Source organism: Cherax quadricarinatus, chromosome 65, assembly GCF_038502225.1.
Source record: "Cherax quadricarinatus isolate ZL_2023a chromosome 65, ASM3850222v1, whole genome shotgun sequence".
In the NCBI taxonomy this organism is placed as follows: Eukaryota; Metazoa; Arthropoda; class Malacostraca; order Decapoda; family Parastacidae; genus Cherax; species Cherax quadricarinatus.
In genome coordinates, this window is record NC_091356.1 from 23,597,117 (window position 1) to 23,669,205 (window position 72,089).

The 72,089-nt window shown below is 41.0% G+C and overlaps 1 protein-coding gene and 1 long non-coding RNA gene across 2 annotated transcripts; both read left to right on the forward strand.

Moving 5' to 3' along the window:
• Positions 1-10,336: 10,336 nt before the first annotated feature.
• On the forward strand, positions 10,337-10,754 carry LOC138854627 (uncharacterized). The gene is made up of 2 exons (XR_011393824.1): positions 10,337-10,569; positions 10,685-10,754. It is a non-coding gene; the product is annotated as an uncharacterized lncRNA (long non-coding RNA).
• Positions 10,755-14,689: 3,935 nt separating this feature from the next.
• LOC128700472 (zinc finger protein Xfin-like) lies at positions 14,690-48,250 on the forward strand. Its single transcript, XM_053793703.2, has 2 exons — positions 14,690-14,896; positions 40,026-48,250. Exon 2 carries the CDS (start codon positions 41,645-41,647, stop codon positions 45,290-45,292), a length of 3,648 nt encoding a protein of 1,215 aa, XP_053649678.2. The 5' UTR covers positions 14,690-14,896; positions 40,026-41,644; the 3' UTR covers positions 45,293-48,250.
• Positions 48,251-72,089: the final 23,839 nt, after the last annotated feature.

Genomic DNA, 72,089 nt, shown 5'->3' on the forward strand with positions numbered 1-72,089 from the left:
GAGTAGTAGGCAACAGAGACTAAGGGAGTTGAGACTCTGCTTCAAGTGTTGTGGGGAACACTTTGCGAGAGACTGTGGCACCCAGCTCAGTGAGTGTCGAGTCTGTTGCAAAGGTAAGCACCATACTGCACTATGTCCCAATAATTTAAGGGAACCCCATGCTAGTAGGGATATCTCTCAGGTAGAGATAGAAAGTGAGACAGAGCCTGAAATGGTAGCCAGCATGATTAGTGGGAGTAAAGTCTCTAATCCGAGTGAGAATCACGGAGGTGCTGCCCTACCTACAGTCATGGCAAAGGTTGTGAATGGGCACAGGTCCGAAACAACCCGGTTATTCTTTGACCCAGGAGCACAAGTATCCTTGATAACAAAGAAGTTGGGGGCTAAATTAAAGTTGAAGGCCACAAGGAAAGTTAGTATGATGTTGGGAGGGGCTATAAGTCAGGTCCCACCCAAATCTTATGATGTGGTGGATGTCACAGTCAAATTAGATGGACATCGCAGAGACATTACAGCCTTGGTGGTAGAGACATTACCCACGGCAATTACAGCGAGAGGTCTTGCTGCAGCAGCTAAGCGATTGAAAGACCTTGACGTGAAGCTGGCAGACCAGGGAATTACCACTGACACAGTCAGAAATGTAGGTATCCTGGTGGGAGCCAATCATATAGATGACTTCCTGTCTACACGACGGACGTTTAAGGAAGGAATTGGTTTATACAGATCCCCAGTAGGATACATCATAGGCGGCAGGATTCCACCTGAATTCCCTGCCATGCCAGATAGAGGAGAAGCTGTCCCCATGATAGCTGGGGGAGTAGTGATAATGAATACCAGTATACACGATGAACTGCCAGGGAAGCTGAACCAGGCAGGGAGTGACGAACACTCGGCCACCTTGGGAAAACACTTTTACAGGGTACATAAAGAGGGAGATAGATTGCCTTTAAATCCAGGGAACCTCGTAACAGTGGGAGGAAAGGCTACCAAGGCATGTGGGCCACTGGGTGGGAAAGTACGGAGCCGCTCAGTCAAGGCTAGACATACGAAAGATGTTAAAGCTAAAGCAAAGGGTGCTAAGACCACTGGAACCAACAAGTTTACACCCCCAGAGGTCCACACAGGGGAAACTGGACGGTTGAAGTTAGACCGGAGTCTGCTCGACGAGAGTGGCCGGACAGCACTCGTGTCCAGGGTCCGCTGTGGGGGCTCGCGGAAGGTGAACTTGATTTAGACTTAGCGCCTACCTTCGCCAGCGGGAGGATGTGGAAATTTATTTGGTCCCTAAAGTTCCACAGGACAGATCCAGCATGGCCGTAATGGGATGGCTGAGCTGGCTGGCCCTTAAACCCTCCCAAACAAACAGCATTCTCTCTATTTTGGCATGGATTGTTGGTAGGCATTTATTTAATTTATAGATTTACCCTTCAGGGAAGGAGTAGGTAGTTTTACTGTTAGTACACTAATATTAGGTTTACTAAGGCAACTGTAGATAATAATAATGTAGACCTAAGACCTTAACATAGGTAGTAATAGGCCGATAATGTAGGCAAACACTAGGTTAAGTTAGCTAGGGAGAACTGGCAGCCCTAGCTTGAACGATGAGGCTGAGACCTGGGGAAATCTGGTAGAGGCACCTCGATGTACCATAGATGACCTCCTCTGTCAGGCCCATACAGTAAGACAAGACCTCCACTATTTCTAGTAGATTTCTGGCCAGTGTCTGGGGAGATTGTGAGTGAGTTGATCTGTGGGCCCGGTGTGCAACAGGCAGTGCGTGCCCAGTAAGTACCAGTGTCTCAAGGCAGTCTGGAAGCTAGTGTCCATGTCTGCATAGTTATACTAGGGGATACATACCCTCTTGGATATAGGAATTTCTGAGGTGCAGGCAGGACACTAATAACAATTGAATATTGCAGGAATTAAGGCTTCCGGTTGCACGTGGTTTCTGAGGGAAAGTCCAGAGGGGCTAAGGCTAAGCTTAGGGAAGTTGAAGATCAGGATATATGCTGCAACACCAAGTAAGTTAGTCCTTTATACGTGCATGCAGGCGAGTTTCTTGCAACATCAATCATTTGTGAAAATCTGTCCTATAAGCTCTCTCATAAAAAATTCATTTTGATTTTCGACTCTCAGTCTGGTTAGCGGCTTGCTAAAAACTGAGTCATATTGGGACTTGAGTAGCTCACTCATTTCCTTGCTGTCATCTGTGTACGACCCTACTTAAACAAGATGGGTCCTACACAGATGACAGCAAGGAAATGAGTGAGCTACTCAAGTCCCAATATGACTCAGTTTTTAGCAAGCCGCTAACCAGACTGAGAGTCGAAGATCAAAATGAATTTTTTATGAGAGAGCCACAAAATTTGATTAACACAAGCCTATCCGATGTTATCCTGACGCCAAATGACTTCGAACAGGCGATAAATGACATGCCCATGCACTCTGCAACAGGGCCAGACTCATGGAACTCTGTGTTCATCAAGAACTGCAAGAAGCCCCTATCACGAGCCTTTTCCATCCTATGGAGAGGGAGCATGGACACGGGGGTCGTCCCACAGTTACTAAAAACAACAGACATAGCCCCACTCCACAAAGGGGGCAGTAAAGCAACAGCAAAGAACTACAGACCAATAGCACTAACATCCCATATCATAAAAATCTTTGAAAGGGTCCTAAGAAGCAAGATCACCACCCATCTAGAAACCCATCAGTTACACAACCCAGGGCAACATGGGTTTAGAACAGGTCGCTCCTGTCTGTCTCAACTATTGGACCACTATGACAAGGTCCTAAATGAACTAGAAGACAAAAAGAATGCAGATGTAATATATACAGACTTTGCAAAAGCCTTCGACAAGTGTGACCATGGCGTAATAGCGCACAAAATGCGTGCTAAAGGAATAACAGGAAAAGTCGGTCGATGGATCTATAATTTCCTCACTAACAGAACACAGAGAGTAGTCGTCAACAGAGTAAAGTCCGAGGCAGCTACGGTGAAAAGCACTGTACCACAAGGCACAGTACTCGCTCCCATCTTGTTCCTCATCCTTATATCCGACATAGACAAGGATGTCAGCCACAGCACCGTGTCTTCCTTTGCAGATGACACCCGAATCTGCATGACAGTGTCTTCCATTGCAGACACTGCAAAGCTCCAGGCAGACATCAACCAAATCTTTCAGTGGGCTGCAGAAAACAATATGAAGTTCAACGATGAGAAATTTCAATTACTCAGATATGGTAAACATGAGGAAATTAAATCTTCATCAGAGTACAAAACAAATTCTGGCCACAAAATAGAGCGAAACACCAACGTCAAAGACCTGGGAGTGATCATGTCGGAGGATCTCACCTTCAAGGACCATAACATTGTATCAATCGCATCTGCTAGAAAAATGACAGGATGGATAATGAGAACCTTCAAAACTAGGGAGGCCAAGCCCATGATGACACTCTTCAGGTCACTTGTTCTATCTAGGCTGGAATATTGCTGCACACTAACAGCACCTTTCTAGGTAGGTGAAATTGCCGACCTAGAAAATGTACAGAGAACTTTCACGGTGTGCATAACGGAGATAAAACACCTCAATTATTGGGAGCGCTTGAGGTTCCTAAACCTGTATTCCCTGGAACGCAGGAGGGAGAGATACATGATTATATACACCTGGAAAATCCTAGAGGGACTAGTACCGAACTTGCACACGAAAATCACTCACTACGAAAGCAAAAGACTTGGCAGACGATGCACCATCCCCCCAATGAAAAGCAGGGGTGTCACTAGCACGTTAAGAGACCATACAATAAGTGTCAGGGGCCCGAGACTGTTCAACTGCCTCCCAGCACACATAAGGGGGATTACCAACAGACCCCTGGCAGTCTTCAAGCTGGCACTGGACAAGCACCTAAAGTCAGTTCCTGATCAGCCCGGCTGTGGCTCGTACGTTGGTTTGCGTGCAGCCAGCAGCAACAGCCTGGTTGATCAGGCTCTGGTCCACCAGGAGGCCTGGTCACAGACCGGGCCGCGGGGGCGTTGACCCCCTGAACTCTCTCCAGGTAAATTCCAGGTAAACTTGTGAGGCTGAGGTGTCCACCTCAGAGCTCGGTGTCAACAGTTTGCCAGGGTAGGCGACTCACTTGCAGGCAGTCCAGACAAATTTTCACAAAGTGGTCCTTCGAAACCATGATGTGGAATAGCTAGGTTAAGCTATCATAGCTAGGCCACAGTTAGGAACCAGTTTAACAGAGTTAGGTTAAGTTAGCACACCTAGGCCCAGAGTTACACAGAGGCTAGGCCAAGCTGACTATACACAGAAGTTGTTATTTGCAGTAATTTACAGGCAGGCCAGGTAGGCTAGAGAAGCTTGTGAATTTAATTATTTACAGTGATTACAAGTAATCCAGAGTAGGAGACTTGTGTGTTGATTACTTACAGTGGATTTGCAAGGTAGCCACAGTTAGGCTAGGCTTGTGCAATATTTACAACAGTTATAGTAGCTAGGACAGATTTAACCTAGTTATTATTTACAGGGAGTTATAAAGCCAGGTTTAAGCTATAGCACACTAGCTAGGTTAGGATTTACCTTATCCAACCATCCATGCTAGACAGAGTAAACTGGACAGTTAGGCCAAGCTATTTACATACATTATTCATTTACTGTTTCACAAGTTCAATTGTTGAATTTATTTGTGCGAACCAAGTGATTTTTTAATTTGTATACTGCATTTTTATTGTGTGATTTCATTGTCTTTGATTCATTTTAATGTGGGATTTGTGAATTGTACCTGAGACTAGGTTAAGTCTTGTAATTATTTGCTGGCATTGTACAGGAAATTGTTAGGTTAAGCTTTCACATCGATACACATTTTGATTGGGATTTGAGAGCTAATAGTGTACATTTTAAGTCGGGGTAGAGTCAATATAATAAAGGGAGTTGTCAAGCTTGTTGAGAAGCCTTGAGACTCGTTCATTCTTGCCTAATACCATTCGTGCTGTGGGGTGGGCTAATTGAAGCACAAATAAGTACCGTGATCTTAACTAAACAGCAACTATCGTAGGTGAAGATGTAGTACCAGCTGTCCCAGCTCTGAGTCAATTAAAGAGGTCTATGGGAGCCTATAAGGGGCGCCTGAGCAAAGCATGTGAGAAGTGTCGTATGGTCAGGCAAAATCAGGACGTAGACTGGGAGGAACTAGAGAGTTGCCTGAAACCTTTGGAGCAAAGACTGGAGGCCTTTGAGAGATCATTTATCCTTTATGAGACAGAGGCCTATACTACAGGTGAGTCTGAATATACAGTCGAAGTAGCACGGACGGACTATGACGAACGAAGGGCAGAGTGTAAAGCAGAGATGAGACTCTGCAGGCAGTTAATAAAGACTTTGAAGGCCGGTACAGCAGGGGCAGCAAATGTTTCAAGGAACACGAACAACAGCACGCCTGTTAATGTGTTGCCCAGATTGCCCCAGTTGAATTTACCAACGTTCGACGGAACCTTAACAGAGTACATTGCTTTCTGGGATCAGTTTAAAGCCCAGATAGATGACAGAGACGATTTGTCAGATGCCGTCAAATTACAATATTTACGTTCACAGCTCAAGGGACTTGAGTCCGGCATTACCAAACCACCTACACCAATTACCAACATGCCAAAGACCAATTAAAGGACACGTTTGGCAACACTGAGGAGATAAAGGTAGCTATACTTTATCGGTTGTTGGATCTAGAGGCTTGTCGCCATGACCGTCAGAGCCTAGAGAAGTTCCGAATCGAAGTTATGAGTTTGACAAATAGTCTTAAAGATTTACATGATTGGGGTAAGTCGGAATGGTTCATCAGTCAGGTGATTCAGAGGAAACTGGCTGGCACTACAGTGCATGAGTTACACTTAAAATATCGGACGAATAGGTTCACGATACAACAAATTGTTGAGGGGTTGGGAGATCTCGTTTCTCATTTGAGTATAGGTGTGAGAGAAGAGTCACCACCATCGCCACATAAAAACCCAGAAAGTCACTCAAAGATCTCGAGAGATCAGTTTACGACTAACGTTGGAGTGTACTATGGTAAAGAGGTGTCTAAGGTAAGAACCTCTAAGCAGAACCTCAAAGGCACTCATGCCAGAATATGTGTGTTCTGCGAAGGCGAACATGCTAGCATGAGTTGCTCGGAGTATATAACACTGAGTAGTAGGCAACAGAGACTAAGGGAGTTGAGACTCTGCTTCAAGTGTTGTGGGGAACACTTTGCGAGAGACTGTGGCACCCAGCTCAGTGAGTGTCGAGTCTGTTGCAAAGGTAAGCACCATACTGCACTATGTCCCAATAATTTAAGGGAACCCCATGCTAGTAGGGATATCTCTCAGGTAGAGATAGAAAGTGAGACAGAGCCTGAAATGGTAGTGTAGTGATACTGGTCCTGTGGGGAGCAGCAGCAGGATAATACTGCACCACCTCTAGGGGCCCTTAACAACAACAACAGTTTGGTGTGTGTCATGGGCACCAACACATGGTGTGTGATTCTCTCCTACTTTATCCATTTATCAGCGATGCAGATTACATGGTGAGTTTAAATATGTGGCCTGTAGTTATAACTTTTCTCTTGACATATGCAAGACATCACCATCCCTGTAGAAGCTATTATTAGATGTACTAGTCATTATATTTTGTTGTTGCAGAAGTACTATGAAGATTCTATGTTCAATAAAGCCTAGAGATAAGGCCTGTGTTTCTATCACAACAATTTATTGAACATAGAATCCTGGGCTACCTGGTGGTGATCCTGCGCTAGACTACATCACAACATGGAGCGTTTACTGAAACCTGAGAGGCTAGACTGTGACCCCAGCTTATCAACGGCTGCTCAGGAATGGAAGCACTGGTTTAAGACTTTCGAAAACTTCTTGGGAGCCCTTCCTAAAGAAGATCTAGATAAACTAAGTCTGCTCATCAATTTTGTGTCACCTAAGATATATGAGGCTATTTCTGAGTGTAATACCTACGAAGATGCTATCAAAACCCTCAAGTCTCAGTATATTAAACCTACAAATGAAATCTTTGCACGCTATCGCCTTGCAACTCGCCGCCAGCAGATTGATGAGTCCTTAGAGGAATACTTTCAAGCACTGAAAATTTTAGGTAAGGACTGTCACTTCCAAGCAGTGACAGCTGCTCAGTATTGTGAAGAGTCCATCAGGGATGCTTTTATCAGTGGCCTGCAATCACCAATAATAAGGCAGCGTTTATTGGAGAATAAAACTCTCGACTTAGCCGCTGCCTTTGACCAGGCAAGAGCTCTAGATTCAGCCCAGAAGAATTCTGAAGTATACAGTACCACTCAGCCTTCTCGAGTGGTAAGTGCTGCAATTCCTGACCAAGACTCTTGCAATGAAGTTACTGGGGAACCTGCCTCAGTGACAGCAGCAGCAGGTACGGTGTGTTTCTTTTGTGGTTTTTCAAGACATCCACGTCCAAAGTGTCCTGCTCGTGAAGCAATGTGCCATAAATGCCACAAGAAAGGTCACTTTGCTAAAGTATGTCGTGCTAATGCATCAACAAGAGCTAGTGCCTCCACACATTCCAGTGATCATGCGACTCTAGCAACAGTGACTTCTGCGGCTACTCCAAATTCACTGTCAAAGGCAGTTGTGAAAGTATTCATCAAAGGAACAGAAGTAGATGGTCTTATTGATAGTGGCAGCTCAGAGAGTTTCATCAACCTTGACTTAGTTAAACGGCTCTCCTTGACTCTACATCACTCATCAGGTACCGTTTCCATGGCATCAACATCTCTCTCTATTCAGACCTTAGGGTTTTGTAAGGTAAATCTCAGAGTTAATGGAAAGGATTATCAAGATGTACATTTAGCTATTCTGCCACAACTGTGCTCTGATGTTATCCTTGGTCAGGACTTTCAGAAGCTGCATGGTAGTGTCACCTTAACATATGGAGGTGAACTGCCTCCTCTTGTTGTCTGTGGACTTAGCACTTTAAGGGTAGACCCACCAAAGCTGTTTGCAAATCTTACCGCGGATTGCCATCCTATATCAGCTAAGTCACGCCGCTATTCTTATGAGGATCGGATGTTCATTGAGAAAGAAACTCAGAGGCTGCTGAAGGAGGGTATTATAGAACCGAGTGATTCCCCTTGGCGTGCACAGGTTGTTGTTGTTAAAGATGGTTATAGGAAACGGAGACTGGCTATCGATTACTCTGAGACAATCAACAAATTTACACTTCTTGATGGGTACCCTCTACCTCGAATTGACGATACAGTGAACAAAATTGCTCAGTACTACGTGTTTAGCACAATTGATCTGCAGAGTGCCTATCATCAAGTCCCTATAAGGAATGAAGATAAACCATACACAGCGTTTCAGGCTAGTGATGGCCTGTATCAGTTTACCAGAGTCCCTTTTGGAGTCACCAATGGGGTAGCCTGCTTCCAACGAATTATGGATTCACTCATTCAGGAAGAGCAACTCATGGGAACCTACGCGTATTTAGATAATGTTACCATTTGTGGCAAGACCCAGGAGGAACATGATGCAAACCTTGATAAGTTTTTGGAAGCCGCCAAGAAGAAAAATATCAGTTACAATGAGGAAAAGTGCACTTTTTCAACTAAAAGGCTTAGCATCCTTGGTTATGTAGTGGAAGGAGGTTCAATATTCCCAGACCCTGAACGACTACGACCTCTACGGGAACTTCCAATGCCTCAAGACAAAAAGTCACTCCGAAGAACTCTTGGTCTCTTTGCTTATTACTCACAATGGATCTACAACTATTCAAGTAAAGTCCGCCCATTGAGTGCTACCACATTTCCTGTGACAAAGGAAGCAGAAGCCGCTTTCCATACTCTCAAACAGGACATTGAAAACTCAGTAGTTCAAGCCATTGATGAGTCCCTACCATTCGAAGTGGAAACGGATGCATCTGACATTGCCATTGCTGCAGTCTTATCTCAGGCAGGACGACCAGTAGCCTTCTTTTCGAGAACTTTTCAAGGATCAGAGAAATGTTATGCTGCTGTAGAAAAGGAAGCCCAGGCCATCATAGAAGCAGTTCGCCACTGGAGGCATTATTTAACTGGTAGACATTTCACCATAAGGACTGACCAACGGTCCGTGATGTATATGTTCGACAAGAGGCACAAAAGTAAGATAAAGAATGACAAGATATTACGCTGGAGGATGGAACTATCGTGTTATGACTTTGATATTCTGTACCGACCGGGTCAAGAGAACATCTCACCTGATGCATTCTCTAGGTCCCACTGTGGAGCAGCATGTCATGATTTGCAATCACTCTCAGCTCTCCACAAGGCTTTGTGTCACCCAGGAGTTACACGCCTGTACCATTTTGTCAAATCAAAGAACATGCCCTACTCAGTGGAAGATGTGCGACAAGTGATCAGAGCATGCAGAGTATGTGCAGAGTGCAAGCCAAACTTTCATCAGCCAGAGAAGACTCATCTCATAAAATCCACCCAGCCTTTCGAAAGATTGAATATAGATTTCAAAGGACCTCTACCAAGCACAAATCAGAATAGGTATTTCCTTAACATAGTAGATGAATATTCAAGGTTTCCCTTTGTATTCCCCTGTGCAAATATGGCTGCTTCAACTGTTATTAGTTGTCTTTCACAGTTGTTCTCTATTTTTGGTATGCCAGCTTATATCCATTCAGACAGGGGATCCTCGTTCATGAGTAACGAACTTCAGGAGTTTTTGGCTAGCAAAGGTATTGCCTGCAGCAGAACAACAAGCTACAACCCTCAAGGCAATGGTCAAGTGGAGCGGTTCAATGGTACTATATGGAAGGCAGTTACAATGACATTAAAGTCGCGCAATCTACCTGTTCAACACTGGCAAACTGTCCTACCTGATGCTCTTCACTCTATTAGATCACTGCTGTGCACAGCTACTAATGCAACCCCTCATGAAAGACTCCTCAACTATTCACGTCGTTCCTCTACGGGAGCCTCCGTGCCCACTTGGTTATGTCATCCTGGACCCGTTCTCCTGAAGAGTCACCGTAGGATGAACAAGACGGATCCTTTAGTGGAAGAGGTAGAGCTCCTGCAAGCTAATCCACATTACGCCCACATTCGCTACCAAAATGGTGAAGAGACTACAGTATCTACAAGACATTTAGCCCCAGTTGAAATCCCTATTAGTGTGGAATCTCAAGATACACCAATAGATGTGAAAGATGCTTCGTTTTCTCCTGGAAAGCCCCTTGAGACTACCCCTATGGAAATAGAGGATTCTGCTCCAGCAGTTAATCAAACCCCGCTGGAAAATATCGAACCTGGTGAAGAGGCTCAAGGGCTACGAAGGTCGGGACGTGTACGTCGCCCACCTAACAGTTTGGGAGATTACTGTCTCTGATATTTTAGAAGGGGGAGATTGTAGTGATACTGGTCCTGTGGGGAGCAGCAGCAGGATAATACTGCACCACCTCTAGGGGCCCTTAACAACAACAACAGTTTGGTGTGTGTCATGGGCACCAACACATGGTGTGTGATTCTCTCCTACTTTATCCATTTATCAGCGATGCAGATTACATGGTGAGTTTAAATATGTGGCCTGTAGTTATAACTTTTCTCTTGACATATGCAAGACATCACCATCCCTGTAGAAGCTATTATTAGATGTACTAGTCATTATATTTTGTTGTTGCAGAAGTACTATGAAGATTCTATGTTCAATAAAGCCTAGAGATAAGGCCTGTGTTTCTATCACAACAGGTAGCCAGCATGATTAGTGGGAGTAAAGTCTCTAAGCAGAACCTTAGAGGCACTCATGCCAGAATATGAGGCGAACACGCTAGCACGAGTTGCCCGGAGTATACAACACTGAGCAGTAGGCAACAGAGACTAAGCCTGCTTCAAGGGTTGTGGGGAACACTATGCAAGAGACTGTGGCACCCAGCTCGGTGAGTGTCGAGTCTGTTGCAAAGGTAAGCACCATACTGCACTGTCCCAATAATTTAAGGGAACCCCAGGCTAGTAGGGATATCTCTCAGGTAGAGATAGAAAGTGAGTCTGGTAGCCAGCGTGATTAGTGGGAGTGAAGTCTCTAATCCGAGTGAGAATCACGGAGGTGCTGCCCTACCTATCATGGCTTTGAATGGGCACAGGTCCGAAACAACCCGATTATTCTTTGACCCAGGAGCACAAGTATCCTTGATAACAAAGAAGTTGGTGGCTAAATTAAAGTTGAAGGCCACAAGGAAAGTTAGTATGATGTTGGGAGGGGCTATAAGTCAGGTCCCACCCAAATCTTATGATGTGGTGGATGTCACAGTCAAATTAGGTGGACATCGCAGAGACATTACAGCCTTGGTGGTAGAGACATTACCCAGGGCAATTACAGCGAGAGGTCTTGCTGCAGCAGCTAAGCGATTGAAAGACCTTGACGTGAAGCTGGCAGACCAGGGAATTACCACTGACACAGTCAGAAATGTAGGTATCCTGGTGGGAGCCAATCATATAGATGACTTCCTGTCTACACGACGGACGTTTAAGGAAGGAATTGGTTTATACAGATCCCCAGTAGGATACATCATAGGCGGCAGGATTCCACCTGAATTCCCTGCCACGCCAGATAGAGGAGAAGCTGTCCCCATGATAGCTGGGGGAGTAGTGATAATGAATACCAGTATACACGATGAACCGCCAGGGAAGCTGAACCAGGTAGGGAGTGACGAACACTCAGCCACCTTGGGAAAACACTTTTACAGGGTACGTAAAGAGGGAGATAGATTGCCTTTAAATCCAGGGAACCTCGTAACAGTGGAAGGAAAGGCTACCAGGGCATGTGGGCCACTGGGTGGGAAAGTACGGAGCCGCTCAGTCAAGGCTAGACATACGAAAGACGGTAAAATTAAAGCAAAGGGTGCTAAGACCACCGGAACCAACAAGTTTACACCCCCAGAGGTCCCCATAGGGGAAACTGGACGGTTGAAGTTAGACCGGAGTCTGCTCGACGAGAGTGGCTGGACGGCACTCGTGTCCAGGGTCCGCTGTGGGGGCTCATGAAAGGTGAACTTGATTTAGACTTAGCGCCTACCTTTGCCGGCGGGAGGATGTGGAAATTTATTTGGTCCCTAAAGTTCCACAGGACAGATCCAGCATGGCCGTAATAGGATGGCTGAGCTGGCTGGCCCTTAAACCCTCCCAAACAAACAGCATTCTCTCTAGTTGGCGTGGATTGTTGTAAGCACTATTTAATATATAGATTTACCCTTCAGGGAAGGAGTAGGTAGTTTTACTGTTAGTATATTAATATTAGGTTTACTAAGGCAACTGTAGATAATAATAATGTAGACCTAAGACCTTAACATAGGTAGTAATAGGCCGATAATGTAGGCAAACACTAGGTTAAGTTAGCTAGGGAGAACTGGCAGCCCTAGCTTGAATGATGAGGTGCGGGTCTCAAAGACACAATAGCATCCTTCTTAAGACAGACACCAACTGGACAAGACGTGCCGTGATCAGCAGACGGCGCCCCCCACGTGTCTTCACATTTGAGACCTGGGGAAATCTGGTAGAGGCACCTTGATGTACCGTAGATGACCTCCGTCAGGCCCATACAGTAAGACAAGACCTCCACTATTTCTCATAGATTTCTGGCCAGTGTCTGGGGAGATTGTGAGTGAGTTGATCTGTGGGCCCGGTGTGCAACAGGCAGTGCATGCCCAGTAAGTACCAGTGTCTCAAGGCAGTCTGGAAGCTAGTGTCCGTGTCTGCATAGTTATACTAGGGGATACATACCCTCTTGGATATAGGAATTTCTGAGGTGCAGGCAGGTCACTAATAACGATTGAATATTGCAGGAATTAAGGCTCCCGGTTGCACGTGGTTTCTGAGGGAAAGTCCAAAGGGGCTAAGGCTAAGCTTAGGGAAGTTGAAGATCAGGATATATGCTGCAACACCAAGTAAGTTAGTCCTTTATACGTGCATGCAGGCGAGTTTCTTGCAACATCAATCATTTGTGAAAATCTGTCCTATAAGCCACTTGTGAGGCTGAGGTACCCACCTCAGAGCTCGGTGTCAACAGAGTTTGCCAGGGTAGGCGACTCACTTGGAGGCAGTCCACACAAATTTTCACATGTGAGCAAAGTAACATTTATGAAGGGATTCGAGGAAATCGGCAGGCTGGACTTGATTCCTGGAGATGGGAAGTACAGTGCCTGCACTCTGAAGGAGGTGTGTTAATGTTGCAGTTTTATAACTGAAGTGTAAAGCACCCCTCTGGCAAGACAGTGATGGAGTGAATGATGATGAAAGTTTTTCTTTTTCGGGCTACTCTGCCTTGGTGGGAATCGGCCGATGTGTAAATAAAAAAAAATAAAAAAAAATATTACTACGATTATTTATTTTATCATTAATATAGTTGAGAAGTATTCTCATGTTCGGTTTATGGCCCTTTAACGTTCTCATTGCTAAACATTAGTCACTGGTCATGCAGTAGTGACGTAACTGGAATTTACAACCCCCCCATCCCCTCGCCTTTGGATTTCATTGAGGGGTGACACCAAAGATGCCGCCCCGGGTTACACCAAAGATGCCGCCCCGGGTTACACCAAAGATGCCGCCCCGGGTGACACCAAAGATGCCGCCCCGGGTGACACCAAAGATGCCGCCCCGGGTTACACCAATGATGCCGCCCCGGGTTACACCAAAGATGCCGCCTCGGGTGACACCAAAGATGCCGCCCCGGGTGACACCAAAGATGCCGCCCCGGGTTACACCAAAGATGCCGCCCCGGGTTACACCAAAGATGCCGCCCCGGGTGACACCAAAGATGCCGCCCCGGGTGACACCAAAGATGCCGCCCCGGGTGACACCAAAGATGCCGCCCCGAGTGACACCAAAGATGCCGCCCCGGGTGACACCAAAGATGCCGCCCCGGGTGACACCAAAGATGCCGCCCCGGGTGACACCAAAGATGCCGCCCCGGGTGACACCAAAGATGCCGCCCCGGGTGACACCAAATATGCCGCCCCGGGTGACACCAAAGATGCCTCCCCGGGTGACACCATCCCTGGCAACGACACTGTGCTGCAGCACTTTTTTGGACATTAGTGTCACCTTCTTTATAGGCTGTATGGTGTCACCCCTTAATAATGGTGTCATCCGGGGGCCACTGGTGCCTAATGAATGTAGTAACAAAAAGGGAAGAGAATGATTTTTTGTATTTTCTCTTTTAAGCTAATACACATGTAAATGTACATAACTCATTTTACCTTATTCCTAGTATATCTCCTTTATAGTATATTAATAAGATATTGCCTCCTTTATAGTATAATAAGGTATTACAAGGACCCCAATGGAAATAAGTCACTCTGTCTGACTTTTTTGGGTTATCCTAGGTTCTCTACACATATGCTGCTATGTATGATAATTCTATGTAACTGTATTGTGTATACCTGAATAAATTTACTTACTTACTTACTTACTTACTTACTTACTGACTTACGTTAACATTAAAGATAGAATCAGATCACTAGGAAAATATTTGCGGATATCTTATTAATGACTCGGTTTATTCCTGTAAATATATTCTGAAATATTTAATGTAGCATATTATAATATTTTATACAACCAATATAACAATGTAAGCTGTGTAACAAGGCTAAATAAAAGTAATTATAGAGATTTATTTTAAGCCATTGTTGTTGTAGTGTTGTTGTTGTTGTTGTTGTCAGGTGTAGTGACAACACTGATGAAGGTTTTATCTGCTGCTGCTGCTGGTGGTGCTGGTGTTGGTGGTGCACAATATTACTGACATATTACCTGCACTCTGCTACACTGACTCAACCTATACCACCCCCTCCATATTTGACATTTTGACTGAGTTACCAGCAAGGAAGGAAAGAGAGAAGAGCAGGTCAGTCGCAGCCATTATTATCCTGCACAACAAACACTCTTGTTGACACCACCATTATTGTTCTTTATTACTACCACCATCACTACTACTACCATTATTATCCTACACAACAAACACTCTTGTTGACACCACCATTATTGTTCTTTATTACTACCACCATCACTACTACTACCATTATTATCCTGCACAACAAACACTCTTGTTGACACCACCATTATTGTTCTTTATTACTACCACCATCACTACTACTACCATTATTATCCTGCACAACAAACACTCTTGTTGACACCACCATTATTGTTCTTTATTACTACCACCATCACTACTACTACCATTATTATCCTGCACAACAAACACTCTTGTTGACACTACCATTATTGTTCTTTATTACTACCACCATCACTACTACTACCATTATTATCCTGCACAACAAACACTCTTGTTGACACCACCATTATTGTTCTTTATTACTACCACCATCACTACTACTACCATTATTATCCTGCACAACAAACACTCTTGTTGACACCACCATTATTGTTCTTTATTACTACCACCATCACTACTACTACCATTATTATCCTGCACAACAAACACTCTTGTTGACACCACTATTATTGTTCTTTATTACTACCACCATCACTACTACTACCATTATTATCCTGCACAACAAACACTCTTATTGACACCACCATTATTGTTCTTTATTACTACCACCATCACTACTACTACCATTATTATCCTGCACAACAAACACTCTTGTTGACACCACCATTATTGTTCTTTATTACTACCACCATCACTACTACTACCATTATTATCCTGCACAACAAACACCATTGTTGATACTACCATTATTGTTCTTTATTACTACCACCATCACTACTACTACCATTATTATCCTGCACAACAAACACCCTTGTTGATACTACCATTATTGTTCTTTATTACTACCACCATCACTACTACTACCATTATTATCCTGCACAACAAACACTCTTGTTGACACCACCATTATTGTTCTTTATTACTACCACCATCACTACTACTACCATTATTATCCTGCACAACAAACACTCTTGTTGACACCACCATTATTGTTCTTTATTACTACCACCATCACTACTACTACCATTATTATCCTGCACAACAAACACTCTTATTGACACCACCATTATTGTTCTTTATTACTACCACCATCACTACTACTACCATTATTATCCTGCACAACAAACACTCTTGTTGACACCACCATTATTGTTCTTTATTACTACCACCATCACTACTACTACCATTATTATCCTGCACAACAAACACCATTGTTGATACTACCATTATTGTTCTTTATTACTACCACCATCACTACTACTACCATTATTATCCTGCACAACAAACACCCTTGTTGATACTACCATTATTGTTCTTTATTACTACCACCATCACTACTACTACCATTATTATCCTGCACAACAAACACTCTTGTTGACACCACCATTATTGTTCTTTATTACTACCACCATCACTACTACTACCACCATTATTATCCTGCACAACAAACACTTGTTGACACCACCATTATTGTTCTTTATTACTACCACCATCACTACTACTACCATTATTATCCTACACAACAAACACTCTTGTTGACACCACCATTATTGTTCTTTATTACTACCACCATCACTACTACTACCATTATTATCCTGCACAACAAACACTCTTGTTGACACTACCATTATTGTTCTTTATTACTACCACCATCACTACTACTACCATTATTATCCTGCACAACAAACACTCTTGTTGACACCACCATTATTGTTCTTTATTACTACCACCATCACTACTACTACCATTATTATCCTGCACAACAAACACTCTTGTTGACACCACCATTATTGTTCTTTATTACTACCACCATCACTACTACTACCATTATTATCCTGCACAACAAACACTCTTGTTGACACCACTATTATTGTTCTTTATTACTACCACCATCACTACTACTACCATTATTATCCTGCACAACAAACACTCTTATTGACACCACCATTATTGTTCTTTATTACTACCACCATCACTACTACTACCATTATTATCCTGCACAACAAACACTCTTGTTGACACCACCATTATTGTTCTTTATTACTACCACCATCACTACTACTACCATTATTATCCTGCACAACAAACACCATTGTTGATACTACCATTATTGTTCTTTATTACTACCACCATCACTACTACTACCATTATTATCCTGCACAACAAACACCCTTGTTGATACTACCATTATTGTTCTTTATTACTACCACCATCACTACTACTACCATTATTATCCTGCACAACAAACACTCTTGTTGACACCACCATTATTGTTCTTTATTACTACCACCATCACTACTACTACCATTATTATCCTGCACAACAAACACTCTTGTTGACACCACCATTATTGTTCTTTATTACTACCACCATCACTACTACTACCATTATTATCCTGCACAACAAACACTCTTATTGACACCACCATTATTGTTCTTTATTACTACCACCATCACTACTACTACCATTATTATCCTGCACAACAAACACTCTTGTTGACACCACCATTATTGTTCTTTATTACTACCACCATCACTACTACTACCATTATTATCCTGCACAACAAACACCATTGTTGATACTACCATTATTGTTCTTTATTACTACCACCATCATTACTACTACCATTATTATCCTGCACAACAAACACCCTTGTTGATACTACCATTATTGTTCTTTATTACTACCACCATCACTACTACTACCATTATTATCCTGCACAACAAACACTCTTGTTGACACCACCATTATTGTTCTTTATTACTACCACCATCACTACTACTACCACCATTATTATCCTGCACAACAAACACTCTTGTTGACACCACCATTATTGTTCTTTATTACTACCACCATCACTACTACTACCATTATTATCCTACACAACAAACACTCTTGTTGACACCACCATTATTGTTCTTTATTACTACCACCATCACTACTACTACCATTATTATCCTGCACAACAAACACTCTTGTTGACACCACCACCACCATTATTGTTCTTTATTACTACCACCATCACTACTTCTACCATTATTATCCTGCACAACAAGCACCCTTGTTGACACCACCATTATTGTTCTTTATTACTACCACCGTCACTACTACTACCATTATTATCCTGCACAACAAACACCCTTGTTGATACTACCATTATTGTTCTTTATTACTACCAGCATTATTGGTATAACTAACACCATTAGTAGTATACCACCATTACTAGTATAACTACCATCATTACTAGTATATCACCATTACTAGAATACCATTATCACTAGCATCACTATCACGAGCCTTTTCCATCCTATGGAGAGGGAGCATGGACACGGGGGTCGTCCCACAGTTACTAAAAACAACAGACATAGCCCCACTCCACAAAGGGGGCAGTAAAGCAACAGCAAAGAACTACAGACCAATAGCACTAACATCCCATATCATAAAAATCTTTGAAAGGGTCCTAAGAAGCAAGATCACCACCCATCTAGAAACCCATCAGTTACACAACCCAGGGCAACATAGGTTTAGAACAGGTCGCTCCTGTCTGTCTCAACTATTGGATCACTACGACAAGGTCCTAAATGCACTAGAAGACAAAAAGAATGCAGATGTAATATATACAGACTTTGCAAAAGCCTTCGACAAGTGTGACCTGGAGTTTACCTGGAGAGAGTTCCGGGGGTCAACGCCCCCGCGGCCCGGTCTGAGACCAGGCCTCCTGGTGGATCAGAGCCTGATCAACCAGGCTGTTGCTGCTGGCTGCACGCAAACCAACATACGAGCCACAGCCCGGCTGATCCGGAACTGACTTTAGGTGCTTGTCCAGTGCCAGCTTGAAGACTGCCAGGGGTCTGTTGGTAATCCCCCTTATGTGTGCTGGGAGGCAGTTGAACAGTCTCGGGCCCCTGACACTTATTGTATGGTCTCTTAACGTGCTAGTGACACCCCTGCTTTTCATTGGGGGGATGGTGCATCGTCTGCCAAGTCTTTTGCTTTCGTAGTGGGTGATTTTCGTGTGCAAGTTCGGTACTAGTCCCTCTAGGATTTTCCAGGTGTATATAATCATGTATCTCTCCCTCCTGCGTTCCAGGGAATACAGGTTTAGGAACCTCAAGCGCTCCCAATAATTGAGGTGTTTTATCTCCGTTATGCGCGCCGTGAAAGTTCTCTGTACATTTTCTAGGTCGGCAATTTCACCTGCCTTGAAAGGTGCTGTTAGTGTGCAGCAATATTCCAGCCTAGATAGAACAAGTGACCTGAAGAGTGTCATCATGGGCTTGGCCTCCCTAGTTTTGAAGGTTCTCATTATCCATCCTGTCATTTTTCTAGCAGATGCGATTGATACAGTGTTATGGTCCTTGAAGGTGAGATCCTCCGACATGATCACTCCCAGGTCTTTGACGTTGGTGTTTCGCTCTATTTTGTGGCCAGAATTTGTTTTGTACTCTGATGAAGATTTAATTTCCTCATGTTTACCATATCTGAGTAATTGAAATTTCTCATCGTTGAACTTCATATTGTTTTCTGCAGCCCACTGAAAGATTTGGTTGATGTCTGCCTGGAGCTTTGCAGTGTCTGCAATGGAAGACACTGTCATGCAGATTCGGGTGTCATCTGCAAAGGAAGACACGGTGCTGTGGCTGACATCCTTGTCTATGTCGGATATAAGGATGAGGAACAAGATGGGAGCGAGTACTGTGCCTTGTGGAACAGAGCTTTTCACCGTAGCTGCCTCGGACTTTACTCTGTTGATGACTACTCTCTGTGTTCTGTTAGTGAGGAAATTATAGATCCATCGACCGACTTTTCCTGTTATTCCTTTAGCACGCATTTTGTGCGCTATTACGCCATGGTCACACTTGTCGAAGGCTTTTGCAAAGTCTGTATATATTACATCTGCATTCTTTTTGTCTTCTAGTGCATTTAGGACCTTGTCGTAGTGGTCCAATAGTTGAGACAGACAGGAGCGACCTGTTCTAAACCCATGTTGCCCTGGGTTGTGTAACTGATGGGTTTCTAGATGCGTGGTGATCTTGCTTCTTAGGACCCTTTCAAAGATTTTTATGATATGGGATGTTAGTGCTATTGGTCTGTAGTTCTTTGCTGTTGCTTTACTGCCCCCTTTGTGGAGTGGGGCTATGTCTGTTGTTTTTAGTAACTGTGGGACGACCCCCGTGTCCATGCTCCCTCTCCATAGGATGGAAAAGGCTCGTGATAGGGGCTTCTTGCAGTTCTTGATGAACACAGAGTTCCATGAGTCTGGCCCTGGGGCAGAGTGCATGGGCATGTCATTTATCGCCTGTTCGAAGTCATTTGGCGTCAGGATAACATCGGATAGGCTTGTGTTAATCAAATTTTGTGGCTCTCTCATAAAAAATTCATTTTGATCTTCGACTCTCAGTCTGGTTAGCGGCTTGCTAAAAACTGAGTCATATTGGGACTTGAGTAGCTCACTCATTTCCTTGTTGTCATCTGTGTAGGACCCATCTTGTTTAAGTAGGGGCCCAATACTGGACGTTGTTCTCGATTTTGATTTGGCATAGGAGAAGAAATACTTTGGGTTTCTTTCGATTTCATTTATAGCTTTTAGTTCTTCCCGCGATTCCTGACTCCTAAAGGATTCTTTTAGCTTAAGTTCGATGCTTGCTATTTCTCTGACCAGTGTCTCCCTGCGCATTTCAGATATATTGACCTCTTTTAGCCGCTCTGTTATTCTTTTCCGTCGCCTGTAAAGGGAGCGCCTGTCTCTTTCTGTTTTACATCTACTCCTCCTTTTTCTTAGAGGAATAAGCCTTGTGCATACATCGAGTGCTACCGAGTTAATCTGTTCTAGGCATAATTTGGGGTCTGTGTTGCTTAGTATATCTTCCCAGCTTATATCGGTTAGGACTTGGTTTACTTGGTCCCACTTTATGTTTTTGTTATTGAAGTTGAATTTGGTGAATGCTCCCTCGTGACTAATCTCATTATGTCGGTCTGGGGCTCCGCGCATACATGACTGAACCTCAGTTATGTTGTGATCTGAGTATATTGTTTTTGATATGGTGATATTTCTTATCAGATCATCATTGTTAGTGAAGATGAGGTCTAGTGTATTCTCCAGTCTAGTAGGCTCTATTATTTGCTGGTTTAAATTGAATTTTGTGCAGAGATTTAAAAGCTCGCGTGAGTGTGAGTTTTCATCAGAGCTGCCTCCTGGTGTTATTACTGCAACGATATTATTTGCTATATTCCTCCATTTTAGGTGCCTTAAGTTGAAATCCCCCAGGAGCAAGATGTTGGGTGCAGGAGCTGGAAGGTTTTCCAGACAGTGGTCAATTTTTAACAGCTGTTCCTGGAATTGCTGGGATGTTGCATCCGGAGGCTTGTAGACTATCACAATGACTAGGTTTTGGTTCTCGACCTTTACTGCTAAAACTTCCACTACATCATTTGAGGCATTTAGCAGTTCTGTGCAAACAAGTGACTCTGCAATGTACAGGCCAACCCCCCCCTTTTGCCTGTTCACTCTGTCACATCTGTATAGGTTGTAACCTGGGATCCATATTTCGTTGTCCAAGTGATCCTTCATGTGGGTCTCAGTGAAAGCCGCGAACATTGCCTTTGCCTCTGCAAGCAGTCCACGGATGAAAGGTATTTTGTTGTTTGTTGCTGGCTTTAGACCCTGTATATTTGCAAAGAAGAATGTTATCGGACTGGTGGTATTGTTGGTACTGGGGGGGGATTTTTTTTCCGGCATTAGTATCTGTATCTGTTGGTATCTGTTGACCATGGCGTAATAGCGCACAAAATGCGTGCTAAAGGAATAACAGGAAAAGTCGGTCAATGGATCTATAATTTCCTCACTAACAGAACACAGAGAGTAGTCGTCAACAGAGTAAAGTCCGAGGCAGCTACGGTGAAAAGCTCTGTTCCACAAGGCACAGTACTCGCTCCCATCTTGTTCCTCATCCTCATATCCGACATAGACAAGGATGTCAGCCACACCACCGTGTCTTCCTTTGCAGATGACACCCGAATCTGCATGACAGTGTCTTCCATTGCAGACACTGCAAAGCTCCAGGCGGACATCAACCAAATCTTTCAGTGGGCTGCAGAAAACAATATGAAGTTCAATGATGAGAAATTTCAATTACTCAGATATGGTAAACATGAGGAAATTAAATCTTCATCAGAGTACAAAACAAATTCTGGCCACAAAATAGAGCGAAACACCAACGTCAAAGACCTGGGAGTGATCGTGTCGGTGGATCTCACCTTCAAGGACCATAACATTGTATCAATCGCATCGGCTAGAAAAATGACAGGATGGATAATGAGAACCTTCAAAACTAGGGAGGCCAAGCCCATGATGACACTCTTCAGGTCACTTGTTCTATCTAGGCTGGAATATTGCTGCACACTAACAGCACCTTTCAAGGCAGGTGAAATTGCCGACCTAGAAAATGTACAGAGAACTTTCACGGCGCGCATAACGGAGATAAAACACCTCAATTATTGGGAGCGCTTGAGGTTCCTAAACCTGTATTCCCTGGAACACAGGCAGGAGAGATACATGATTATATACACCTGGAAAATCCTAGAGGGACTAGTACCGAACTTGCACACGAAAATCACTCACTACGAAAGCAAAAGACTTGGCAGACGATGCACCATCCCCCCAATGAAAAGCAGGGGTGTCACTAGCACGTTAAGAGACCATACAATAAGTGTCAGGGGCCAGAGACTGTTCAACTGCCTCCCAGCACACATAAGGGGGATTACCAACAGACCCCTGGCAGTCTTCAAGCTGGCACTGGACAAGCACCTAAAGTCAGTTCCTGATCAGCCGGGCTGTGGCTCGTACGTTGGTTTGCGTGCAGCTAGCAGCAACAGCCTGGTTGATCAGGCTCTGATCCACCAGGAGGCCTGGTCACAGACCGGGCCGTGGGGGCGTTGACCCCCGGAGCTCTCTCCAGGATTGCTGGAGTCAGATTCATGATTCATTCATGATAGCATAACTACCACCATCTGTACTGTTCTGTAGTAGGTTTGCCAGTCTTCTCCAGGCCCGGGTCTTTTCCAGATGGTGATCCGGCGTACCACCATTTATTTATTTATTTATTTATTTATAAATTTTAGTATACATTCAGAGGTACAAAAAAATACAGGTAAGAGCAGCATGCCAAAGCCACTTATATGCATAGCATTACGGGCTGGCTTAAAATTAACTTAAGATTAACTAAGTAATGATGAAATCAGTGATAAGACATTATTGTAAACAGATAACTATAAGTATAAAGTAACTGCCACCATCACTATTAATATTGACTAACAAAACTAGGTAGTAATCATCATTGATGCCACACATCATACATTGAAATCTAATCAGATTTTATTTCTTTGTATAGTGTATAAAGTGTCACATGTAATAAAATGTTAAGGACAATTAAGTCACTAACATGCTGAGTATTTCAGGCAGACTAATACTAGTGCTTACACACTAATTTAGACTAGACATAGGTTATATATTGAGGGGTAAATTTTAATTGTGCATTATTACAAAAAAAAAGAGAGGTAGCAGAAATACAGTGGACCCCCGGTTTACGATATTATTTCATTCCAGAAGTATGTTCAGGTGCCATTACTGAACGAATTTGTTCCCATAAGGAATATTGTGAATTAGATTAGTCCATTTCAGACCCCCAAGCATACACATACAAACGCACTTACATAAATACACTTACATAATTGGTCGCATTGGGAGCTGATCGTAAAGCGGGGGTCCACTGTATTATAATATGTAAAATTTATAGTAGAGATGCAGCAAAAATTATTACAATTCAGTATAGAGTAGTACAATACAGTAAAGAATCCTGTATTCAAAATCCAAAAGTTTTGTGCTCTGTGGTGCAAACATATTGTTGAAAGTTCCAAAAAGATCTATGGGCAATAGTGAAAAGAAAAAGAGGAAGCATTCATGTTTATACATAAGAAAGTCAAGTTGTTGGAAATACTTAGAGCAACGTAAGTGTGAAGCATCTGGCTGAGGTGTTTGTCGCTGGAACAACCACTATCTACCACCTAAAGAAACAGAAGGACAAATTGCTGAAGTTCTATGCTGAAAGTGATGAACAGAAGCTAATGAAATATAGAAAACATTTCATAGAGGGAAATATGAAGGTGTCCCATGACCTTTTTGGCAGTGCTCCTGCCTCACACACTGAGTGTCCGTGGTTCAATTCCTGACATGGGTGGAAATGCAGGGCATGTTTCCTTACACTTACTGTTCCTGTTTGCCTAGCAGTAAGTAGGTATGTGGGTGTTAGTCATCTGTTTTGGGTTGCATCCTGGGGGATATGATTGAGGGACCACAATGGAAATAAGAGAAAGTCTACAATGATACACTGACTTTCTTGGGTTAGACTAAGTGGCAAATGCTCCGGGTTAAAAATCTGAACAAATGGAGTGGATTCACCAGCATTGGAGCGAGCATATGCCACTTAACAGAATGCTGATTATGAAACTAGCAAAAATCTGTCATGACAAACTGAATATTGAAGGTAATTGAATATTCAGCAGGTTGTTTACAAAAATTTAAGAAAAGGCACAGCATTAAATATTTAAAAATTAGTGGTGATAGAGCATCTGCTGATCAAGAAGCCTAAAATGAGCCAAATTTATGTGAAACAACACTAGAAAATATCCCACTATACAGGTAAATTTTCTAGATCTGCTAAATCAAAATTCTGAACTTAAAATATTCTTACATCTAAAACTGTCAGCAAAATGGTTTTTGATGAGTTAAATGGTCACCTTCTCATTGATGAACAGTATTCAGCAATGACCAAAGATATGTTTCCCTCTGTTTTTCAAATTGAAGCATTCTTTGTCTGTGTGTGCTGAATGATTCTTCAGTTTTCTTGTGCTTAGCACTATTTTTGTTTCTTTCAGTGTCACTCGATTTAGGTGCAATTGAACATTTGCAGGACACAAATCACTCATGTGAGTCCTGCCCTGACTTGCCGTGTTCTCTTTCCACTCACTGTCTTGATGCAAGCAAGTGGATGTGCCTACGGCTAAGGCTGCATATTGATTTGTGATTTTTTTTATGCATTTTGAAAATATTTCATGTTAATATTTTTAACTTCATTGATTTTACTATTTAGCCCTTTCAGGGTCCCCAGGCCCTCTCCCAGACTTGTTCTCAGGGTCACCCAAATTTCAAAAAAAAAAATTTTTTTTCTTATGGAAAGATAGAGAATCTTTTCTCGATCATAATGACACCAAAAGTATGAAATTTGATGGAAAACTTACGGAATTATGCTCTCGCAAAGTTAGCGGTCTCGACGATGTTTATGCATCTGCGATTTTGCCCACTTTGAGCCCTATTTTCGGCCAATTCCAGTGTATTAGTCGACAAAAACCATAACTATTTCGCTAGAACTCCATATTTTCTGTCGAACGAGTACAAGAAACCACCAATTTACCAATTTCAACGATCCAATACAGTGGTCAGAATTTAGCAATTTTGCCAATCTCTCACAAATTTCAAAAGATGCCAATTTCCAAATAGGGTCCCAAATAAACAAGGACATTCCTGGCACTAAAATAACATTTCCTCTGTTCATTAGTCATGTCCCCATGCCCCTCTTACATTCTTTTGCTTTCCACTTTGAATTTTTATTCTCACAAAAAATAGAAGATTTACTGTTATGCAGATTACTGCATTAGTGTAGAAATGGTATAAATAATATCAGCACACTTGTGAAAAAATATTAGCCTCACCAGTTGACGTGTATTGGACGCTTAGCATGATTTGTTTACTTTCGAACTTTGGTAAAAATCAAACATTTCTGCTACTTTGAGCTCAATTTCAAGGTACTTTTCATTGTAAAACTAGTCAAAATCATCTCAATTTCTGTAATACGTCTTCCATTCTATAAAATGAGGCCAGGAAAACTAGAATACAACAATAAATACTGTACGAAAACACAGTGCAAAGTCGCTGTTTTAATCCAAAAACAGTTTTTTTTTCTCATATACTGCGCACACTGACCACATAGGCCCATTCTTTCATATGTAGGCCTACCAGCTTTCTCTCACTAGATTTGAGGGCGCTAGGATTTAGGCGTACTAGTACATCAAAAACCCTGGTGCGTAAGCCGTACTAGTACGTCCGAAACCCTGAAAGGGTTAAAAACCTCCCACAGACGCATTCAGAGTCAGTTTGGCATTGTTTCTCGGCAAGTGAGCATCACTCCTCCACGTTCACATGAAACATTTCGAAATCCACTGTTTTTTGTGCTTGCAACTGCCAAATAAGCCACCATGGGCCCAAAGAAAGCTTATAGTGCCAGCCAGCCCTTTGGTAAAGGTGAGAAACACGATAGAATTAAAGAAATCTTAGAAAAATATGAAAGTGGCGTATGTGTGGTCGAGCTTGCCAGGATGTCCAAGAGACATGTTGTGGAATGTGCTGTGACATTGGGGAATTCCATGGGGTTTGATGTGTTTGGCGAGGATGTAGAAGAGTTGGTGGAGGACGACAGTGAAGAGCTAACCACTGAAGAGCTGCAAAACCTTCATCTGCAACAACAACAGAGCACAGCTGAGGAAATTGCTTCACAGGAGAAGGAAGAGAGGGGGAAGAAGGTGCCTTCTTCAAAGATTAAGGGCATTTGTGCAAAGTGGAGTGAGGTGCAAACATTTGTGGAGGAACATCACCCAAATAAAACTGTTGCATGCCGTGTCTGCGACATGTTCAGTGACAATGCCTTGTCCCATTTTAGGCAAATCTTAAAGAGACGTCAGAAACAGAACTCTCTGGAACAATTTTTTGAACGACAGGGGTCCAGTGACTCTCAAGCTGGTCCTAGTGCCATTAACCCTTTCAGGGTCGACAGGCCCTGTCAGAGACTTATTCTCAGGGTCGGCTAAATTTCAAAAAAAAAAAAAAAAAATTTCTTATGAAAAAATAGTTTATTTTACTGAACATTATAGGCTAAACAAAAATTTTTTACCATCAATACTTACCGAGATATGGAGGCGTGAAGTTGATGAAAAAGGGGCACCAAGTGGCAACATCGCCGACTGCCGTCATCTGGTATTCTTTTATTTACTTTCTTATGTACTAATTTCTATTATTTTTTAATTTTTCTTTTTCCAAGTAACTTTTATGGCCTGTGAGACCAGTATGATCAGTATTTTGTAAGTTATTTCTTTTTCAATACTACACAATAAGGGCATAAACACTATTGTCATTTTTTTGTTTACAAAAAATATTTGCACAAACAAACGATATGAAATGTTGTTTATTATTATTTTTCTATATTTTATATACACATATACAGTCACAGGGAATGTTTCTAGAAGTTCTGCAGCCTGTGGAAGTCTTTGAAATATGGTGTCATGCACAGTGGTGTTTTACATTCTTCACACATAAAACATAAGAACATAAGAAAGGAGGAACACTGCAGGAGGCCTGCTGACCCATACTAGGCAGGTCCTTTACAATTCATCCCACTAACAAAACATTTGCCCAACCCAATTTTCAATGCCACCCAAGAAATAAGCTCTGATGTGAAAGTCCCACTCAAATCCAACCCCTCCCACTCATGTACTTATCCAACCTAGATTTGAAACTACCCAAAGTCCCAGCCTCAATAACCCAACTAGGTAGACTGTTCCACTCATCAACTACCCTATTTCCAAACCAATACTTTCCTATGTCCTTTCTAAATCTAAACTTATCTAATTTAAATCCATTACTGCGGGTTCTCTCTTGGAGAGACATCCTCAAGACCTTATTAATATCCCCTTTATTAATACCTATCTTCCACTTATACACTTCGATCAGGTCTCCCCTCATTCTTCGTCTAACAAGTGAATGTAACTTAAGAGTCTTCAATCTTTCTTCATAAGGAAGATTTCTAATGCTATGTATTAATTTAGTCATCCTACGCTGAATGTTTTCTAACGAATTTATGTCCATTTTGTAATACGGGGACCAGAACTGAGCTGCATAATCTAGGTGAGGCCTTACTAATGATGTATAAAGCTGCAGTATGACCTCTGGACTTCTGTTGCTTACACTTCTTGATATAAATCCCAGTAATCTACTTGCCTTATTACGTACGCTTAGGCACTGCTGTCTTGGTTTAAGGTTGCTGCTCACCATAACCCCCAAGTCCTTTTCGCAATCTGTATGGCTAAGTTCTACATCATTTAACTTATAAGTACTAGGGTTATGGGCACTCCCAAGCTTCAGAACCTTGCATTTATCTACATTGAACTGCATCTGCCACTTTTCTGACCAAGAATAGAGTTTGTTTAAATCCTCCTGAAGTTCCATAACATCTACGTTTGAATCAATTATCCTACCTATCTTTGTGTCATCGGCGAATTTGCTCATATCACTAGGTAAACTAGGTAAACTCCAGTAATTCCCTCATCAAGATCATTGATATATATTATAAACAACAACAGGCCCAAGACTGATCCCTGTGGAACGCCACTTGTTACAGATCCCCACTCGGATTTAACCCCATTTATGGACACTCTCTGCTTCCTGTCAGTGAGCCATGACTCGATCCACGAGAGCACTTTTCCCCCAATGCCATGAGCTGCCACTTTCTTTAACAGTCTATGGTGCGGAACTCTTATCAAAAGCCTTACTAAAATCTAAGTAAATAATATCAAATTCTTTATTGTGGTCAACAGCCTCAAAAGCTTTACTGAAGAAAGTTAATAAATTAGTTAGACAAGACCGGCCTCTTGTGAATCCATGCTGAGTATCATTAATCAAGCTATGCTTATCGAGATGGCTTCTTATAATCTCAGCTATAATTGACTCTAGTAATTTGCCTACAATTGAGGTCAGGCTTATTGGGCGGTAATTTGACAGTAACGACTTGTCCCCTGTTTTAAAAATAGGAGTTACATTAGCCATCTTCCAAAACGAGCGTCTCTGCGTTGTTGTGACGTTTTCTTGTATGTGCACAGACGTAACACCTCTTTTGAGCCTTCTTGAAAGCAGTAGTAGGCAGTTTTACCAGGAAGTAATCACCATGCTTCAAACGAGAAGGAAGTTGTTGAAAATTTGGTGGACGGTCTATTGCAGGTGCTGTTCCTTGGTACTTGAATACCATTTGTCTGATGACAGACAAACAGAATTCGCCGTATGGTGATTTGTTTCTGGTCCTCATCTTATATATATTATAAGCATTCAGCATGGAAATGTCCAGAGGATGGAAAAAGAGTTTTTTGTACCACTTATAACTCTTGCAAACACAATCAGCAAACCCAATCTGCATGTCACATTTGTCCAGTGAATACATATTGAGGGTGTAGTCCATCACAGCTGCAGGTTTTAGAATGGGTTCATCGCTTTCTCTATGCTGCCTGCCAGTGTCTGCCATTTCATTAGGGTGAACTGATGACAACAGTGTGACATCTCGTTTGTCATGCCACCAAAATGCCATGATGTCATTGGCAGCAAACGCCTTCACCTCACCTCTACGAGTGCCAGCGTCAAACCTGGGCATATGTTTCCGATTTGCATGCACTGTTCCACACACACATCTGTCATGTTCACTCGCAAAAAATCACTGAGTGTGGGGCTTGTGTACCAGTTATCTGTATACAGTGGAACCTCGCCTAACGAACACATCACATAACGTTAAATCTGCCTAGTGATACATTTTAACGCAAAAATTTTGCCTCGGCTAGCGCTAAAAAACTCGCTCAACGCGGTTCATTCGAGACACGTCCACATGCGACCTGAGCCCGCCTCACTTGTTCCGTGGGTGCCAGTGTTTACAAGCCAGCCACTGCGGTCGCTTCCAAGCATGCAATCGGAACATTTCATATTATCACAGCCTTTTTAGTGATTGCACCTGCAAAATAAGTCACCATGGGCCCCAAGAAAGCTTCTAGTGCCAACCCTACAGCAAAAGGAGTGAGAATTACTATGGATATGAAGAAAGAGATCATTGCTAAGTATGAAAGTGGAGTGCATGTTTCCGAGCTGGCCAGGTTGTACACAAAACCCCAATCAACCATCGCTACTATTGTGGCCAAGAAAACGGCAATCAAGGAAGCTGTTCTTGCCAAAGGTGCAACTTTGTTTTCGAAACAGAGATTGCAAGTGATAGATGTTGAGAGACTGTTATTGGTGTGGATAAATGAAAAACAGATAGCAGGAGATAGCATCTCTCAGAAGTGTTCGCATCGCTATCAGAAGTGTTCGCATCGCTATTGGGCCGTGCGGACGTGCTGCGCAGTAGCTCCTGATTGAGTTGGCTTTTGCGCAGTGTTGACGTGTACTTGGCTCTGTGAAGACCTGTTTGCGCGCTCTCTAGAATTGAAGCAAGATGCCCTCCATCGAGCAACTTTACCAACAGCTTAAGGAAGAATTGAGGTTGGCGAATATGGAAATTCGGCGACTGACCGAGGAAAACAAAAAGATTTGTAGTAGTCCTCCTGTTTTGAGTCCTCAGGCCAAGAAGGGAAACTGGTCAGTGGCTGAACAGCAGGGAAAGAAGTTGACAATCAAGAAGACGAATGGAAAGGTAGAAATGATGAAGAAGAAAGAGACTGCCGTGGAAACTGTTGTGGAAACATCTAATACATTCTCAGTGCTTCCCGACGAATGTGAGTCGACTACTGGGAACGTCACGACGAACGACACCAAGGAAGGTACGAATATTGTTGTTGTTGGGGATAGCCAAGTTAGGTACGTATATGGATAGGGCGTTCTGCTTGAAGGACAGGAGTAGGAGACAGAGAGTTTGCTTTCCTGGGGCTGGGATGGAGGATATTGTTAGCCATCTGGATGACATCATGAGAGGTAATGGGAGCAATCCTATTATCTGTCTCAGTGCTGGAGGCAACGATGTTGGCAGACGTAGAAGTGAAGACCTGATTAGCAGGTATAGGTCAGCAATAGAAATAATTAGGAGTAAGGGTGGGAACCCTCTCATATGTGGTATTTTGCCAAGGAGGGGAGTTGGAAATGAATGGTTGTCCAGGGCAATTGGTGTCAATTGCTGGCTGGACAAATACTGTAAGGAAAATGCGGTAACATTCGTTGACAACTGGGACCTCTTCTATGGCAGAAATGACATGTATGCCAGGGATGGGGTTCACTTATCTAGGTGTGGGGTGGGAGCACTGGCAACTGCAGTGGAGGGAGCAGTTAGGACTTTAAACTAGGAATAGTTAGTGGTATGGGTTTTGGCAGGAAAACAGTGAAGTCCCAGTGTAGTAATATTACGAGTTCTAGGGGAACTAGTAATAATAAGAACGAGGTAGATATTGAAAAGCCAGGGACCTTGGGTGATAAGGACAGTAATAGGTTTAGTAGAAAAATAGAAATGAGCAGGAAGGGTAAAGAGAAAGGAGAGTCTTTCAATGTTTATTATGCTAATTGCCGTAGTGCTAGGAATAAGATGGACGAGTTGAGATTAGTTGCTAGTGCAGGTAACATTGATGTATTTGCCTTAACTGAGACGTGGTTTAATTCAAAAAGTCGGGACATGCCTGCGGAATGTCATATTCAGGGTTTTAAATTGTTCCAAGAAGATAGAAGTATTGGGAAGGGGGGTGGGGTGGCATTGTATGTCCGAGATCGCTTGAACTGTTGCATAAAAACGGGTATTAAGTCTGAAGTAACACATACAGAGTCTGTTTGGATAGAATTTTCAGAGGGGCATGAAAAACTGATTTTAGGAGTGATATACCATCCCCCAAACTTAGATAGGGACCAAGGGAAACTACTATGGGAGGAAATTGTTAAGGCCACAAGGCACGATAATGTAGTAATTCTAGGAGACTTTAACTTTAGTCATGTTGATTGGAGTTTCTTGACTGGGAATTTAGAATCATACGACTTCTTAGAAGTATTTCAGGATTGTTTTTTGAAGCAGTTTGTGACAGAACCTACAAGGGGAAATAACCTGCTTGACCTAGTTATGGCAAACAATGAATCCCTTGTTAATAATTTAGAAATTTCAGAGGAACTGGGTGCTAGCGACCACAAATCAATTACATTTAGCATTGAATGGAAGTACGATAGTAGCGATAACTCAGTAACAGTCCCAGATTTTCGCTTAGCAGATTACGATGGGCTTAGAGAACACTTATCATCTGTTGACTGGGGTAACGAAGAGAGCTATCAATATGACAGTTTTCTGAACACTATACATGCTGCTCAAAGAGCATTTATCCCATATAAAGAAATTAGATCAAATAGAAATGACCCTAAATGGATGAATAATAGGCTCAAATATCTACTAGGGCATAAGAAAGGAATTTATAGGCGTATCAAAAAGGGTGAGGGTCATCTTATGAATCAGTATATTGACATTAAGAGGGACATTAAAAAGGGGATAAGAAAAGCTAAAAGGGACTATGAAATTAAAGTTGCTAGGGATTCTAAAACTAACCCAAAAAGTTTTTTCCAGGTCTATAGAACAAAAGTTAGAGATAAGATAGGTCCCCTTAAAAATAACTATGGGCACCTTACTGACAAAGAGAATGAAATGTGCTTGATTTTAAATAATTATTTTCTCTCAGTTTTTACACAGGAAGACACTAACAATATTCCAGTAATTAATTTTTACAGTGGGCTAGAAGAAGATAAATTATGTAACATCACAGTCACTAGTGAGATGGTTGTGAAGCAGATAGACAGACTGAAGCAAAATAAGTCGCCGGGTCCTGATGAGGTTTTTTCAAGGGTTCTTAAGGAATGCAAAATGGAACTCTGTGAACCATTAACTAATATTTTTAATTTATCTCTTCAAACAGGTGTAGTGTCTGATATGTGGAAGATGGCTAATGTAATTCCTATTTTTAAAACAGGGGACAAGTCGTTACCGTCAAATTACCGCCCAATAAGCCTGACCTCAATTGTAGGCAAATTACTAGAGTCAATTATAGCTGAGATTATAAGAAGCCATCTCGATAAGCATAGCTTGATTAATGATACTTAGCATGGATTCACAAGAGGCCGGTCTTGTCTAACTAATTTATTAACTGTCTTCAGTAAAGCTTTTGAGGCTGTTGACCACAATAAAGAATTTGATATTATTTACTTAGATTTTAGTAAGGCTTTTGATAGAGTTCCGCACCATAGACTGTTAAAGAAAGTGGCAGCTCATGGCATTGGGGGAAAAGTGCTCTCGTGGATCGAGTCATGGCTCACTGACAGGAAGCAGAGAGTGTCCATAAATGGGGTTAAATCCGAGTGGGGATCTGTAACAAGTGGCGTTCCACAGGGATCAGTCTTGGGCCCGTTGTTGTTTATAATATATATCAATGATCTTGATGAGGGAATTACTAGTGATATGAGCAAATTTGCCGATGAAACAAAGATAGGTAGGATAATTGATTCAAACGTAGATGTTATGGAACTTCAGGAGGATTTAAACAAACTCTATTCTTGGTCAGAAAAGTGGCAGATGCAGTTCAATGTAGATAAATGCAAGGTTCTGAAGCTTGGGAGTGCCCATAACCCTAGTACTTATAAGTTAAATGATGTAGAATTTAGCCATACAGATTGCAAAAAGGACTTGGGGGTTATGGTGAGCAGCAACCTTAAACCAAGACAGCAATGCCTAAGCGTACGTAATAAGGCAAATAGATTACTGGGATTTATTTATTTATTTATTTATTTTTTTATTTATTTATAAATTTTAGCATACATACAGAGGTACAAAAAAATACAGGTAAGAGCAGCATGCCAAAGCCACTTACATGCATAGCATTACGGGCTGGCTTAAAATTAACTTAAGATTAACTAAGCAATGATGAAATCAGTGATAAGACATTATTGTAATATCAAGAAGTGTAAGCAACAGAAGTCCAGAGGTCATACTGCAGCTTTATACATCATTAGTAAGGCCTCACCTAGATTATGCAGCTCAGTTCTGGTCTCCGTATTACAAAATGGACATAAATTCGTTAGAAAACATTCAGCGTAGGATGACTAAATTAATACATAGCATTAGAAATCTTCCTTATGAAGAAAGATTGAAGACTCTTAAGTTACATTCACTTGTTAGACGAAGAATGAGGGGAGACCTGATCGAAGTGTATAAGTGGAAGATAGGTATTAATAAAGGGGATATTAATAAGGTCTTGAGGATGTCTCTCCAAGAGAGAACCCGCAGTAATGGATTTAAATTAGATAAGTTTAGATTTAGAAAGGACATAGGAAAGTATTGGTTTGGAAATAGGGTAGTTGATGAGTGGAACAGTCTACCTAGTTGGGTTATTGAGGCTGGGACTTTGGGTAGTTTCAAATTTAGGTTGGATAAGTACATGAGTGGGAGGGGTTGGATTTGAGTGGGACTTTCACATCAGAGCTTATTTCTTGGGTGGCATTGAAAATTGGGTTGGGCAAATGTTTTGTTAGTGGGATGAATTGTAAAGGACCTGCCTAGTATGGGCCAGCAGGCCTCCTGCAGTGTTCCTCCTTTCTTATGTTCTTATGTTCTTAAAAAGGCTAGGAAGTTGCATGACAATTTAATTAGAAAAATGCCTGCAACTAGTGATAATGTGAGTGAATTTAAGGCCAGCAAAGGTTGGTTTGAGAGATTTAAGAATCGTAGTGGCATACATAGTGTGATAAGGCATGGTGAGGCTGCCAGTTCGGACCACAAAGCGGCTGAAAAATATGTGCAGGAATTCAAGGAGTACATGGACAGTGAAGGACTGAAACCTGAACAAGTGTTTGTGACGAAACAGGCCTGTTTTGAAAGAAAATGCCAAACAGGACGTCCATTACTCAGGAGGAAAAGGCACTCCCAGGACATAAGCCTATGAAAGATAGGCTTACTCTGTTGATGTGTGCCAATGCTAGTGGTGATTGCAAAGTGAAGCCTTTATTGGTGTATCACTCTGAAACTCCCAGAATGTTCAGGAAAGACAATGTCCTCAAGGCTAATTTGTGTGTGCTGTGGAGGGCAAACAGTAAGGCATGGGTCACTAGGGACTTTTTCTATGACTGGTTACACCATGCATTTGCCCCCACTGTGAAAAATTACCTAATTGAAATGAAATTAGACCTTAAGTGCCTCCTGGTATTAGACAATGCTCCTGGTCATCCTTCAGATGTGGCAGAGAGATTTTCTGCAGAAATGAGCTTCATTAAGGTCAAGTTTTTGCCTCCTAATACCACTCCTCTCCTGCAGCCCATGGACCAGCAGGTCATTTCCAACTTCAAGAAACTGTACACAAAAGCTATCTTTGAAAGGTGCTTTGTAGTGACCTCAGAAACTCAATTAACTCTAAGAGAGTTTTGGAGAGATCACTTTAGCATCCTCAATTGTGTAAACATTATAGGTAAGGCTTGGGAGGAAGTGACTAAGAGGACCTTGAACTCTGCTTGGAAGAAACTGTTGCCAGAATGTGTAGACAAAAGGGAATTTGAAGGGTTTGAGGCTAACCCTGGGAATCCTATGCCAGTTGAGGAATCCATTGTGGCATTGGGGAAGTCCTTGGGATTGGAGGTTAGTGGGGAGGATGTGGAAGAGTTGGTGGAGGAGGACAATGAAGGACTAATCACTGATGAGCTGCTAGATCATCTTCAACAGCAAGAGGCCACGCATGAGGAAACTGCTTCGGAGGAGGGGATAGAGAAATTGAGGAAGTTGCCTACTTCAAAGATTAAGGAAATGTGTGCAATGTGGCTTAAAGTGCAAACCTTTTTTGATGAAAATCACCCTCACACAGCTATTGCAAGCCGTGTTGGCAACCTGTACACTGACAATGTTGTGAAACACTTTAGGAATGTCATAAAGGAACAGGAGGTACAGGCCTCCATGGACAGATATGTTGTGCGACAGAGGTCCAGTGACTCTCAAGCTGGTCCTAGTGGCATTAAAAGAAGAGGGGAAGTAACCCCGGAAAAGGACTTGCCACCTCAAGTCCTAATGGAAGGGGATTCCCCTTCTAAGCACTAACACCATCAACACTCTCCCCTCCTCCCATCCCATCAGTCATCACCAGATCTTCAATAAAGGTAAGTGTCATGTAACTGTGCATGTCTTCTTCAGTTTGTGTGTATTAAAATTAATATTTCATGTGGTAAAAATTTTTTTTTGTTCATACTTTGGGGTGTCAGGAACGGATTAATTTGATTTCCATTATTTCTTATGGGGAAAATTAATTCGCATAATGATAATTTCGCCTAACGTTGAGCTCTCAGGAATGGATTAATAGCGTTAGGCGAGGGTCCACTGTATAATATATGCCCCTTACCAAGATATGGTTTCATCATTGTTCTAACCACATCACCAGAGATGCCCAATAACTTCCTGGTATTTTGCAATGTATAACTTCCAGTGTACACAATAATATCAAATACCAGACCACTGTAACAATCACAAAGCACAAACAACTTTATACCAAAGCATTTCCTCTTGCTTGGAATGTACTGCTTGAAAGAGAGTCTTCCTTTGAACAGAATCAAAGACTCGTCAGTTACAAGCTTCCTGAAGGAGTAAAAATACATATTGAATTTCTCTTTCAGATACACAAACACATGCCTAATCTTATATAACCTGTCGTTTCTGTCAGGCCTGGTTTTGTCTGGGAAGTGAAGCATACGTAACATTAGCACAAATCGATTCACTGGCATTATATCACTGAAACCTGGGGTTGCAATCAGGTGGTCTGTTGACCAGTATGATTTCACACTGTGCTTATACACATGTGGCATAAGCATTATTGTGGCAAAGAAAAGATACATCTCAGCCACAGTTGTCTCCTTCCACTGGCGTAGACGTGATTTTGGTGAAAGTATTGTGTTTGCCATGGTGTACTCGTAGTATGTGTTGCTTTCCATGACAATACTTTCCATCAGGGGTTCATCAAAGAATAACTCAAAACATTCCAGTTCACTGGCATTGTTCCCAAGTGTACTGGATGGCCGTATTCCACTTTGGCTGTCATCAAACTGGTGGGGATTTGGAACAATATTGACAGCTTCCTGCCAATCCCAGGTGCAGGTTGTGGAGGTTGTGGTTGTGGAGGCTGTGGTTGTGGAGGCTGGTGTGGTGGGTGGGTGGGGGATGGTGGCCTTTGTTGTAGATCAGCTGAAGCAGTGGCGTGGGTGGCAGCGTGGGTAGCAGCATGGCCCACTGCTGGTGCCTCACGGCCGGCACCACCACTACCACCACCATGCACATTTTCCATTCCATTTGCAACACTATCATCATCATTTTCACTGTCTGTTCCTGTTGTACAGCCATGGGATGTACTCTGAGATGTACTCCTTTCCCTTGGAATAGCATATGGCACACTACCAGAGGGCATATATCGTTGTATATACTGATGCTTCACTGGGGAGTATTGCACTTCACTATTACAACTGGAACTAGTTTGTTAGGTAAGACACATATGCAACAGTTAGGTATCTTTATTTCGAAATGTTTCGCCTACACAGTAGGCTTCTTCAGTCAAGTACAGAAAAGTTGATAGAAGCAGAAGATACTTGAAGACGATGTAATCAGTCCATCACCCTTAAAGTTTTGAGGTGGTCAGTCCCACAGTCTGGAGAAGAGCATTGTTCCATTGTCTGAAACAATATGAAGTTGAAGTGACAGGACGGAGCCTTATATAGTGCCAGGAGGTGAGACGTAGGTTGCTTTGGGAGGGCAGGTCCCTCTCAAACCCAGCCGTTCTCACTAGTAGAGGCTGTCGAAGTTGATGGTCTGTACTAGACTGAAGAAGCCTACTGTGTAGGCGAAACGTTTCGAAATAAAGATACCTAACTGTTGCATATGTGTCTTACCTAACAATCTGTCGGTATTTTATACCATTTTAATGTTCATTCTGTCAGACACTGCAACACAAGGGTATCTTGGTACAGACCACCAACTTCGACAACCTCTACTAGTGAGAACGGCTGGGTTTGAGAGGAACCTGCCCTCCCAAAGCAACCTACGTCTCACCTCCTGGCACTATATAAGGCTCCGTCCTGTCACTTCAACTTCATATTGTTTCAGACAACGGAACAATGCTCTTCTCCAGACTGAGGGACTGACCACCTCAAAACTTTAAGGGTGATGGACTGATTACATCGTCTTCAAGTATCTTCTGCTTCTATCAACTTTTCTGTACTCGACTGAAGAAGCCTACTGTGTAGGCGAAACGTTTCGAAATAAAGATACCTAACTGTTGCATATGTGTCTTACCTAACAATCTGTCGGTATTTTATACCATTTTAATGTTCATTCTGTCAGACACTGCAACACGAGGGTATCTTGGTACAGACCATCAACTTCGACAACCTCTACTAGTGAGAACGGCTGGGTTTGAGAGGGACCTGCCCTCCCAAAGCAACCTACGTCTCACCTCCTGGCACTATATAAGGCTCCGTCCTGTCACTTCAACTTCATATTGTTTCAGACAACGGAACAATGCTCTTCTCCAGACTGAGGGACTGACCACCTCAAAACTTTAAGGGTGATGGACTGATTACATCGTCTTCAAGTATCTTCTGCTTCTTTCAACTTTTCTGTACTCGACTGAAAAAGCCTACTGTGTAGGCGAAACGTTTCGAAATAAAGATACCTAACTGTTGCATATGTGTCTTACCTAACAATCTGTCGGTATTTTATACCATTTTAATGGAACTAGTTTCAAGAGCTTGTAGTTCATATTCACTATCACTATCATCACAAATGCTCACATCTGAGTCTGGGATTTGGGAAAATAGGAGTTTCTTCATTGATTCTGGTACAACTGAATGTGAACAAGACGGCCCAGCAGCAGGGGTGGAATGCTGAGGGTCATCTGGGTTTTCCTCACTATTACCGATATTATGGCCATTAGTTCCGGTCAAACCCTCACCAAAACCTTGAAACTCATCTTCACTGGCACTTCCATTTGTATAAGAACTGTCACTGGGGAACAAAAGTGTCCCAATTCGCCGAGGAGTGAGGAACTTCTTACCGCGAGGCATGGTGGACATTGTTTACAAGGATGGTGTTCCCACAATGCACCACTGGGTCCCAGATTTTTTTACTACTGCACACACCCACCACAGACCCATTCTCTCACATCTAGGCCTACCAGCCTTTTCCCGTGAGATTTGATGGCGCTAGAATTTATGCGTACTAGTACATCAAAAAACCCTGCGCGTAAGCCGTACTAGTACGGCCGAAACCCTGAAAGGGTTAAAAAACAAAGAAGGGAAGTAACCCCTGATAAGGACTTGGTACCTGAAGTCTTTATGGAAGGGGATTCCCCTTCCAATCAATAGTTACTTCTCCCTCTCCCCTCCTCCGATCTTCCATACACCAACAAGAGTCTTCAGTAAAGGTAAGTGTGATGTTATTATTGCTTTATATTGATTTGTCATTCTTTTCTGTATTTTTCTGTATGTAAATCTATATTTAATCCCTAAAAAATTATTTTTTGTTAATACTTTTGGGCGTCCGGAACATATTAATTGGATTTACAATATTTCTTATGGGGAAAATGGTTTCGGTTTTAATGAATTTCGGTTTTCGACAGACTCTCTGGAATGGATTAATCACGAAAACCGAGGGTCCGCTGTGCATTACAAGTGGAACAATATCTGGCTAAGCATTTACCATGCTGAGATGCATCTAACATTATGAGAAACCCTCTCATAATATTAGATGCATTTCAGCATGGGGCTTTTCCGCTGCTGTTGCTCGTGTGATCATTTTTTTTTTGTTAACTTGCTTCAACACACCATCAGATTTTGAGTTTATTCAGATTCCACTCATTTTAGCCTTATTATGTTCATAATAAATGCACTTTTCTGTATTTTTTTTTTTTCAAAATCTTTCCATACAGACAAGAAATTTATTTTCAGTGTTTGTCACAGTTAAAGGGTTAATGTATAGTCTGGTGTTAGTTTTACATGTATTGCACAATACTGTAACAAGTCTTCATTCTCAGTGTTCCTGCAGCAAAGTTTTTAACGAGAGCTAAGAGATAATTCATATTGTAATAGTTCCAGTCAAGCCTTGTTAAAGTCTCCTTTTTTGTCTTTCTGCAGGTCATCCTTACACCAGAAGAATTACAGCAATGATGCCAAGACCCTGTGGCGTTAAGCTGTGTGTGTATGGCACAGTCAACAGAAGAATTACTGCAGCAGTGACAAGACCCTGTGACATTGCTATGTATGTGGAAGAAATACTGTAGATACAGTAGTGTCAGCAATTATTGTCATAAAGCTCTCCATATTGTCAAATCTACATGTTGTGTCAGTTCTTAATATCTTCACGCTTAGTGTGTTCCAGCATTCTGGAGCACATTCTTAACAGCATATTGAAACAAATTTACTCGGTTAAATATCATCACTGAATACTTATAACATTGTTCAACACCCATGACAGTAACAACATATTCCTCTGAAGTATTATACATGCATAATCTATGTCTAGAGATGTAAAATTAACTCAGATATCAAAGTAAAGGAATATTTTAAATTGCTTTTTTATACTAGTAAAGAAGGGTATATAAGTATTTCAGGTGCTGACTAATTCACTTTGATGTCTTTTGGATAATTTACAGTGTTGTAACTATTATGAAGTAATATACTTGAATATCTTTTATACTGTTTACTCAAAAATCAATTATGTACAGGGATTCTGTACTTCTTCTTTCAACAAACCGGGCATATCCCACCGAGGCAGGGTGGCCCAAAAAGAAAAACAAAAGTTTCTCTTTTTAAATTTTTTAATTTATACAGGAGAAGGGCAACTAGCCCCTTGCACTCGGCATTTTAGTTGCCTCTTGCATGGCTTATGGAGGAAGAATTCTGTTCCACTTTTCCATGGAGATAAGAGGAAATAAACAAGAACAAGAACTGGTAAGAAAATAGAAGAAAACCCAGAGGGGTGTGTGTACATATACGCTTGTACATGCATGTGTAGTGTGACCTAAGTGTAAGTACAAGTAGCAAGACATACCTGAAATCTTGCATGTTTATGAGACAGAGAAAAGGCACCAGCAGTCTTATCATCATGTAAAACAAGTACAGGCTTTTGTTTTACACTCACTTAGCAGGACGGTAGTACCTCCCTGGGCGGTTGCTGTCTACCAACCTACTACCTAGTCTGTACTTCATACTACTTCATATTATTCCCTGCTTCATATTTCTTACAGTTGGTAGGATTCAGATAAAAAGTGCATGATACTCATATGTTCTGGTAATATTATTGGCTTAAATCTATCCTCCACTAGTCTTAACGTTTTGATGCTGTAGTTTAAAATGAATACACAAATGTTTAATACTGGGTACTGCCATTAATGCCACAAAGAACAAACATACTTGGTGACAAACAAATTAATTACCTTTTTTGTTTTATCAATAGGAAAGTTGAACATAATTTAAGTAAGCATTTAATTGTTTGAGTCAGTAATTTACAGCACCAATCTGGAGCCAGTTGTCAAATATAATATGACCTTTTATACACTTAGTACAAATACGTAAGAGTAAGTACATAAGTAGAAGTATATTATGTTCATTGCTTAGAACACTAAAGATAAGTCAGATTCTTTGCAGTACATCAGTATTCAGTGAAATCAAAATCATTTTCATTATCATTGATTCTGTTGCAGTTCAAGAATGTTCATATTTAAGAGAATTCATTTAAGTGTTCAAAATTCTTAATGTACAAATCACCTCTAATGTATCCTGTAAATGATCATACAGTGGAGAGCTCAGTTCAGGCTCAAAAATGTACATCACTCTCGAAAGTAAAATCATCTATAATAAAACAGATAAGAGTTCACACAGAGGTAAAACCATACCAGTGTTCAGTGTGTCTGAAAGACTTTACACACAATTCAAATTTAAAGGAGCCCTTGGGAGATCATACAGAGGAAAACTTGTTGAAATCACATCAGTGTTTATTGTGCTCAAAATCATTTCCTAAAAAGTCACATCTACAAAAGCACTTAAAAGTTCATAAAGAAGAGAAGCCTTATACTTGTTCAGAGTGTCAAAAAGTGTACATAAATCAAGGAAGTTTACTAAGACATTTGAGAAATCATCTTGGAGAAAAGCCTTATCGTTGTGCCGTGTGCCAGAAAGACTATTCAACTAAAGAAGTTCTAAAACGGCACTCAAGAATTCACACTGGAGAAAAGCCATACCAGTGTTCAGTGTGTCAGAGAGACTTTTCAGATAAAGCAGTCCTTATGCGACATATGAAAGTTCATACAGGAGAGAAATCCTACGAGTGTTCATTGTGTCATAAACATTTTTCTCAAAAGTCTAATCTAAAACAACACTTTAAAATTCATGCACAAGGGAGACTACATCAATGTTTAATATGTTCAAAAACATTTTCAGAAAAAGCTCATTTAGATCAGCATCTTGTAGTTCACAATGGAGGGACACCGTATAAATGTTCGCTGTGTTCAAAAAGTTTTTTAAGTAAAACAAAACTAACAAGACATACTAGAATTCATACAGGAGAAAAGCCTTATCAATGTTCAGAATGTTTAAGAGGTTTTTCAGATAAATCAATTCTTGTACGACACATGAGAATCCACACTGGAGAGAAATTTCAGTGTTCAGTTTGTTCAAAAAAATTTTCACGAAAAGCACTCCTCTGTCAGCATTTGCGAGTTCATACAGGGGAGAAACCTTATCATTGTACAGTGTGTCCAGAACGCTTTTTAAATAAAGCAAAGCTTAAGAAGCACCTGAGGATTCATACAGGGGAAAAACCATTTCAATGTTCAGTGTGTCTTAAAGACTTTTCAGAAAAAGTAATTCTAGTAAGACACATGAAAATTCATACAGGAGAAAAACTGTATCAGTGTTCGGTGTGTTCAAAAAGGTTTTCTCGGAATTCACATATGGAATTGCACATGAAGGTTCATGCAGGAGGGAAGCCATACAACTGCTCAGTGTGTATAAGAGGCTTCTTGCATATATCAAGTCTAAGACGGCATGTGAAAAATCACATAGCAGAAAAGCCATACCAGTGTTCAGTGTGTCTAAAAGACTTGTCAGATAGCATGCATCTGATAAAACACATGAAAATTCATGAAGGAAAGAAATATCAGTGTTCATTATGCTCAAGGAAATTTTTACGAAAATCAGATTTAAATCACCACTTTAAAGTTCATTCACAAAGAAAACCATACAAATGCTCAATCTGTGTAAATGACTTCCTTAATAAAGCAAGTCTAATACAACATAAGCAAAGTCATACAGGGCAAAAGTTATTTCAGTGCTCAATTTGTCTAACAGAACTGCTAGATAGTACAAAGTTAATAAAACACATGTTAACACATAAAGGAGATAGACAGTATCAGTGTTCAGCGTGCTTAGAGTTCTTTACTGAAGAATTTGGTCTAGAAATCCACAAGAAAGCTCATTCAGAAGGTAGATCATTTCAGTGTTCAGTATGTCTAGAAGCCTTTGAGGATAAATCAACTCTAGAACAACACACTGTTATTCATACAGAAAAAAAATCTGAAGAGAATTCAGTGTGTGTAGAAAATTTTAAAGAGGAGAGAGAAGTAATAATTCATGCAGAAGATATATCTGAGAAGAGTCCAGTGTGTATAGAAGATTTTAAAGGAGAGATTGAAGTAACAGTTCGTGCAGAAGAGATATCTGAAGTGAGTTCCATGTGTGTACAAGATTTTAAAGGTAAAGAGAAAGATGTTACACTTAATACAGAAGAGATGTCATACCAGAGTTCTGTGTGTGTTCAAAATATTTTAGGTGAAGGAATTCAAATAAAAAACACAGAAATTCATTCTGAAAACAGAAGTGAGGAATGTTCATTGTATGTAGAAGACTTGAAAGACAATGAAATTCTAGTTGAAAATGTTACAGTTAATACAGGAGATGTATTATATCAGTGTTCAGTGTGCCAAAAAGACTTTTCTGATAAAGAAATTGTTATGCAACACACGGAAGATCATGCAGACAATAAACATGATAAATTTTATGTGCGTGTAGAAGATTTTGTAGATACAACAATTGTAGAAGAAGAGATAGCAGATCATGTAAAAGAGACATCATACCAGTGTTCAGTGTGCCTAAATGACTTTTCAGATTCAGAGAGTCTTGTGCAACATATGAAAATTCACAGAGAGAACCCTGGCAAGAGCTATACATGTGTGGAGAACATTGAAGATAAATCAACCCTAGAACAACACTCCACAGTTCCAACAGAAGAGAAATATGAGGAGAATTCAGTGTGGGCAGAAGATTTTAAGGGTAGTGAGAAAGAAGTGACAGTTCACACAGAAGAGATATACCAGTGTTCAGTGTGCCAAAAAGATTTTTCAGATAAAAAAGTCCTCGTAGAACATATGATAATTCATTCAGAAGAAAGACCTTATCGCTGTTCAGTGTGTGCAAAAGAGTTTAGAAATAAAGCAGTTTTAGAACAACACGTGGAAAGTCATACAGGAGGGAGGCCACATAGTTGTTCAGTGTGTTTAAAAGGTTTTTTAACTAAAGCATGTGTAATAAGACACATGAGAGTTCATACAGGAGAAAAGCCATATCAGTGTTCAGTATGTTTAAAACACTTTACAGATAAAGCAGTAGTAATACGACACATGAGAATTCATACAGGAGAAAAGCCATATCAGTGTTCAGTATGTCTAAAAGGCTTTACACAAAATTCACATCTAAAGTTTCACATGAAGGCTCATACAGGGGACAACACAGAGAAATCACACAAATGTTTAGTGTGTTCCAAAAAGATTTCTCCAGCACATTTAGAACAGCACTTGAGAGTTCATTTGGGAGATAAACTATATAATTGCTCACTGTGTCCAAAAGGCTTCGCTAGTAATGCAAGTCTATTAAGACATAAAAAAGTTCACACAGGAGAGAAATCATATGAATGTTCAGTATGTTTCAAAAAGTTTTCTAGAAATTCTCATCTAAAACAGCATTTCAAAATTCATACAGGTGAGAAACCATATCAGTGTTCTGTATGTTCAAAACAGTTTATTCAGAAAGTACAGCTAGAGCAACACTGGAGAGTTCATACTGGAGAGAAACCGTATAATTGTTCAGAATGTCTCAAAGACTTCAGGGTTCAGTCAAGTCTAAAGCAACACATGAGAGTTCATACAAGAGAGAAATCATATCAGTGTTCGGTTTGTTCACAAAGCTTTTTACGAAAATCAAATCTAGAACAGCACTTTGGTGTTCATAAAGAAGACACACCATACAACTGCTCAATGTGTACAAAAGGTTTTTCAAATAAAGCCAGTCTAAGTCGACACATGAAAGTTCATGCAGAAGAAAAGCGTAACACTGTTCAACCTGTGTAAGTCTTTCCAGGAAAATACAATAATGAAAAGAAAGATACAAATGCTCAGGTGATGTAGTTTTAGTACAGTTGATCCCCACTTAACCTAGATAGGCACTCAACAAAAAGATCTTTAAGCATTGAATACTTCAAGTGACACTCATAACCTGTAAGGCTGACCAAGATGATAATATTCTGTATCTGGCTACTGTACTATTAAATTTTAGAGGGAAGGGGGTGGTGATAAAATTTATACACTAGAGATTCACTTCCTTCTCTCATTCCCCTTACTCTCTCTGATATCAGTTCTTCCTTTCCTGTTCTCTCTCATTGTTCCCCATCTTTCCCCTTTTCCTCCTGCTGAAAGGTGACCACTGCTAGTAATGTTCTCTAGTAATGTCTTTTAATTGCAGTTTCTCATCAAATACTGTGTAGATACAATTCATAATGCAGACGCAGCTGCAAATGAATCCAGGAGAGTGAAAAACAAAGGCAGTAAGCCTGGATTCCGATGTTTGAGCACTTCCTTCTGTCACTGACTTCTACCATGGCATAACTGCTGAGTCAAACACTTACTCTCCAATGCTCTTATTTAGGAGTTTTACACCCATTGGTAACAACAGTAATAACAGCAAAATACTCTTACACATCTCTGAATTAACATCAAATTGTATTTGTTATGATGGAGGCTGATAGGAGGGACCTTGCCATCCACTAATCTGACAGTAATTTCTGCTAGTAATTTCTATTCCTTGCAAATACATATAAAAGATAATTGTAGATAAAACATATATTGGTGTAATAGATGGTAATGAGATAAACATCAGAGATACATCGAGTATTGAAGGTATTAAGTCATTTACACACTACTTAATACCTCCGGCAGCTAAGTCTTATAATGTGTTTAAACACTTTTATACGAAAATTATTATGTTTTTAACACTCCGGCCAACACCCACTGAGGTAGGGCGACTCAACAAAGACGAAACACTTTCATTATTGTTCATTCAATCACTGTATGGCCAGAAGGGTGTCGACATTACAGTTTAGATGCCCCTCCAAACTGCAATATTTCCACCACTTTTTCAGAGTGCAGGCACTATATAGTGGACCCTCGGGTAATGACATTAATCCGTTCCAGAGAGCTTGTCTTTAACTGATTTTTTTGTTATCCGAATTAATTTTCCCCATGAGAAATAATGGAAATCCAATTAATCCGTTTCAGACACCCAAAAGTATTAAGCAAAATAGTTTTTTTACATGAAATATATATTTCCCTACACAGAAAGCAATGAGACATGCAGAATAAACAATACTGAAATGACACTTACCTTTATTGAAGATGTATTGATGAGTGATGAGATGGGAGGGGGGCAGAGAATGGAGGAGTTTACAATTGTTTAGAAGGGGAATCCCCTTCCATAAAGACTTCAGATAACAAGTCCTTTTCTGGGGTTACCTCCCTTCTTTGTTTTTTAATGCCACTAGGACCAGCTTGAGAGTCACTGGACCCCTGTCACACCAAAAATCTGTCCAGAGAGCTGTGTTCCTGGAATCTTTTTAAGATTTCCCTAAAATGGGACACAACATTGTCATTGTAGATGCTGCCAGCACGGCCTGCAACAGCTGTGTCAGGGTGATGTTTATCCATAAATGTTTGCACATAAGAAAGCAGAAACACTGCAGCAGGCCTGTTGGCCCATACTAGGCAGGTCCTTCACAAACCATCCCACTAACAGAATCGTATTTGCCCAACCCAATTTTCAATGCTTCCCAAGCAATAAGCTTTGATAATTCTATTCACTTGTGCACAAGTCCCAATCAAATCAAATCATGTGTGTGTGGGGGAGTACACTGTCTGGTATGTGGGGAAGTACATACCCTTGCTGGTGTGTGGGAAGTACCCTGGCTGGTATGTGGGGGGGAAGTGCCCTGGCTGGTATGTGGTGACGTGTACTTAGCTCAGTGGTGACGTGTACTTAGCTCAGTGGTGACGTGTACTTAGCTCTGTCAGTGGTGACGTGTACTTAGCTCTGTGAAGACCTGTTTGTGTGCTCTTGAGTGGTGACCGTACTTTGAGTGCTGACCTGTACTTAACTCTGTGAAGAAGTGTCTTGTTTGCTCCTGTGGACTGAACCAAGATGCCCTCCATCGAGCAACTTTACCAGCAACTTAAGGAAGAATTGAGGGCAGCGAAGATGGAGATACGGCGATTGACCGAGGAGAACAAGAGGATTCGTAGTACTCCTCCTGTTTCGAGTCCTCAGGTCAAGAAGGGTTCGTGGTCAGTGGCTGGACAGCAGGGGACAACGAAGTTGACGATCAAGAAGACGAATGGAAAGCCAGAAACGATGAAGAAGAAAGAGACTGCTGTGGAAACTCCCGTGGAAACCTCCAACGCATTCTCGGTGCTACCCGACGAATGTGAGTCGACTACTGGGATCGTCACGACGAACGACAACAAGGAAGGTAAGAATATTGTTGTTGTTGGGGATAGCCAGGTTAGATACATGGATAGGGCATTCTGCTTGAAGGACAGGAGTAGGAGACAAAGGGTATGCTTTCCTGGGGCTGGGATGGAGGACATTGTTAGCCGGCTTGACAACATCATGAACGGTAATGGGATCAATCCTATTATTTGCCTCAGTGCTGGAGGCAATGATGTAGGCAAGCGTAGAAGTGAGGATTTAGTTAGAAAGTTCAGGACAGCTATAGACATAATTAGGAAGAAGGGGGGGGCGCCCTGTTGTATGTGGCATTTTGCCAAGAAGAGGTGTTGGCAATGAATGGTTGTCCAGAGCAATTGGTATTAATTGTTGGCTGGATAAACACTGTAAGGACAATGCAGTACCATTCATTGACAACTGGGACAACTTCTACGGCCGAAATGACATGTATGCCAGGGATGGGGTTCACTTATCCAGGGCAGGTGTGGGTTTTCTTGCTAACTCAGTTGAGGTGGTTGTTAGGACTTTAAACTAGGATTAGTTAGAGGTATGGGTTTAGAAATGATTAATAATGAGTATGGATATATTGACTTGTGCTCTGATATTAAGAATCTTAATAGTAACTGTCATGGAGTAACTCTGGGTAATGATAATTCCAGAAATTGTGTAAAAACTAAGATGAATAGGAAAAATGTGCAGAAGAAAAAACACATGATGGTATTTTATGCTAACAGTCGAAGTGCAAGAAATAAAATTAATGAACTACGTTTGGTAGCATGTGCTGGGAACTTTGATATCATTGCATTAACTGAAACGTGGTATGATTTAAAGAGTCGGGATATGACTGCTGAGTGTAATATTCAGGGATTTAAGTTGTTCAATGTGGATAGATGTAATGGGAAGGGGGGAGGAGTTGCATTGTATGTTCGAGAAAATATTAATTGTTGCATAAAAAGAGGTATAAAAATAGATGGAGCAGTAACAGAGTCTGTTTGGGTAGAGTTCGTGGAGGGTCAAGAAAAACTAATTCTAGGTGTAATATACCGACCTCCAGGCTTGGATCACGATAGAGGGAGACTTCTTTGGGACGAAATTGTTAGGGCTTCTGGACACAGTAACATAGTCATAGTAGGGGACTTTAACTTTAGTCAAATTGACTGGAATTCCTTGACAGGTAATCTAGAGTCCAGTGACTTTATGGAAACAGTTCAGGACTGTTTTCTGAAACAGAGCGTAACTGAGCCTACCAGGGGTAATAATTTGCTAGACCTAGTCTTGTCAAATAAGGAAACACTCGTGAATAATCTGGAGATCACTGAAGAGCTTGGCGCAAGTGATCACAAATCCATCACTTTTAGCATTAATTGGGAATGCAAGAATAATGATAATACAGTAAAAATCCCTGATTTTCGTTCTGCCGATTATAATGGACTTAGGGAACATCTGTCTAATCTTGATTGGGGTTATCTAGCTAATGATTTTATTGACGATAATCATACTTATGAATATGAAGGGATCTGCTTTTATGATTGTTTTCTTAATAATGTACACAGTGCCCAGAGTATATACATTCCCCAGAGAGAAATTAGGTCTAATAATAACGATCCCAAATGGGTTAACAGGAGGCTAAAGCATCTATTAGGGGAGAAAAGGGGAATTTATAGGCGCATCAGAAGAGGAGAGGTTAACCTTACTGACCAATATGTTCAGCTTAAAAGAGAAGTAAAAAAGGCGATTAGAAAGGCTAAACGTGACTATGAAATTAGAGTTGCTAATGAATCAAAGACTAATCCAAAGGGGTTCTTTCAAGTGTATAGGACGAAGGTGAAGGAAAAAGTAGGACCTCTGAAAACTGGGAATGGACAGCTGACGGATAATGAACTGGAAATGTGTTCCTTATTTAATGACTATTTTTTGTCAGTTTTTACACAGGAAGATGTAAATGAGATTCCAGTAATTAACAATTATTTAGTTCCTGATGAATTTAAGTTAACTAATATTACTGTCACGAGGGACATGGTTGTTAAACAGATAGACAAACTGAAACAAAATAAGTCCCCGGGACCCGATGAGTTGTTTTCAAGGGTACTTAAGGAATGCAAGATGGAGCTTAGTCAGCCATTAACGAGTGTATTCAATGCGTCCATCCTTACCAGTGTTGTGCCAGAGTTGTGGAAGATAGCTAATGTGGTTCCTATATTCAAATCAGGGGATAAGTCCACTCCTTCAAATTACCGTCCAATAAGCCTGACATCTATAGTGGGCAAGTTATTAGAATCAATTATAGCTGACATTATCAGAAGTCACCTTGATGAGCATAACTTGATAAATGAATCTCAGCATGGATTCACGAGAGGTCGTTCCTGCCTGACAAACTTACTGACGTTCTTCAATAGAACATTTGAGGCAGTTGACAGTGATAAGGAATATGATATTGTTTATTTGGATTTTAGTAAAGCTTTCGATAGAGTACCTCACAAGAGACTCTTAACCCTTTGACTGTCGCGGCCGTATATATACGTTTGTGAGGTACCGTGTTTGACGTATATATACTCATAAATTCTAGCGGCTTCAAATCAGGCAGGAGAAAGCTAGTAGGCCCACATGTGAGAGAATGGGTCTGTGTAGTCAGTGTGCACCACATAAAAAAAATCCTGGAGCACGCAGTGCATAATGAGAAAAAAAAACTCCGACCGTTTTTTTTAATTAAAATGCCGACTTTGTGGTCTATTTTCGTATAGTATTTGTGGTTGTATTCTCGTTTTCATGGTCTCATTTGATAGAATGGAAACTATATTATAGAAATGGAGGTGATTTTGATTAATTTTACTATAAAAAGAACCTGGAAATGGAGCACAAAGTACAGGAAATGTTTGATTTTTGCCGATGTTCAAAAGTAAACAAATGATGTCATTTTCCAATAAATGTCCAAATAGCCATTCTAATACGCAGTCATGAATGGGTTGATGTGATTTTTACAATTATTACAGTATTGCAGTAGTCTGCATAACAGTAAATCTTCTATTTTTTGTTTGAATAAAATTTCAAAATAAAAAGCAAGAGTAATATCACAGGGACCTGGAGACATGACTGATGAACAAAGAAAATCTTATTTTAGAGCCAGGAATGTCTGCATTGTTCATTCTGGACCTTATTTTGAAATTGTCGTATTTTTTAATTTTCGTGAAATTGGCCAAATTGCAAATTTCTGACCATGTTATTGGGTAGTTGAAATCGGTAAATGGGCAGTTTCTTGTGCTCAATCGATAGAAAAAATAGAGTTCTGAAGAAATAGTTATGAGTTTGGTTGACTGGAATAACGGAATTAGCCGAAAATAGAGCTCAAAGTGGGCGAAATTGCCGATTTTTAAATATCGCCGAAGTCGCTAACTTCGCGAGAGCGTAATTCCGTCAGTTTTCCATCAAATTTCGTTTTTTTGGTGTCTTTACAATCGGGAAAAGATTCTCTATCATTTCATAAGAAAAAATAATTTTTTTTTTTTTCGAATATTTTGCGACACCAGGAGACACTTCAGGATTGGGCCTTTCGACAGTCAAAGGGTTAAGAAAAGTGGCAGCTCATGGTATAGGTTGTAAAGTTCTAGCATGAACAGAGGCATGGCTTAACAACAGAAAGCAGAGAGTTACCATTAATGGAGTGAAATCTGAATTGGGATTAGTCACTAGTGGCATTCCACAAGGATCAGTTCTAGGCCCTCTCTTGTTCATAATTTACATTAATGACCTTGATGAAGGGATTACGAGTGACATGAGTAAGTTTGCTGATGATACAAAGATAGGCCGTATAATTCACTCTGAGGAGGACGTCAATGAACTCCAGGACGATTTGAACAAATTAATGTCTTGGTCCGAAAAATGGCAGATGAAGTTTAATGTGGATAAGTGTAAGGTACTTGCCCTTGGTAATGAAAATAACCCTCGAAGCTATAATCTAGGGGAAATAGAGCTTGGTCATACAGAAAGTGAAAAAGATTTGGGAGTCATGGTAAGCAGAAATCTAAAGCCAAGACAGCAGTGCCTTAGTGTGCGCAACAAGGCCAACAGATTACTTGGATTTATCTCAAGAAGTATAAGTAACAGAAGTCCAAAAGTTATTTTACAGCTCTATACATCACTAGTGAGGCCTCATTTAGATTATGCTGCTCAGTTTTGGTCCCCTTACTACAGGATGGACATAGACTCATTAGAGATACAGAGAAGAATGACTAAAATGATTTACTGTGTAAGGAACCTCCCGTATGAAGATAGACTTAAAGCCTTAAATCTCCACTCTCTGGAGAGGCGTAGAATGAGGGGAGATATCATTGAAGTGTATAAGTGGAGGACGGGCATGAACAAGGGAGACATTAATAAAGTACTGAGGGTGTCGAATCAGGTAAGAACCAGGAATAATGGATTTAAGTTGGATAAATTTAGATTTAGAAAGGACATAGGTTAGTACTGGTTTTCTAACAGAGTTGTAGATGCGTGGAACAGTCTTCCCAGTGGGGTGATAGAGGCTAGGACCTTGGGTAGCTTTAAGAAGAGACTGGACAAACATATGAGTGGGAGGGGCTGGGTTTGATTGGTGTCAAGGGGTACCGGAGTTATTTCTTGAGTAGCTTTAGGTAGATGTCGTTTTGATAAGGACCTGCCTCGTATGGGCCAGTAGGCCTTCTGCAGTGTTCCTACATTCTTATGTTCTTAAGTACCCTTGCTGGTATGTGAGGAAGTACCCTGGCTGGTATGTGAGGAAGTTCCCTGCTGGTGTGTGGGAAGTACCCTGGCTGGTATGTGGGGAAGTACCCTGGCTGGCATGTGGGGAAGTTCCCTGGCTGGTATGTGGGAAAGTACCCTGGCTGGTATGTGGGGGAAGTTCCCTGGCTGGTATACATAAGAAAGCAGGAACACTGCAGCAGGCCTGTTGGCCCATACTACCACTCTCTACCACCTTCACTACCACCACCACTACCACCCTCTACCACTACCACTTTCATATCTTTCTACAAATTTTTTCTTGAATTCTATAGCGTTTCTCACCCTCTTTACCACAGGGCTCGCACTAGAAGCTTTCTTTGGGCCCATGGTGACTTATTTAGCAGTTACACACATGAAAAAATGGAATAATACAAAATGTATTGCATGTTCGCGTGGATTCGTCCTCACCGGCTTGTAAACAATGGCACTAGCTGTACATGGAGTGTCTTGGCCACTCATACCGCGCTGACACATTTGGGATGAATGTCCTTAACCGAGTTCTTTTTCAGTAACCGAGCCAATATTTTGACGCAAAAATGTGTCGCTATCCGATTTTTCCGTTATCCAGTGACGTTGTTACCCAAGGGTCCACTGTACTTCCCACCTCCAGGACTTGAGTCTGGCTGACTAGTTTCTCTGACACTCTTCATAAATGTTGCATTGCTCAAATTCCAAAAGCACATCAAATCATAAAAACCATTTGCATCCACTCCTGTCTAACATGCTAGCACAAGCCTGTTGGATGTCTGAGCCCCTAGCACTCAAAATGTTCTTTACCAGATCCCCCAAATATTTCCTAGGATGATCCCAACCTGTCCTTCCCTCCACAAAAGTTTTAATGCCCTCCTAATCACATTTTTTCCATCCTCTCTAAATGTTCAGACTACCTCAACAACCCCTCTTCAGCCCTCTGAATAATAATAATAATTACTACTACAATCTTCCTCTTAATCTCCAAACTACAAATTTAATAATGATAACGCTGCTTTTTTTTAATCGTCCATTTTTCCATTTGTTATGAGAGAGATGGAGTGGTTTAATGAGTGTAGGTTAGTACAGTCAAGTTCCACGCACCACTACTGTCACTGCTACACCCACACACCACTACTATCACTGCTACACCCACACACCACTACTATCACTGCTACCCCCACACACCACTACTATCACTGCTACACCCACACACCACTATCACTGCTACACCCACACACCACTACTGTCACTGCTACACCCACACACCACTACTGTCACTGCTACACCCACATAACTACCTCTTACTACATCTACATTAAATTGTAGTACAGTGTATGCTTGTTTGGTGTAGGTGCCATGGATTCCCATTTATTTTGTACAATATTTTCAGTAATTGTTTGTGTTTATATTATGTATGGGATTGATGAGGAAGATTTTCACAGTTATATTGTTTTTTAAATAAATATGTTGATTTTTTTAACCCTTAAACTGCCCAAACAAATCTACATTCACATGCGTAGTGCTCCAAAAGTAGATCTACGTTTTTTTACGTATTTTCATATACAGTAGGGCCCCGCTTTACGGCATTTCACTTTACGGCGTTCCGCTAATACGGTCATTTCAAATTATGACCAAAACTCGCTATACGGCTCCCCCCACCTGACTTTCTAATATGGTCACTGAGCCCCACCTGGTTTGTTTACATTCTCTGTGAGATCCGTAAGCACTAAGTCTCTCCATTATGTCTGGAAACTCCAAAATTTTAAGTGTTTTTAAAAGTTATTTCATATTTTATATATAATCTGATAATTATACTTATGTATACCTGTACTTAAATAAACTTACATACTGTGCTGGCATGCAGGTACACATTAAAATCAGTAAGATTGTTTTATGTCTCCAGACATCATATTAGCAATGATAATAATCACAGAGTCTCATTTAAATGTAGTATATTATGTTAATATACACATTTTCATTAATCCATCCATATTTTTTTCAAAATTATATAATAAACATTATACATAACATATAAAGATGATAAATACACCCCACAATAGAATAAATAAACATAAATATGAGATGTGGTAGCCAGATAACTTGTACAAAATTAGATTTTGCCACCGAAGTGGCTAGTTTATTGTGCACCCCATATCCATCCTGTGGACGGTAGCGCGAGAGCATGTGGATACACAAAAGGCCTAGGAACTAGGCCCCAAAGGGTTAACAGGAATACATATGGATTTATATTTACATATCTATAGTTCACTTATCTGTTACAAGCAAATTTAGGAAATTTGCTTAGTATATCTGGTATCTTATTTTCATTAATAAGATATCTTGACATGTCACATAGGTTATTATACTGTCTGTCTCTGTATTCCTCAATAAGTGGACAATTAAGCACATAGTGTTCAAGAGAGTGACCATATGCCTGATCACATAATTTACATTTAGTTTGATCATCATCTGTGTGTCTCCCAAACTGCCAGAAGTACTTGTAACCAAGCCTAAGCCTGGCCACTACAACATCAGTCAGTCTGTTCACATTGCAAGTTGCTCCATAAACATACTTATCTACGTTCATGTTATCATAGTGGGTTATAGATCTACTCAGGCTTTTAACTGCATTCCTATAACAATCATCTTCATTATTTACTTCTCTCCTAATATTATTCTTAATGCTAGACACAGTTATACCAAAGTTATATTCTACGTTCTCCTTCTGGATACTCTTCTTGGCTAACATATCAACTTTATCATGAAGGAGTAATCCAATGTGTGATGTGTGATGGGTACAAGCGATGCCAAGAATAACATTTTCTCTAGTCTAACATAAGAGAAAATGTGTTACTGGGGGTAACTGTAGAAAAATTATTCCTTTCGTATGTATGTAAGTAAGTTTATTCAGGTATACACAAATACAGTTACATAGATTATCATACATAACAGCATATGTGTAGAGAACCTAGGATAACCAAAAAAAGTCAGACAGAGTGACTTATTTCCATTGCCTTCACTCAGAGCATCATTTCTTCTCAAAATGATGTTACATGAGAATGGGAGTGTTCTTCTTTATTTATTCTACAGTATCAATGTAGAGACAACCTGTACACAATGTAACTTGTACACAAACCAGACGTGTACACTTTGTTTGTTTACAAAACTTACCTTCACCTGGTTTGTTTACATAACTCTGGGCCTGTCCTCCCTCATGTACTCATTCTTTCTCTCTCTCATTTATTCATTTTATCTCATTTACTTACTAATGACCCTACATTAAGACTACAAATATTTTAAGGTAAGTAATGAGTAAACTGTATATGCATTTTATCACTCTGGGATGCTTAAATGTAATAGAATATTATGTGTAGGTGGGATGGCCTGGTATGGTAGCCCGGCTGACTACCATACATACCACACTTGATTTCTTACAATAAATACTACTTGTCTCACCCTAGATTAAGACTATAAATATTTTATGGTAAGTAATGAGTGCACTATGTGTGTATTGTACTTTTTTATTGTTTTTGATGCCTAGTTGTATTGCTAACTTAATACAGTGGACCCCCGCATAACGATATTATTTCAATCCAGAAGTCTGTTTGGGTGCCGTTATAGACCGAATTTGTTCCCATAAGAAATATTGTGAATTAGATTAGTCCATTTCAGACCCCTAAAAATACACCTACAAAAGCACTTACAAAAATAAACTTACATAATTGGTCGAGTTGGGAGCTGATCGTTATCCGGGGGTCCACCGTATATGTTAGTGTAAACTTGTTATCTAGTATTTGTATGCATTTATAAGTGAAAAAATGGGTGTTCCACTTTACGGCGATTTCCGCTTTACAGCGATAGCCTGGAACCTAACCTGCTGTATAAGTGGGGCCCTACTGTATAACAAAAAAAAAAGTAGATCAAAGTTTTTTTACACGTTTTCAAATGCAAAAAAACAGAAGGTCTACATACAGTGGATCCCCGGATAACGATATTATTTCAATCCAGAAGTCTGTTTGGGTGCCATTATAGACCGAATTTGTTCCCATAAGAGATATTGTGAATTAGATTAGTCCATTTCAGACCCCCAAAAATACACCTACAAAAGCACTTACAAAAATACACTTACATAATTGGTCGAGTTGGGAGCTGATCGTTATGTGGGGGTCCACTGTATTTTTACATTCAAATGTTGAAAAAACATAGATCTACGTTTGGACAGTTTAACCCTTTGACTGTCGCAACCCCCAATCCTGAGGTGTCTCGTGGTGTCGCAAAATTTAAAAAAAAAAAAAATTATTTTTTCTTATGAAATGATAGAGAATCTTTTCCCGATTGTAATGACACCAAAAAAAACGAAATTTGATGGAAAACTGACGGAATTATGCTCTTGCGAAGTTAGCGACCTCGGCGCTGTTTACAAATCGGCGATTTCCCCCACTTTGAGCCCTATTTTCGGCTAATTCCATTGTTCCAGTCGCCCAAACTCATAGCTATTTCTTTAGAACTCCATTTTTTCTATTGATTGAGTACAAGAAACTGCCCATTTACCGATTTCAACTACCTGATAATGTGGTTAGAAATTTGCAATTTGGCTAATTTCATGAAAACTAAAAAATATGACAATTTCAAAATAAGGTCCAGAATGAACAATGCAGACATTCCTGGCTCTAAAATAACATTTTCTTTGCTCATCAGTCATGTCTCCAGGCCCCTCTGATATTACTCTTGCTTTCTATTTTGAATTTTTATTCAAACAAAAAATAGAAGACTTACTATTATGCAGACTACTGCAATACTGTAATAATTGTATAAATAACATCAACCCATTCATGACTGCATATTAGAATGGCTAGTTGGACATTTATTGGACAATGGCATCATTTGTTTACTTTTGAACATTGGTAAAAATCAAACATTTCCCCTACTTTGAGCTCCATTTCTAGGCTCTTTTTATAGTAAAATCTATCAAAATCACCTCTATTTCTATAAAATGTTTTCCATTCTATCAAATGAGACCAAGAAAACGAGAATACAATCATAAATACTATACGAAAATAGACCACAAAGTCGGCATTTTAATTAAAAAAATCGGTCGGAGTTTTTTTTTTCTCATTATGCACTGCGTGCTCCAGGATTTTTTTTATATGGTGCACACTGATCACGCAGACCCATTCTCTCACATGTGGGCCTACCAGCTTTCTCCTGCTTGATTTGAAGCCGCTAGAATTTATGAGTATATATAGGTCAAACACGGTACCTCATAAGACGTATATATACGGCCGCGATAGTCAAAGGGTTAAGGGTTACTACACCATCCGTCTCTCATGCATGGTAGTGTGTCACAAAAATGAACAAACATTTACCATAATTCACTCCACCATTTTGTGAAATGCACCACAACATTACAACTTGGATGCTCCTCCAAATTGTAATTTCCCCACCCATTCTTCAGAGTTCAGGCACTACCTCCCACCTCCAGGACTACTATGGCATACTGGTTCCCCTGAATCCCTTCATATGTGATACCTTGCTCACACTCCAGCAGCATATCAAGTCATAAAAACCACTTTTCTCAACTTTGGTTTAACATGATCAGGGTTTAGCACTTAGTTTTGATTATACAGTGGGCCCTCCCTTTTCATTCGGCTCTGTTTTCGTGAATTTCAGTTATCGCCAACTTTTTCCTTAAAAATATTGGCTCAGTTTTTGTTACTTTCCTCCATTCTCGTCGGTGGTACGGTACCTTTCCGAGTGCCAAGCGCACACAAAGTCTCCCTCATATGCATTTTGAGGCAGTGTTGCTTTGTTTCTCGGTTAGTGAACATTATCCTGCGAGGTCATAGGAAATATTTCTTAATAATTCATTGTTTTTTTGCACTTGTTTATTCCATGTGGCTGCTAAATCATCCACCATGGGCCCAAAGAAAGCTGCTAGTGCTAGCCCGTTGATAAAGAAGGTGAGAAGCGCAATAGAATTCAAGAAAAAATGCATAGCAAAGTACGTACCAAAGTGGAGGAGGAAGAGAGAGGGGAGAATGTGCTGCCTTCAGTGAGTCAGTGATTCTATGATATGTACAGTACTAAAGCAGCAGGAGTCAATAAAGGCTATAGTGTCAGCCAGTGATAAGGTGTAGCATTAACACTGTAGCAAGTAAGTTAAGTGATTAAGCGATAGAAGAAGGATGAAACGAAACTAAATCCTCCAATGTTATTGGAGGTATATAGGGCCACTAACAAGATCGCCACCCTGCCTATCTTCCACAACCCTAAACCAATGCCAGCAATCTCCAAGGTACAGTAAGTATAAATATTTCTTATTTATAAATTAAAGTGTAAGTATTTCTTATTTATAAATTACATACAGTGTGTGAATAGTGTTGGTAGCTTCTGCTGCCGCCTCCACTACCACTAATATGTATGGCTTATGCTCTCAGTGGCCCTTATAAACCTAACAACAACAATACGACCACCACTCCTCACTTACGTAATGAAATATTTTATTCATTCTAGAGTATATATCATGCTTCTGTGTTATTAATATTATTTATTATATCATATTAGATGAATTGTGGTAGATAAATAAATTAAGCTGTGGAATATAGTTATTCTCTATAAAATGGGTGGAAATGGATTAATTGGATTTGCATTATTTCTTATGGAGAATATGGTTTCAGTTTTTGTGATTTTCACATTTTGTCAGACTCTCTGGAACAGATTAGTCACGAAAAGGGAGGGTCCACTGTAATAATAATAATTTAACATGATCACATACGACTTTTGGATATCCATGTCCCTCATGTACAAAACCTCCTTTACCCCCCTCTCTCCAACCTTTCCTACAATGACTCCCTACTCCATCTTCCACTATAGATTTATACACTCCAGGTCATCTTGGTTTAGCGCTTGGTTTTGATTATAATAATCCGAGTCATCCCATTTTTCTTTATCCTCTCTAAATGTCTAAACCACTTCAAATAACAGTCACTCTTCCTTCTGGATGATACCTTTAGTAACCCTGCACCTCCTGATCTTCAAAATACGAGCTACAGTATTCAAGCCAAACTTGAATATTAATGCCACACATTGCCCTCAAACATGACATCCCCACTGCCTCTAGCCTACTTGCTGTAATATTTAAAACCCATGCTTCACACCCATATAAAAATGTTGGTGCCACTATACAGTAGGGCTCCACTTACATGGCAGGTTAGGTTCCACTCTACCGCCAGAAAGTGGACATTGCCGTAAAGCAGAACACCAGTTTTTTTCTACTTATAAATGCCAGATAACAAGTTTATACTAACATATATTAAGTTAATAGTAGAACTAAGCATTTATTTATTGTGTGTGGGTTGGGTGGCCCACAGTGCCCCTGAGTGATGAAATGCATATGCAGTACACTCATTACTTATCTTAAAATATTTGTAGTCTTAATATAGGGTGGGAGGTGAGTAGTATTTATTGCATGTGGGTGGGGTGGCCCACCCAGCCACCCTACTCACACACAATATACATCATTTAAAGTATCCCAGAGCAATAAAATGCATAATTAGTACATTCATTACTTACCTTAAAGTATTTGTAGTCTTAATGTAGGATGAGAGGTAAGTATTTATTGTAAAAAAAAAGTTAGGTGAGGTAGCTCCCACACCATATCTTTACAAAATATGCAGTGCATAGAATGTAAATAAACAAGACTAAGCCATAAGGGGAGTCACTTGTTCAGACTTGTATTAATACCTGTCCAGTTTTCGTTCATACAAGTACATTTGCACGAGTTGGTGAAGCATTTACCCCACATTACAATCATTTACATTGTTTACAAGTTGCCTTAACTTTAGTGCATACGGAAGGCATTAATTAAAGTGTCTATATTAATGTAATACAGTAGGGCCCCACTTTCTAATACGGTCACCATGCCCCACCCAGTTTGTTACGTATAGCAGCATATGTGTAGAGAACCTAGGATAACCCCCTCAAAAAAAAGTCAAAGTGGCTAATTGCTGACTTGGAAAAACTTTTACGCTGCCACTCACCTTTCACATATTGTGTGAAAGGTGTTTTTTTAATCCCTAGTTCTATTGCTAACTTAATATATGTTAGTGTAAACCTGTTATCTAGTATTTATGTGCATTAATAAGTGGAAAAAAAAGGGTGTTCTTCTTTACAGCGATTTCCGCTTTACGGCAGTAGCCTGGAACCTAACCTGCCATATAAGTGGGGCCCTACTGTATGACATTTAACCTTTTGACTGTTTTGGTCGTATACATATACGTCTTATGAGCCACAGTGTTTGACGTATATATACTCAAAAATTCTAGTGGCTTCAAATCAAGCAGGAGAAAGCTGGTAGGCCCACATGTGAGAGAATGGGCCTGTGTGGTCAGTGTGCACCATATAAAAAAAATTCTGCAGCTCACAGTGCATAATGAGAAAAAAAAAAGACCGTGTTTTTGGATTAAAATGCCGACTTTGTGGTGTATTGTCATATAGTAAGTATGGTTGTATTCTCATTTTCTTGGTTTCATTTGATAGAATGGAAAACATATTATAGAAATGGAGGTGATTTTGATTGGTTTTACTATGAAAAGAACCTTGAAATGGAGTTCAAAGTAGGGAAAATGTTTGATTTTTGCTGGTGTTCAAACATAAACAAATGATGTCATTGTCCAATAAATGTCCAATAAATGCCACGGTGGCCCGGTGGCCTGGTGGCTAAAACTCCCGCTTCACACACGGAGGGCCCGGGTTCGATTCCCGGCGGGTGGAAACATTTCGACACGTTTCCTTACACCTATTGTCCTGTTCACCTAGCAGCAAATAGGTACCTGGGTGTTAGTCGACTGGTGTGGGTCGCATCCTGGGGGACAAGATTAAGGACCCCAATGGAAATAAGTTAGACAGTCCTCGATGACGCACTGACTTTCTTGGGTTATCCTGGGTGGCTAACCCTCCGGGGTTAAAAATCCGAACGAAATCTTATCTTATCTTATCTTATCTTAACTAGCTATTCTGATATGCAGTCATGAATGAGTTGACAGTATTTATACAATTATTACAATATTGCAGTAGTCTGCATAACAGTAAATCTTCTATTTTTAGACTGAATAAAAATTCAAAATAGGAAGCAAGAGTAATATCACAGGGGCCTGGAGACATGACTGATGAACAAAGAAAATGTTATTTTAGAGCCAGGAATGTCTGCATTGTTCATTCTGGACCCTATTTTGAAATTGGCATATTTTTTTAATTTTTGTGAAATTGGCCAAATTGCAAATTTCTGACCACATTATTGGGTATTTGAAATCTGTAAATGGGCAATTTCTTGTACTAAATCAGCAGAACAAATGAAGGTCTAAAGAAATACCTATGAGTTTGGTTGACTGGAACAACGGAATTGGCCAAAAATATGGCTCAAATTGGGCAAAATTGCCGATTCATAAATATTGCCACGGTTGCTAACTTTGCGAGAGCGTAATTCCATAAGTTTTCCATCAAATTTCGTTCTTTTGGTGTTGTTTCCATCGGGAAAAGATTCTCTTATCACTTCATAAGAAAAAATAATTTTTTTTTTTAACCCATTCAGGGTCGACAGGCCCTGTCAGAGACTTGTTCTCAGGGTTGGCCAAATTTCAAAAAAAAAAAAAATTATTTTTTCCTATGAAATTTTTTTTTTTATCCTAAACATTATAGGCTAAAGAAAAAATTTTTACCATCAATACTTAGCGAGATATGGAGGTGTGAAGTTTGCAAAAAGTGAACATCATGCGGTAACATTGCCGACTGCCGTCACCCAGTATTCTTTTATTTACTTCTTAATGTACTATTTTCTATTATTTTTTAATGTTTCTTTTTCCAAGTAACTTTTATGGTCTGTGAGACCAATATGATCAGTATTTTGTAAGTTATTTCTTTTTCAATACTACACAATAACGGCATAAACACTGTTGTCATTGTTTTGTTTACAGAAAATATTTACACAAACAAATGATATGAAATGTTGTTTATTACTAATTTTTTATATTTTATATACACATATACAGCCACAGGGAATGTTTCTAGAAGTAGAAGCTCTGCAGCCTGTGGAAGTCTTTGAAACATGGTGTCATGCACAGTGGTGTTTTACATTCCTCACACATAAAACGAGTGTCTCTGCGTTGTTGTGGGCATTTTTTTGTATGTGCATAGACGTAACACCTCTTCTGAGCCTTTTTCTTGAAAGCAGTAGCAGGCAGTTTTACCAGGAAGTGATCACCATGCTTCAAACGAGAAGGAAGTTGTTGAAAATTTGGTGGGCGGTCTATTGCAGGTGTTGTTCCTTGGTACTAGAATACAGTGGACCCCCGCATAACGATGGCATCGCATAGCGATTTTTCCGCATAACGATTACTTTTATCGCAAAATTTTTGCCGCGCATACCGATTAAAAACCCGCATACCGATTTTCGTCCGAGACGCGTCCAATGTGCCCTCAGCCAGCCTCACATGTGCCGCTCCGTCCCATTGTTTACCAGCCAGCCTCCGCGGTAACATCCAAGCATACACTCGGAATATTTCGTATTATTACAGTATTTTCGGTGCTGTTTCTGGAAAATAAGTGACCATGGGCCCCAAGAAAGCTTCTAGTGCCAACCCTGTGGTAAAAAGGGTGAGAATTAGTATGGAAATTAAGAAAGATTTTGAAGGGTTTGGGGCTAACCCTGAGAAGCCTATGCCAGTTGTGGAATCCATTGTGCCTACTTCAAAGATTAAGGAAATGTGTGCAGAGTGGGTTGAACTGCAAACCTTTATAGATGAAAATCACCCTGACACAGCTGTTGCAAGCCGTGCTTGTGACTATTTCAATGACAATGTTATGGCCCATTTTAGGAAAGTCTTGAAGGAACGGGAGGTACAGAGCTCTATGGACAGATTTGTTGTGCGACAGAGGTCCAGTGACTCTCAAGCTGGTCCTAGTGGCATTAAAAGAAGAAGGGAAGTAACCCCAGAAAAGGACTTGCTACCTCAAGTCCTAATGGAAGGGGATTCCCCTTCTAAACAGTAAGAAGATAATGCTCTCCCCTCCTCCCATCCCATCAATCATCACCAGATCTTCAATAAAAGTAAGTGTCATGTAATTGTGCATGCCTTTTTCAGTTTGTGTGTATTAAAATTAACATTTCATGTGGTAAAAAAAAATTTTTTTCATACTTTTGGGCGTCTTGCACGGATTAATTTTATTTCCATTATTTCTTATGGGGAAAATTCATTCGCATAACGATTATTTCGCATAACGATGAGCCCTCTTGCATGGATTAAAATCGTTAACCGGGGGTCCACTGTACTATTTGTCTGATGACAGACAAGCAGAATTTGCCATATTGTGGTTTGTTTCTGGTCCTTATCTTATACAGTGGACCCCCGCATAACGATGGCATCACATAGCGATTTTTCCGCATAACGATTACTTTTATCGCAAAATTTTTGCCGCGCATACCGATTAAAAACCCGCTTACCGATTTTCGTCCGAGACGCGTCCAATGTGCCCTCACATGTGCCGGCCGTCCCATTGTTTACCAGCCAGCCTCCGCGGTAACATCCAAGCATACACTCGGAATATTTCGTATTATTACAGTGTTTTCGGTGCTGTTTCTGGAAAATAAGTGACCATGGGCCCCAAGAAAGCTTCTAGTGCCAACCCTGTGGTAAAAAGGGTGAGAATTAGTATGGAAATTAAGAAAGATTTTGAAGGGTTTGGGGCTAACCCTGAGAAGCCTATGCCAGTTGTGGAATCCATTGTGCCTACTTCAAAGATTAAGGAAATGTGTGCACAGTGGGTTGAACTGCAAACCTTTATAGATGAAAATCACCCTGACACAGCTGTTGCAAGCCGTGCTGGTGACTATTTCAATGACAATGTTATGGCCCATTTTAGGAAAGTCTTGAAGGAACGGGAGGTACAGAGCTCTATGGACAGATTTGTTGTGCGACAGAGGTCCAGTGACTCTCAAGCTGGTCCTAGTGGCATTAAAAGAAGAAGGGAAGTAACCCCAGAAAAGGACTTGCTACCTCAAGTCCTAATGGAAGGGGATTCCCCTTCTAAACAGTAAGAAGATAATGCTCTCCCCTCCTCCCATCCCATCAATCATCACCAGATCTTCAATAAAAGTAAGTGTCATGTAATTGTGCATGCCTTTTTCAGTTTGTGTGTATTAAAATTAACATTTCATGTGGTAAAAAAAAATTTTTTTCATACTTTTGGGCGTCTTGCACGGATTAATTTTATTTCCATTATTTCTTATGGGGAAAATTCATTCGCATAACGATTATTTCGCATAACGATGAGCCCTCTTGCACGGATTAAAATCGTTAACCGGGGGTCCACTGTACATATTATAAGCATTCAGCATGGAAATGTCCAGATGATGGAAAAAGAGTTTTATGTACCACTTATAACTCTTGCGAACACAATCAGCAAACCCAATCTGCATGTCACATTTGTCCACTGAACGCATAATGAAGGTGTAATCAATCACAGCTGCAGGTTTTAGAATGGGTTCATTGCTCTCTCTATGCTGCCCGCCAGTGTCTGCCATTTCATTAGGGTGAACTGATGACAAGTGTGACATCTCGTTTGTCATGCCACCGAAATGCCATGATGTCATTGGCAGCAAACGCCTGCACCTCACCTCTACGAGTGCCAGCATCAAACCTGGGCATATGTTTCCAATTTGCACGCACTGTGCCACACATTTCTGTCATGTTCACTCGCAAAAAACCACTGAGTGTGGGGTTTGTGTACCAGTTATCTGTATATAATATATGCCCCTTACCAAAGTATGGTTCTATCATTGTTCTAACCACATCACCAGAGATGCCCAATAACTTCCTGGTATTTTGCAATGTATAACTTCCAGTGTACACAATAATATCCAATACCAGACCACTGTAACAATCACAAAGCACAAACAACTTTATACCAAAGCATTTCCTCTTGCTTGGTATGTACTGCTTGAAAGAGAGTCTTCCTTTGAACAGAATCAAAGACTCGCCAATTACAAGCTTCCTGAAGGGATAAAAATACATTTTGAATTTATCTTTCAGATACACAAACACATGCCTAATCTTATATAACCTGTCATTTCTGTCAGGCCTGATTTTGTCTGAGAAGTGAAGCATACGTAACATTAGCACAAATCGATTCACTGGCTTTATATCACTGAAACCTGGGGTTGCAATCAGGCAGTCTGTTGACCAGTATGATTTCACACTGTGCTTATACACATGTGGCATAAGCATTATTGTGGCAAAGAAAAGATACATCTCAGCCACAGTTGTCTCCTTCCATTGGTGTAGACGTGATTTTGGTGAAAGTATTGTGTTTGCCATGGTGTACTCGTAGTATGTGTTGCTTTCCATGACAATACTTTCCATCAGGGGTTCGTCAAAGAATAATTCTAAACATTCCAGTTCAGTGGCATTGTTGCCAAGTGTACAAGATAGCCGTATTCCACTTTGGCTGTCATCAAACAGGTGGAGATTTGGAACAAAATTGACAGCTTCCTGCCAATCCAAGGTGCGGTCTGCTGGTGGGTACTGGACAATGACAGGTGGCTGTGGTTGTGGAGGCTGGTGTGGTGGGTGGATGGCGGATGGTGGCCTTTGTTGTAGATCAGCTGAGGCAGTGGCGTGGGTGGCAGCATGGGCCACTGCTTGTGCCTCACGCCCAGCACCACCACTACCACCACCATGCACATTTTCCATCCCAATTGCAACAGTATCATCGTTATTTTCACTGACAGTTCCTGTTGTACAGCCACGGTATGTACTCTAAGATGTACTCCTTCCCCTTGGAATAGCATATGGCACACTACCAGAGCACATACACTGTATTTCATCGTATTTACTGACGCTTCACTGGGAAATATTGCACTTCACTATCACTACTGGAACTAGTTTGAAGAGTTTGTAGTTCATAATCACTATCACTATCATCACAAATGCTCACATCTGAGTCTGGGATTTGGGAAAATAGGAGTTACCTCTTTGATCCTGGTACAACTGAGCGTGAACAAGACGGCCCAGCAGCAGAGGTGGAAGGCTGAGGGTTGTCTGGGTTTTCGTCACTGTTACCGATATTATGGTCATTAGTTTCAGTCAAAACCTCACCAAAACCTTGAAACTCATCTTCACTGGCACTTCCATCTGTATTAGAACTGTCACTGGGGAACAAAAGTGTCCCAATTCGCCGAGGAGTGAGGAGCTTCTTACCATGAGGCATGGTGGACATGGTGTACTAAGATGGCGTTCCCACAATGCGCCACTGGGTCCCAGATTTTTTTCTACTGCACACACCCACCACACAGACCCATTCTCTCACATCTAGGCCTACCTGGAGTTAACCTGGAGAGAGTTCCGGGGGTCAACGCCCCCGCGGCCCGGTCTGTGACCAGGCCTCCTGGTGGATCAGAGCCTGATCAACCAGGCTGTTGCTGCTGGCTGCATGCAAACCAACGTACGAGCCACAGCCCGGCTGATCAGGAACTGACTTTAGGTGCTTGTCCAGTGCCAGCTTGAAGATTGCCAGGGGTCTGTTGGTAATCCCCCTTATGTGTGCTGGGAGGCAGTTGAACAGTCTCGGGCCCCTGACACTTATTGTATGGTCTCTTAACGTGCTAGTGACACCCCTGCTTTTCATTGGGGGGATGGTGCATCGTCTGCCAAGTCTTTTGCTTTCGTAGTGAGTGATTTTCGTGTGCAAGTTCGGTACTAGTCCCTCTAGGATTTTCCAGGTGTATATAATCATGTATCTCTCCCTCCTGCGTTCCAGGGAATACAGGTTTAGGAACCTCAAGCGCTCCCAATAATTGAGGTGTTTTATCTCCGTTATGCGCGCCTTGAAAGTTCTCTGTACATTTTCTAGGTCGGCAATTTCACCTGCCTTGAAAGGTGCTGTTAGTGTGCAGCAATATTCCAGCCTAGATAGAACAAGTGACCTGAAGAGTGTCATCATGGGCTTGGCCTCCCTAGTTTTGAAGGTTCTCATTATCCATCCTGTCATTTTTCTAGCAGATGCGATTGATACAATGTTATGGTCCTTGAAGGTGAGATCCTCCGACATGATCACTCCCAGGTCTTTGACTTTGGTGTTTCGCTCTATTTTGTGGCCAGAATTTGTTTTGTACTCTGATGAAGATTTAATTTCCTCATGTTTACCATATCTGAGTAATTGAAATTTCTCATCGTTGAACTTCATATTGTTTTCTGCAGCCCACTGAAAGATTTGGTTGATGTCCGCCTGGAGCTTTGCAGTGTCTGCAATGGAAGACACTGTCATGCAGATTCGAGTGTCATCTGCAAAGGAAGACACGGTGCTGTGGCTGACATCCTTGTCTATGTCGGATATGAGGATGAGGAACAAGATGGGAGCGAGTACTGTGCCTTGTGGAACAGAGCTTTTCACCGTAGCTGCCTCGGACTTTACTCTGTTGACGACTACTCTCTGTGTTCTGTTAGTGAGGAAATTATAGATCCATCGACCGACTTTTCCTGTTATTCCTTTAACACGCATTTTGTGCACTATTATGCCTTGGTCACACTTGTCGAAGGCTTTTGCAAAGTCTGTATATATTACATCTGCATTCTTTTTGTCTTCTAGTGCATTTAAGACCTTGTCGTAGTGATCCAATAGTTGAGACAGACAGGAGCGACCTGTTCTAAACCCATGTTGCCCTGGGTTGTGTAACTGATGGGTTTCTAGATGGGTGGTGATCTTGCTTCTTAGGACCCTTTCAAAGATTTTTATTATATGGGATGTTAGTGCTATTGGTCTGTAGTTCTTTGCTGTTGCTTTACTGCCCCCTACCAGCCTTTTCCCGCGATATTTGATGGCGCTAGAATTTATGCGTACTAGTACGTCAAAAAACTCTGCGCGTAAGCCATACTAGTACTGCCGAAACCCTGAAAGGGTTCAATTTTTCGACACCAGAAGACACCTCATGATTTGAGGTTGCGGCAGTCAAGGGGTTAAAGCACTCCATACCTACTAGTGGTGGTTGTGTGGATAAGAGGAAAAGTATTTTTTGCTGCCACCTCCGACATGAAGGGTGGCTAACACACCTCATATTTGTCAGATTTATTCTACTCTGGGTGTATGTATCATATTTATATGTTATATAGCATGTTTCTTATATAATTTTGAAAAAAACGTCATAGGAAACGTGGCAGGAAATGGCAGAAATCGTACACCAAATCCAGTCATTCCTGGAGTGGAACCACAGTTGATGGCCTCCACTCCAAACCAACAGATACAGATACTAATGCCAGAACCCCCCCCATCCCCCACCCCAGTACCAACAATACCACCAGTCCGATGATATTCTTCTTTGCAAATATGCAGGGGCTAAAGCCAGCAACAAACAACAAAATACCTTTCATCCGTGGACTGTTTGCTGAGGCAAATGCAATGTTCACGGCTTTCACTGAGACCCACATAAAGGATCACTTGGACAATGAAATATGGATCCCAGGTTACAACCTATACAGATGCGACAGAGTGAACAGGCAAAAGGGGGGGGTTGGCTTGTACATTGCAGAGTCACTTGTGTGCACAGAATTGCTGAATGCCTCAAATGATGTAGTGGAAGTTTTAGCAATAAAGATCAAGAACCAAAACCTAGTCATTGTGGTAGTCTACAAGCCTCCGGATGCAACATCCCAGCAATTCCAGGAACAGCTGTTAAAAATTGACCACTGTCTGGAAAATCTGCCAGCTCCTGCACCCAACATCTTGCTCCTAGGGGATTTCAACTTAAGGCACCTAAAATGGAGGAAAATAGCAAATAATATTGTTGCAGTAATAACACCAGGAGGCAGCTCTGATGAAAACTCACACTAACACGAGCTTTTAAATCTCTGCACAAAATTCAATTTAAACCAGCAAATAATAGAGCCTACTAGACTGGAGAATACACTAGACCTCATCTTCATTAACAATGATGATCTGATACGAAATGTCACCATATCAAAAACAATATACTCAGATCACAACATAATTGAGGTTCAGACATGTATGCACGGAGCCCCAGACTGACATAATGAGATTAGTCACGAGGGAGCATTCACCAAATTCAACTTCAATAACAAACACATAAAGTGGGACCAAGTAAACCAAATCCTAACTGATATAAGCTGGGAAGATATACTAAGCAACACAGACCCCAACTTATGCCTAGAACAGATTAACTCGGTGGCGCTCGATGTATGCACAAGGCTTATTCCTCTAAGAAAAAGGAGGAGTAGATGTAAAATAGAAAGGGACAGGCACTCCCTTTACAGGCGACAGAAAAGAATAACAGAGCGGCTAAAAGAGGTCAATATATCTGAAAGGCATAGGGAGACACTGGTCAGAGAAATAGCAAGCATCGAACTTAAGCTAAAGGAATTTTATAGGAGTCAGGAATCGCGGGAAGAACTAAAAGCCATAAATGAAATCGAAAGAAACCCAAAGTATTTCTTCTCCTATGCCAAATCAAAGTCAAGAACAATGTCCAGTATTGGGCCCCTACTTAAACAAGATGGGTCCTACACAGATGACAGCAAGGAAATGAGTGAGCTACTCAAGTCCCAATATGACTCAGTTTTTAGCAAGCCGCTAACCAGACTGAGAGTCGAAGATCAAAATGAATTTTTTATGAGAGAGCCACAGAATTCGGTTAACACAAGCCTATCTGATGTTATCCTGACGCCAAATGACTTCGAACAGGCGATAAATGACATGCCCATGCACTCTGCCCCAGGGCCAGACTCATGGAACTCTGTGTTCATCAAGAACTGCAAGAAGCCCCTCTCACGAGCTTTTACCATCTTATGGAGAGGGAGCATGGACATGGGGGTTGTCCCACAGTTACTAAAAACAACAGACATAGCCCCACTCCACAAAGGGGGCAGTAAAGCAACAGCAAAGAACTACAGTCCGATAGCACTAACATCCCATATCATAAAAATCTTTGAAAGGGTCCTAAGAAGCAAGATCACCACCCATCTAGAAACCCATCAATTACGCAACCCAGGGCAACATTCGTTTAGAACAGGTCGCTCCTGTCTGTCTCAACTATTGGATCACTACGACAAGGTCCTAGATTCACAAAAAGAACACAGATGTAATATATACAGACTTTGCAAAAGCCTTCGACAAGTGTGACCATGGCATAATAGCGCACAAAATGCGTGCTAAAGGAATAACGGGAAAAGTCGGTCGATGGATCTATAATTTCCTCACTAACAGAACACAGAGAGTAGTCGTCAACAGAGTAAAGTCCGAGGCAGCTACGGTGAAAAGCTCTGTTCCACAAGGCACAGTACTCGCTCCCATCTTGTTCCTCATCCTCATATCCGACATAGACAAGGATGTCAGCCACAGCACTGTGTCTTCCTTTGCAGATGACACCCGAATCTGCATGACTGTCTTCCATTGCAGACACTGCAAGGCTCCAGGCGGACATCAACCAAATCTTTCAGTGGGCTGCAGAAAACAATATGAAGTTCAATGATTAGAAATTTCAATTATTCAGATATGGTAAACACGAGGAAATTAAATCTTCATCAGAGTTCAAAACAAATTCTGGCCACAAAATAGAGCGAAACACCAACGTCAAAGACCTGGGAGTGATCATGTCGGAGGATCTCACCTTAAAGGACCATAACATTGTCTCAATCGCATCTGCTAGAAAAATGACAGGATGGATAATGAGAACCTTCAAAACTAAGGAGGCCAAGCCCATGATGACACTCTTCAGGTCACTTGTTCTATCTAGGCTGGAATATTGCTGCACACTAACAGCACCTTTCAAGGCAGGTGAAATTGCTGACCTAGAAAATGTACAGAGAACCTTCACGGCATGCATAACGGAGATAAAACACCTCAATTACTGGGAGCGCTTGAGGTTCCTAAAACTGTATTCCCTGGAACGCAGGCGGGAGAGATACATGATTATATACACCTGGAAAATCCTACAGGAACTAGTACCGAACTTGCACACGAAAATCACTCACTACGAAAGCAAAATACTTGGCAGACGATGCAACATCCCCCCAATGAAAAGCAGGGGTGTCACTAGCACGTTAAGAGACCATACAATAAGTGTCAGGGGTCCGAGACTGTTCAACTGCCTCCCAGCATACATAAGGGGGATTACCAACAGACCCCTGGCAGTCTTCCAGCTGACACTGGACAAGCACCTAAAGTCGGTTCCTGACCAGCCGGGCTGTGGCTCGTATGTTGGTTTGCGTGCAGCCAGCAGCAACAGCCTGGTTGATCAGGCTCTGATCCACCAGGAGGCCTGGTCATAGACCGGGCCGTGGGGGCATTGACCCCCGGAACTCTCTCCAGGTAAACTCCAGGTATCCCTGAGAAATCGTGATAGATCATTCTCGTTCGTGATTGTGTACAGTTGACCTACATTCGTTTTCCTAACTAGAATTTTCCCATCCCGTGTGAAGCATTGGTGTATTGTGTCATTATTCTCCCACTTAAGTTTTCTTGCTCTACATTTTCTGACTCTTACATTTCTTTTGCTTTCCACTTTGAATTTTTATTCCCACAAAAAATAGAAGATTTACTGTTATGCAGACTACTGCATTAGTGTAGAAATGGTATAAA

What these genes read in the sequence shown, in the direction of transcription:
- LOC128700472 (XM_053793703.2), top strand. Translation starts at nt 41,645, where the DNA reads ATGTACAAATCACCTCTAATGTATCCTGTAAATGATCATACAGTGGAG.